Genomic DNA, 54,307 nt, shown 5'->3' with positions numbered 1-54,307 from the left:
TTGTGTCTTGTTTCAAAATATGCATTGTTTTTCTCTTTCTCCTTTCTACACCTCAAAAGGCAACAACAATGGACTCCTAAATTCAATTAAGGAAGGTGTTGTTATATTCTTTTTTTTAAACATATTTTAGGATCTTCCAAATGGAAAACCCAATGCATTTAACCATGATGAACAATGAAGAAATGCAAAAGTAAATTATTCCTTTCATTTTCCGTATCCAAAAGTTATCTTCTATGTTTTGTATAAACCCTCTCTTGAAAATACCATTTACATAAAGATTTTGCTTACATATGATGGTTTTTTTTCTTTGATCATTATATTTAAATTTATCTCACACAATCTCTCTTGAGTTTAATTTTATTATATTGAATATTTTTTCTTATTTCAACAAAGTTGCACTTTTCTCCTTTCTGATTCAATTATTATCTTCAAGATTAGCAATTGAAATTATAATAATATCCTTAAAGGAGGTGAAGGTAACTTATAAAATAAGATAAGTCTAAGGTGTAATTTTATTAAGTTTTTAACAAATGTGTGTGTTTGGTTGATTAATATATTAAATAAAGGTTATTTTTCTTACATCAAATTTTTTGTCATTGAGTTTATGTACCTATATAGGCTGAGGAGTCCAGATAGTACCTGTGAATTCTTTCAAGCCTCCTTCCTTCAATGTTGATATTCGGTCGGTCGAGGGGTACCTGCGAATTGTACTTCGACGCTCAAGTCAGTGTTCTGATTTAGGTGTATTATAGCATAATGTAAAAACGTACCTCACTTCCTCACAAAATGCTCTTTATAGGGTTTGGTTTATGAGGCCTAACCCTTATAGTTGAATATCAGTTGTTAACTGACATGCGGTTCCTTAATATATGAGGTGAATCTTTCAGTTTAATCAGTTTTGTTTGTTACGTTAGAGATATTTTACATATATTTCATATTGAGTTTACTCATTCAACATCATCATTATTGTTACTTACTACATTTATGTCCTTTGACTCGGACGACTAGTCACAGGAATCGAGACTAGTGCATTCGGTACCATTCGATACAGTTTCTTTGATCAATGTTAATTATAACATCGATCACATTTCACATCAGAAAAGAAAAAAAAGTCTAATGTTAAAAAACCATAAATATAAAAGATAAAAAAATTATGAAAAATTTCAATTTTTTTACTTTTTTTTTTAGGTAAAATTTAAACTTATCTTATTTTAAGTAATTTAATTACTTTTATAAATTACTAAAATCTCAAATTTCCTTTAAACAAACAATGTATTTTATTATAAATATTTTAAAATCTCCATAAAAATAAATTATTCTATAAAATTTTCTCTGTCAAACTACACTGTTAAGGAAGTTGATATAATTTTTTCATTGTACATGGAAGCATAAAATGTTTTTTTATTAAGAACATTAGATAATATTTATAATGATAAAATATAAAATATATGCAATATAATATTTATTTTTTTTGAAGATTAGTTAAATCAAAATATGTATTAAAAATTATTTCAATTTGAATCGTTACAAATAAAGTTATGTTTCGATAGCTCAATAGTCTAACATTGCTTAGGAGTCGATGTCAAAAGCAATTTAAATACAATTTTCTCCTTTAATTCTCTGAGACGCATTTTAATGACAAAATCGTGACGAAGCTCCAAACTCTAAAGTTGACAATACCTCGAATGTGGTAATTGACCTAATGATGTTATCTAAATGGACTTGAGGTCGAAACATTGGCATGGTTTGTGAAAATCGAAACGAGTCCAAAGATGAACCATTGTTCCCATAGCCTTCTCTAAGACGCTTTTTAAGAACAAAGTCGTGCAGACAATACCTCAAATGCAGTAATTGACCTTAGTGATATCATCTTAACATACTTAAGGTCGGAACAAGTTACAACCACAGTAAGTCTTGTTGTGTAACAATAAATAATATAGGAAATATTAAAAAGACTTACATGTTTTTAGTTTACCAACTTTAGAATATAAATTAATTGATAGCTAAAATCTTGATAGTTAATTAGATACTAATTGAGAAACTAGTTTATAAATTTTGTTAATAATAAAAAATATTTTAGATACCAATACTTTTTGTAGTCTGTAAAATATTATTTAATTTAGTCAATATATCAACTAATTATTATTTTTTTAAATTTAATTTTTATTTAATAATTTTCGTGTAATGAAGTTAAAAAAAAGTTAGTGAAAATTTAGAAAAAATAAAGTTGAAAGAGAAGATGAAATTCATAAATAAATAAATAAACAATCAATATATCATTTGACATTCAAAATATGATATCAGCCAACAAACATAATCTTAGATTAGTGGTATAATCAACATTATGCACCTAATTACCAAATATAAGACTAATAATCTATTAAAATTTAGAATGAGATGGATAGTTAGCCTAACTCTGTTAGTATAAAAGACTCTAAAGAATTATAAATAAGTGAATATGACAAAATATACATGGTTCATATTGTACATTTATTACTTCACTTTAGTTTTTCTTTTCTTTTTTTAATTGGACGTGTGTTTTCATAAGAAGATCAGCCAATGAGAAACTAGAAGAAATATATCTAAGATTCTGAAAAGCATATTGGGTGAAGAGAAGTCACTTTTTGTTGTATTGTCTCCATCCCGTTAAAACAATAAATATCCATTTTTTATACACTAAATTTAGAATTTTAACTTTTTTATTATTTTTCAAAATTATTTTTATTAAACAGAAAAAGCAAATTTTACATTTAAATATTAAGTGTATTATTAGGTGTCGATGGAGTAATCGGTAGGAGCTTCTAGTCATTATTATTACAGTTAATGAACATGAATATTTCTTGTTTGATGTGGTGCATCAAATGGAGCACACGTAATCGCACGAAATCACAATGGAGAAATGAAGGTTCTAATGAATCCTAATTGCAAATGAAAAAGAGACAATGACTTAAGCATAAAAGAAAAAAAAAACAGAAAAAAGAAAATACAAAAGAAATTCTTATTTACTTGTGTATTAGAGAGTAAAATACATGGTGTATATATAAGAAAAAGACTAAAACTTAGTTGAAACTGAAAAGGAAAGTTGGGTCAAACAAAGTCCAATAACTTAAAACAGAAAAATCAAATATGTTACCAACTATACTTACTTTTATAGTAAGGCATAACTATATTTACAATTACAAAGTAAAATTTGATTAGTTGTTAAAGAACACAATTAAGTATGTATTAGAACTATCATAATCCTTCTACATGGAAAGGTTTATGGAAAAATCATAAATAGGAGACAACTTAAGATAAAAGGTAATGTAAATCTGAACTCAGCCTGTAAACTAATAACTAGATCTGACTTGGGTGTCAGAGTGTCATTAGAGGTACCTCATCACCATACCAAAATAGAGGAGAGGAGACCTAGAGGAAGAGAGCATGAAGGAACATGATAAGAGATATTTGGTCTTCTAAGAACATTAAGATTTTTATGTAGATATTTTCAAAAAGACAAATTTTAAATTTGAAGGATAAAAAAAAGTTAAAAATGAAAAACATATCTATCTTTGTAAAAAATAACCAATGAAATAACCCTTTAATTTAAGAAAAAAAAATTAAATTGAGTTGAGTTAATTTTATAAATCAATTAAAATTAAAAAAAAATACATATATATTATCATTATGTTATAATGATTTTTAATATGTATATCATTTTATGATAAGATGACGCTATATAATTAAACTCAAAATAAATATATTTAATTGGGATTGAATTTATTTGAAATGTATTTTAAAAATTGACTTCATCATTTTTGTCTAACCCGTTCTGTATTAACGAATCAACCCTATTCACACTTTATTAAAAGAGAAAATTACTTCCATAAAAATGTTAAAAATCACTGGAAACCAAGTTCAACACTCCACATAAAAAAAACAAAATTTATCATCAAGCCAAGTTGCTTAGTTTATATGTAAATAAAAAAAAACAAAAAATAATAAATAAATATGGATCACTTCAGATGACATAACCCTTATCAAAAATTAAAAAGAAAAAGAAAATAAAATTTTACACCTCAACCTAAGTTTAGACCCCAAACTAGACCAAACTCTCAAAAAAGATGTCAGCTAATTCAAATTCCAACCTACACACAAATCCACCCTTAACAATAATCGAATATACCAACACAATAACTTCCAAAAAAACATAAATATTATATAATTATTTGTTTTACTTGTTCCGATTTGTGTGATAATTTTTTATTCACTTTTCTCACAAACAATCCTTTCTTCTAATTGATTCAATCAACAAAGCAAGTTTTTAAACTTTGATTTCTCGTGAAATTACACCTACCAAATTCCAGTAAAAGTAAAATTATTTTATTTATAAAGTTTTGTCTTCGCTTGGTAATTATTTTATATATTTTTAAATTTTATATTCAAGGCAAAAAAAAATATAATAAGCAAAACACATAATAAACAATACCAAACTAAACCATTATAAAGCACTTGATATGAATAAAAAACAAAAGTTAACAAGTATAAGAAAAAAAAAACCCTCTAAACTCTAATTACACATTAATGGTTTATTGTGTCTTTTATGTTAGTTCAAATTGTTAAAAAGATAAACTTAGAGAAACTAAACTTATTCTATTGATTTCGTACGAATTTAAAGTATAAATAAATAAATCACTTTAGTCTATTTGCTTTATGTTGTTAATAAATATTTATACAAGGAAGATTTGTAATTATTTACATGCTATAAAATATTATTATATCTAATTCATGTGAATATTAATTTTTGAAAATAATGATATATATATTGAAAAGGGGATGAAGAAGTGGATGATGGTTAATTATAGGATGCAAAGGACGTGAGTTTACAAGAAAAATGATTGCTTCCACTCTCTTCATATGAAGCAACTAACACAAACATATATATATTAGAAACAAAATCAGCTTGGGTCATATTCTCCACTTATTCTCACATCTTTAAATATCAAAAACAACTTTAATCATTGCTACAATTCTATAAGCTTGATTAGACAGGCATGGGGATGCAACTTTCCCATGATTTAAAGCACATTTTTCCAATTAATAATATGAGAATAAAGGGTTTCAACTATTAATCAAATTAGCATCATTTGCATTGCAACTACATACTTTTGTTCACAATCTTGGTTTCATGCCATTTATTCTTGCTAAGTAAGGCAACCACAAGGAATTGAGTTCCCAACAATCATAGTTTCTAACCAATTATTATATATATTCTTCCATTGATGGCTTAGGGTTCTCCTTAACCCTAAGTTTTCAACTATACAAATATAATAACATATAAGGTACAACCAAAAACTTAGTTGATTCCCATTTTCTTTTCCTTTTAAAAAAATGTAATGGGAATGTATACAGTAATTAGCCTTTACGTGTGAACTTATCTTCTTTGTTGGGCTGTGAAACACTTTTGTAATAGAAGGAAAGAGATCTTAATTTGTTACTAAATTGTTTTATCTAAAAGTTAAAACAAATATAGTATTTTTTTAATATATATTATTGACATGAGAAAAATTATTATAAGTTAAATAAAATCTGGACGCTCAAATTATTTTTATTTCACTATAAGGAAATTATTAAATAGAAATTATTTTAGAGATAAAAAATATTTAATTACTAGGTCAAATTATTTTTGTATTTTCTTTTTTTTTCTTTTTTTTAATAATTTTTTTTTCATGTGATGACAGATTGTTGTTACTTGAGTTGTCAGCTGAGATGTCAAGTTGCATAGTGATGCCTAACATGAAAACTTTTATAAAAAAAATATTTAATTACTATATTAAATAAATTAGATATTATTTTAGAGACTAAAAAATTATTGATATTTAAATTAATTTCTATTATTGATAAATAGTTCCTAAATTAATATCTAATTAACTACCCATGATTTAATTGTTTCTAGAATCTATATAAATGATCGGTAATTAAAACATTGTTAACTAATTATATATCTATTTATAAATCATTCATCAATAATATAAACTATTATAGATATTAATATTTTTTTAGTCTATTTAATTTAGTTAATATAATAACTAATTATTTTTTATTTTTAAAATTATTTTTTATTTAATGATTTTCTTTAGTGTTTTGTGGTTAATGTTTTAAATTTCTGATTATAACGAATAATTTTTAGATTATTTATTAAATGCTCTTAAATATAATTCCACATCGTTGAACTATGTTTCAACAAAATATTTATCTTCTAAAATTATAATTGAAGAGTAACATAGATTTTTCTAAACGTTTATCTTTTGGAATTTATCCTTATGTGTATTATACATAATGAATTATGCGTAAATTTATGCTGATTAAATTGATTTATAAATTATTTTTTGTTCTAAAAATATATTTTTATACTAAGACAAATAATATTATTACAAGAAAATTATTGAATAGAAATCAATTTTAGAAAAAATAAATAAATAGTTGTTATAATGACTAAATTATATATTATTTTAAAGATTAAAAAAATTATTGATTTTTAAATTAGTTTTTATTATTGATAAATAATTTTTAAATTGGTATCTAATTAGCTACCAAAATTTTAATTATTTAGATTTAAAATTTGATAGAAAAATTTCTGTAACTTATTAGATACCAATTTAAAACTTTTTATCAATAATAAAAACTAATTTAAAAATTAAATAATTTTTTTAGTCTTTAAAATAATATCTAATTCGTCACAATTAATTTCTATTTAATATTTTGTGTATAATCTACCTGACACTTTTATTAGACCAATTTTAACTTAAAAGTAACTTGAAAAACTAAAAACATATAAATTATTGAATAGGGTTATACTTTGTGTTTTAAAGTTTTTGTTTTGAGCTTTAACTTAAAGTAACTTTTAATCAAACAAAAAGTGGTGCATAGATATAACACTTGTTCCTTTCACATGAAATTTTATATGCCAATTGCTTCTAAATTTATATTCTGTATGGGTCTAAAATATGAGTTTAGAACTTTATGCTCTATCTTTGTTATATAAGCCAAAAATTTATTGATAAAGTACAAAGAATATTTCAACTCATAAATAAAGACTAATCAAGAATCTGTTGAGTGTTGAGAACCTGCTAAGTACATAAAAAAACAAAGCAAAATATCAGTCTAAAATAAAAAAGGTTGGTGCAAAAGCATGCTAAAGAAACTTTACACCAATTTGAAAACGAAAACAAAATTATTCACTAAATTTACAAGGAATCTATGGTCATCTAATTTTAATAAAAAAAATGCTTTGTATGTAAAACTATTTTTTTTTTTTGTATAATTCAAATATTCGAGAAAATCGAATGCTAAATTACTTGCTAAGCTCATTTTACCCATCCTTCACAATTACAAATTACATGCGGGTGTGTCTTTTTTAATTATTGATTAATGAAAAATTGCTAACAAAAATATTAAAGTTATTCAGGAAATAATAAATATTTTTTATTATAAAATACAATACATAACATTCATAAAAATTCATATGAATGTGTTGTTGTGAAACTCATATGTGTTCAATTTAAATAATAAAAAACGCATTTTTTATTTACTAAACAAAAGATAACTTACACTGTGTTTTAAAGTCTAATTAATTAAAAAAAGTTAGATTTACCACATTTAAAAAAGCCTCGAGTCCACTAACTTATATATGGGTTTAGGCCCATTATTTTTGTAAAACTAACTCTGTAAGCTTATTGAAAAGGTGTTATGACAAACTTACTATTTTTTAAAGAAACTTGTGGAAGCACAACCTAACTTTCTACAATTTTTTTCTTTACTTAATTTTTACGGAATGTAATATATATATAAAAAAAATAATTTTATGAGTCAAAATTTAAAAACAAAAAATAAAGGGCAGATAATAATTGAAAATAAAGATTATTTTATTTTAAAGGTAAAATTTAGTGTAAAAATGTGTGAGAATATCTCTATCTTTCTTTTTGTTGTTGTCTTAAAATAAGAAAATAAGGAAAGAGTAAGGAGTAATATAAAAACTGTATATTAATATTAATTTAAAAAATTAAAAATAATTATATTTTTTAAATAATTCATATAAAATGACAAAATACTCCATTATATTAATAAAATAAGATATATTAAATAAGAGTAGAATTGAAAAAATTTTGTGTAAATAAAAAATGGTTATAATGGAAAATCCCATTTTTATATATTTATAGATATTATAGAACTGGAAGTGAGTTTAGACAGATTTACACAAAAGATTTGAAAAAAATATATAAATTTATACAAAATAAAACCTAATTCATTTAATAGAAATAATGATGTTTTATCAGGCTGATTTTGTATAAATAAATAAAGAATCAATCATGTTGAAATGCAGGTTTGTTAAAATAGTGTTCAATATATAGAGAAAATAAATAAATGGGCCTATAAAAGTGGCCACCTATAAATATATATATATATATATATATATATATATATATTAATTTGTTATGGAAACTTAAAAACATATTTTTTCATAAATTTATGGTTGATAACAAAATAACATCCAGTGAGCCAACAGGGATCTAACTTATTTTCATAAAAGAAATAGTAAAGTTTGAAAAAAGGGATAAAGTTATGAATTATTTATTGCAAAAAAGACTAAAACAAAAGGACTGAACCTGTGTCTTTTCTTTATTTATATTCAGTGTTTAGTTGCGAACTTATCTAACAAAATTTTAGCATTTTTTTATTAAATTATTGTGCTTTTTTAGGAAAATAATTGTTTATAAATAATTAAGCACGTGATTAATATTTGTAGTTAGTGTCCCAATAAGAGAACAAATGAAGTGCACGAGAATAAGAGTAAAAATAATAACTTTACTTTTTATTAAATTATATTGCCAAAACTATCCATGAAATAAAAGTTTACTCATTTCTTAAATTAATATATCTAAGTGTTTTTGGTATATATTCTTTTCACTTGGATATTGGTTTTTAATTTTTATTTTAAATTTCACTCGTTTATATTGCATTTCATAATATTTATTCAGTTTTTTTATTTACCCCTAATAAATAGTGAGTATCTGCGTGCTATATGAAAAAAATATAGAAAATAATATTTAAAAAAATATCAATTATAAAAGTTAATTAAATACATTTTAAAATTTAAATGAATTAACTTTTGTAACTATATCATGTCAAAGGAAGAATTTTCATTATTAAAAAACGAAAATTAACGTGGTATAGTCACTAGCTAACTATTCTCTAAGTATAATAATAGTAGTAGTAACACATGAGTCAGAAATAATATATTCCTCTGTAAAAGATTATGTATTAAAAAACTGTGTAAAATATATTTTAGCACTTCAAAGTTCCAAGAATCAATTGTCAACTTTTCGTGAAAGAAATAGACTGAGTTAAAGAAAAGCAGATACTGTTTGTATAAACTCGACTACAACTATTTTTTAATGCATCGTTTTTGTAGCGTAGCATTTGTATTAAATATGTTTTATGTATAGTTACTTTTACTGTGTTTTTTTTAATTTAATTTTAAATTTATTAAATATAACGAATTTTTAACTTAAACTGTATTATAATATTACATTATACCGTTTATGCTGAAATTTTATTTATTAAATAAAAAAATACTGATAAAAGTTAATTATAATAACTTTTTTTATCATAAATGTACTGTTTAGGTCGAAAGGCGATACCAAAAGGTTAAATATAAAAAATATTAATTAAATTAAATTAGTTATCGTAGCAAAGTTCATAAAACAGACCTAAAGATATAAATGTGTGTTTAAAAAATATTAGGTGCAAAAAGAAAAGACTCAAGCAGTCTCTGAACTCAATAAGAGAGTCTTATAAATAGATGTTTAACCTAAAAGTTAAATAGAGTGAACCTAAAAGGTGATTAAAGTGAACCCAAAAGGTAAGTAGGTTAATTATCTGATAATGAACTAGTATCAATTTTGACTTTGGTATCGGAACACCTTTCGGGTACATACACATATCCGTGAGAGAAGACCGAGACCAAGAATCGAAAGATCCAGTTGACCTAGCCCAGATAAGTGAGAATGTACAAGTCATATCTAGTCCAAGCCGAAAGCCCAGATCGAGAGGTCCAGACCGAAAGGTCAGATTGAAAAAGAAGACCGAGAAGTTAACAGACTCGGAAGAAAAAAGATTGTTCCTATACTCTTGCAGCAACAATAAATATCTAAAAAATTTAAAATTTAGACTAAAAAGCATATCTAATTAAAAAAAGTTAGGCTATCTTAATTTCTTAAGAAATATATTTAATCCAAAACAATTAGGTTGTCTTACTTGCTTAAATAAAAAAATAAAAAAGTGAATATGGGTTATTTTGAATAATGAAGAAGGTTTGGAAGATGAATAATTGTAGTATTTGCATATAGTGGTGTTTTATAGGGATTTGAAACCTAGTTTAGTGTGACTGCCAACAATGGCCAATGAAAAGAGTAAACCGCCCCACCACTCTTGGTCTGCCAAATGTCATCTAAACAATGCCAATTCACACTTCATTCCATCAATTCCTATTTTAATTAAAAACCAATAAACCAAAATTAGATTCAATTAGTGGATACCACTTTTCACCACCAAAGAGTACCAATTTAAAATATAGGGTTTTACTAAAGCCTAACAAAAGGACACATTAGTGGACTAAAGTGTTATTGTGAGCTACATGCTTAGTTATTAGCTACTCCTTATAACCTTTATCAAAAGAAAACCAAAAAAAATATAATTTGATTTGGGTGAAAGTAGGTTTATTTAAAAATAAATATTTCAAGCTTTATAAATAGAAAATGTGACTAGGGTGAAATATTACACTAAAAGTAATGAGGTTTTGGGATAAAAATGATTCATTGATATTAAAGTTGATAAATATTTTAGGTTGATTATTAAAAAAGTAGTTGTGAATGAGGTGGGAGAAAAGATAGTGGCTGGCCATTGTTCATTGGAGTAGGATGAGAAGCAAAACATGTTGAGTAAAGTAAAAGAAAATATAAAAATGGACCAAAATTGCCTAACTCATTGCTTTGAGTTTCATTAGGTTAACCATGAGTTATCTATAACTTGTATGGTCTTATCTAGGGTGGACCTATCAACCACTCAACTCAACACTACCTTTTTCTCTCTTTTTTTATAAAAAATATTACCTTTTTTTTTTCTTTTTCTTTTATAAGAAATATTACATTTTTTTTCTTTTATAAAAATATTACATTTTTTTTAAAATAACATTGAATAATTTATTTTTATTTTCTGGCAATTTCTTCTTACACCTCTATATTTTTCTTCTTGCACCCGTAATTTTTTAAAAATACTGAAATTATCCTTTACAGTTTTAGGTGTTTTCACAGTATTGATTCCGTAAGCAAAGGGTATTTTCAGAATAAAAAATCCGGATGACAAAAAAATTATTCCAGAACACTTTTTTTTACTTCGGATTGATAAATCTGGAATTCATAAAAAGGAAAGAATAATTCGAAAGTCATTTTTCAAAAGGGGCAAAACAGTCTTCTCTGAAAATGATGGGGTGCAGGAAAATATTTGTAGAGGTGCAGGAAGAAGTTGACTCATTTTCTCGTGGAGAGATGTTCTGAGGTACAAACCAAACCAATAAAGGACTCAGAAACGGCCCAAGCCCAAATGTTATATTTTTATAGTATAATATTTGATAATATGTGATTTAATTTTATGCAATATTTTTTAATATGTTGTTATATCATTAGACTGTAGACTGCCTTCTCTTTTCTGTTTACAGTATTTTACCCCACTCGTTTATTTTTCTTCTAATTTTAATAATTTTTAAACCTTAAATTTAACTATTACCAAAATTTTATTTAATTATTTTTAACAATTCTCATTAATAATTAGAATTTATAATTTTTTTGTATAAGTTAATTCGTAAAATTTCTCCCATGCTTAATTAAAGAAATTAACTTTACAAATTAGCTTATGGAATATTTTGCTTTTTTTTTTATATTAGATGTATGTTTCATTAAATTACTAATAACACTTTCATTGCTAATTAATGTACCTCCTGAATGTAGGCCCAAATAAGGAAATTACCCATGGGCTAATGGCCACAATAAGCACTGTTTGACCCATGATATAAGTGGCATTTCAAATGTACCTTCATATATTGTTAAATATATTTTTGAAGGTAAAATATGTTTTCGCCCTTTATAAATTATTAGATCTTTACAAAACTTATTACTTTTTTAATTAATGATTTTTTATTTTATTTTTCGTCCCGTTCCCTCACTATTTCAGCAATCATTGCAATTAATGTCGAGCTAAAATTGACAGTTATAATTAATAGTATAATTAATTAATATAAGAATATAATTGAAAGATGACAGTATAGATATTTTGAAGCATATTCATGATATTATAAATATAAAATTATATATTAAAGATTTTTTCTTTTAAAAAGACAAATTCAAAAGAATTTTCTTTAAAATTAAAACAATGTTAAATAAATAAAGGCCATTATTTCATTACAAAAAAGTCAAGTAGTCACCCTACATTAAATTAGCATTTATCTATAACTATATATATATTGAGATTAAATTAGCATTTATCTATAACTATATATATATTGAGGGATTCCTCTCCTTTAAATCTTTTTTCTATTTTATCTTTATAAGTCATTTTCTATTTTTTTAAAAATATTTGACATACATAGAAGGGTGGTTTTGAATGGAAAGAGCAGTTTTGAATCTTAAATTTTGAAGATTCATTATTTCTCTTTGTCCTCATTAACCTACCTCCACATATTCTCTTTAACTTCTCAATTTTAATATTCTTTGAGAGAAATTGTTTTTGAAGAATAAAAAGAAGGTTAAAGAAAGAGAAGCATCCTTTTTTTTCTTAGTCGGAATGTTTTCTTTCAAAAGCAAAAACGACTCATCTGTACATGCTCAACAATTACTTGGAGAGGGACAAAAACTCAAGTCACGATGAAGATTAACGTCTCCTTCCATGTCTCACAATTTCACCACCCCATTTGTGCTGCCACTTGTGAGAACCGACCCGTTCGTAGGAAGCACCACCGCGTTCACGTAACCATCGTGTCCGGAGGTTGCAAAAAAACTTCATCAAACGCACTACCGTCTCTAGCATTGGAGATGACAGAGTGATGTAAGTTGATTTTTAAGATTGCACATTTTTATTGGTGGCTTTTGTTTATGAATTTTGATTTTTAACAATTATGGTGAGAATACTAAGAAGATTCCCACTTGTTGCAATTATTGTATGTAATTATTGTATGTTATTATACGATATTGTACGTAATTATATGCAATTAATTTAAAATTTTAATAATGATAGAATCTCATTAGTAGTGAATCCCTACATAATAATTAAAGAGATCTTCATTTTTATTATCACCATCTTCTTATATAATTTTCTTATATGGTATCAGAGTCATTTTATTTTTGACTCTATGCTAGTGAATGTTTGTTGGGTTTATCAGGTCACCCGCTATCAGGCCGTTATCGGATCACCCATAATATTTTATCCCACGCACGAGCTGTCACTCTCGGCGTGAGGGGTGTGTTGGAGATCCCACATCGACTAGAGATGAGGACATTCCATTGTATATAAGTGGGGCGCAAACCTCATCTTATAAGCTGGTTTTTTGAGGTTGGGTTAGATTTAAAGTCCACTTTCAGAGTACAACCTTTCCATTTTTATCCGTTAATAAGATATCGTGTCTGGTACAAAAGGCACCAGTAAACAACATGCATGCTTATACTAAATGTACTTGGTTATTTCTTATGAATCACAAGTCTGAAACCTAACATTTCTTAAAATCATTCATTACTTTTGCACAAAATCATTTTCAGACATCTATTAAAACCATTCACGTTGACAACAGATTGAAATTTATTTCAATGCGTAATTTTGTTCTCAAAACATGTATTGAATGTCAAAAACACTCCTATACAAAATGGAGTAGTAGAACGCAAACAAAAACACATTTTAAACACAACACGAACCCTCCTATTTCAGTCCCATTTACCATTAGAATTTTGGGGGAATGTGTTTTAACAACCACATATATCATTAATCGCTTGCCATCACCTTTACTAAAAAATAAATCACCCTTTGAGATGATATATAATCAACCACCTTCACTTTCTCACCTAAAAACTTTTGGTTGCCTTTTTTTTTTTAATCAGCAATTGTTGTTTCACCTATGCAAAAATTTCATCGGCATGTTCGACAATGCATCTTCATTGGTTATCCTCTCAATAAAAAAAATATACAAATTATTTGATACAGATGCAGAAACTTTCCATGAAAGTGTTTTCCCATTCTGCCAATAGTCCCAACCGCAATCCTTACCTCCTTTACAAGGTATTTTGCTCGCTATTAACATTGACTTACCCACTCTTGTCCAACATTCACTACACCAACCTTTTTCTCCTACTCATAACAATTCACCTGAACCTCCAGGAAACTAACATTCTCCTACTCGTCACAATGCACCTGAACCTCCAGCAGACCAACCTTCTTCTGCCTCGCCAGGAAGTTTGGCACCCATTATCGAACCTTCTCCAACCGACCTTCCTATTCGACGATCCAGTAGCACATCAATTCCATATTCCTGGCTTCAAGACTACATAACGGGATCCCAAGCCAATCATTCGACCACTTCCCTAGACCGGTCGAATAAAACCAGGTATCCTATGCATCATTTTCTTTCTAAATTCACGATTTTTTCTACACATAGTGCATATCTTGCTAACATCACGACCACCAAAGAACCTCACACTTATGCTCAAGTTATCCTTGATCCAAATTGGCAAAAAAAATGGACGAAGAACTTTCCGCCTTGCAGCTAAATCAAACGTGAATTTTGACACCGTTACCCGCTAACAGAAACCCATCTGATACAAATGAGTCTATAAAATAAAGTACAACCCAGATGGTAGCGTCGATAGATATAAGACACGCCTTGTCGCAAAAGGGTACACTTAGATTGAAGGTGTCGACTATGGTGAAACTTTTTTACCAAAAGCGAAATTAACAACTTTGAGGTGTCTCTTCACCATTGCAGTAGCCAGAAATTGGTTTATTCACCCGGGCATCATCGACATGGGAGAACATTGTATGTCGACTCAACAAATCCCTTTATGGTCCCAAACAGACATCCCAAATAGTTTTTAACATTTTCTCATGTGATTAAATCTGCAGGATTTCAACAGTCCAAGACAGACTACTCTCTATGCACAAGACAAAATAACTCATCATTTACTGCCCTTTTGATTTATGTGGACGATATTATTTTGACAGGAAATGATTTGACAAAAATTCAACGGACTATTTATTACAACAATTTCGCATTAAAGATCTTGGAGACTTAAAATATTTTCTAAGGATTGAATTTTCCCGTTCCAAAACTGGTATTTACATGTCACAAAGAAAATATGCGTTTGATATTTTGCAAGATACGGGACTCACAGGTGCTCGTCCAGACAAATTTCCAATAGAGCAATACCTAAAACTCACACCACACGATGAAGAGTTATTAAAGGATCCAATCAAATACAGGCGACTTGTGGGACAACTGATATACCTCACGGTTACTCAGCCTAACATAGTATTTTTGGTTCAGACCCTAAGTCAATATTACAGGATCCATGGAAACCTCATTGGATGCCACAATTCGAGTCCTAAAGTACATCAAAGATCATCGGGACAAGGATTGTTATTGCCATCCGAGAATAATCTGACATTGACAGCTTATTACGACTCAGACTGGGAAGGTTGTCTGACAACTCGGAGATCAGTATCTGGGTATTGCATTTTTCTTGGTTCTTCTATTATCTCATGGAAGTATAAAAAATAGACAAACGTAATCATCTGCGGAAGCAAAATACCGTGCGATGGTCAATACTTGTTTGGAGATAGTTTGGTTGCGATATCTATTGCAGGACTTAAAGATGCCATGTAAATTGTCAGCTCAACTTTTCTGTGACAATCAAGCGACATTATATAGCAGGAAACCCAGTATTTCATGAACGCACAAAACACATTGAGATAGACTACCACGTGCGAGAAAAATTACAAGCCGGGATAATTACATTGTGGTTTCTTCTACTTTTTGAATTTATTGTTGCTTATCACATGACTCTTACTATTGAATTAAAGATTTTTTATTAGCTATTACGGTAAAAACTTGTGTTTTTCCAAACATTATTTTATAATTCAGATTTATGGAGTATTTGCTATGTCTCCATGTAAATGTATATAATTTTGATAACTTAAAATAAAGAATTAGTCAAGGTTGGCCACGCTGAATTGAAAATTTTCTTGAGACTCTGTTTTGCCATTTTATGACCTATTTGTTTTTGTCATTTGCAATCAAAAAATGACTATTTTCCCATTCTAAGATTGTGAAGATTGTGAAGCAATTAGATTTATATGCATCATATTTAACACTATGTATATAAATGATACAAATAAAAAATTTGGATACACAGGTACTGTGTTTCCGCTAGTTGATAAAAAATTTATTTAATAAAATTTATATTGTTAATAATAATAATAATAATTTAGTACAATATTATAGTAGTGGCATACAATTTTGTTAGTGTAAAATATTACATTAACATGTAAGATTATTGTAATTGATTGACAATCAATACACTAATAATTTAACTTTTATCAAACAAAAACGGTTTAAACCGAGTCATTCTTTTTTAATTCTAACAATACTTTTTTTAGTATAGGTAGAGAGTGTGATATTTTATTCTTCATTGACAAGTAGTGACGAGTGGTGATTGGTGATGAACGTTGGTGATTAAGATAAGTTTTATAGTGTTTTTATTGGTGATGACTGTGTTTTTGTGTGCTTAATTTTGTTCTTTATTTGGAAGTCACAAAACAAAATAAAAAACTAACACAATGCAAAATTAGAGTACAAAATTAAAAAAAAAAAATAGTTTTCACTAAAAAATGTCGAATACAACGAATTTTCTTGTCAACCCTCTCACACATTCAAATAATGGAATTGTTCTCTTAAACACTATGACTTTAAGAAAGATATGTAATGCGAGATGCAGAGATTATTTAAAAATATGAGATTAAGTTTCATTTAGATTGGTTAAAACCGTCTTTTCACCATTAATATGAAAATGAAAGAATAATGTACAAAGGTAGAGGGAGAGTTTGATTTAAACTTTTACATATTTTTTAAAGCAAATGATATTTTTTTGGCATTTTTTTTACAAAACCATTTTAAAAGATCATACTACTTTTCCGACTTTTTCAGTATTTGATTTTAATCCAAGTAATATTGGACTTCCATCACATTATAACTCAATGATAGTTTGTCAAATTATTAAAGAAGTTGAATTATCATAATCGCTTTTTAAAAGATATATATAATGTTGGTAACAAAATTGTGGAGTTAAAGTTTGGTTGAAGACTCTAAATTTAGCATTTATTTGGCTTTGAAAATGGTGTGAAGTAGAGACGAAAGAGAGTAGAAAACAGTTTCTTTTCTCATTTATCTTCCATCTTCTTACTTTAGTATTCCAAAAATGTTGCCCCTAAGATTACCTTTTGCATGATATATGATATATTTCTTGAACCAACTCCAAGAAATGATGGTGAAAGAGGCGACATTGATGTGTCATAATGATCTTGTCATGTATCGTAGCCATATTTACATGGTAAAGAGAAAGAAATGCGTTGTTGATATGAACAAGACAGCATATATTAATTAGAAGGTGGTTGATTAGCCATTGTCAAATATATGATGGTAGCAAGATATTGGTTTTTTTGTAGCCACGCAACTTACTCACCAAACTTCACCTTAATTACACGACAAGGAAATCAAGTTATCCCCACCTCTTTATTAGCTAATTCAAAACTAACCACAAAATGCTGGTTATTTTAGTATTGCCAATAATTTTAGTATTAAAAGAATATTCTAGTAATTTCTATATTATTTTTTCTATATAGTTTTTAATAAGGTTGAGAATTTGAGATGTTGGATTATTCTATTTTGTCTCATTTCACATTTGATATGTTAAAAAGATATTGGAGTAGTTTCATAAAACTTACAGGTTAATAAGTTTGATAACATCGATTTTTCAAGCTTATTTACATAAATTAAATATATATATTTTTTTTTATAATTTTGTAATCCAAGTTTTGAGTATCTTATAAAAATAAAGACTTACTGTTAATATAAAAGTCCTGATATATTGACACCCTCTGACAATAACACATATTTGACGCTGCAAACGTGACAATGACGTGACAAAGTGAGATTATGCGCGAATGAGCAATGCGAGCTTCAAAATAGGGTAAAATAGAATATATTACATCGGTTCTTAGAAACAACCGATGTAATATATTTTTTTTACTCAAAATGACCCATATTACATCGGTTAAGCCATCAAACCGATGTAATATATGACCCATATTAAAAAAATTGATTTTTTTTTTTCATAAATAGTGGGTGGATCATAAACGTTACATAGGTAACCACTTACAGACACACGAGTAACCAATTTTGCGTGTGTCAGTATATGTGGAGGAACATGTGGCTGGGTAACCAGTTCTGGTAGAATTATTACATCGGTTAAGCCATCTAACCGATGTAATATATGTTTTTTATTAAAAAAAATTGATTTTTTTTTCATGAAGAGTGGGTGGCCATAAACATCACATAAGTAATCACTTACAGACACACAAGTAACCAGTTTTGTGTGTGCCAGTATATGTGGAGGAACCTGTGATTGGGTACCCCTACCACTAACAATAACTGAAGAGCGAAAAGACTGGAGAACAAAGAATCGTGTAGTCAAGAAGCCGAGAGATCGAAAGTAAAAAAAGAAACACTCACGGAGTAACCCGACCTTGTAAAAACACCTTACACTCTTTTTACAAAACTACAACACATCTCATATTGTCTTTATACATTTCTTGTTACGAGAGAACTCTTTAAAAAAAATTGTATTTTGTAATTTAAATGTTCTCTTATTTTATTACCATCATATACTTTAATGTATATAAAAAACATTCTTAATCTTTATATATATAAAAATTACAAGTTTTAGTTATTAGAACATTTTTTAAGTTTTTTTAGTAGTTTCACGCTTTTAATAATGTATTGTTTGGTAGGATCAAATAACATTTTTCTAAAAGAAAAGAAAGCGTGAAAAAAAAAAAAAAGTGAAGGTTGTTTGGGTAGCATTAAGTAGTTCCATTGCACTTTCCTCTTAAAATTGTGGAGAAAATAGTAGAGATGCATGTTAAGACCAATTTTACTTGTTTGTTTTCTCTTGTGTCTCTCGTGAGAGAGATGTGGTTTATCTGAAAAAAAAGGTGCAACTGAAAAAAAAAATATTACATATACTTAAGGCCAAATAAGTAAATTTACTTGTAATTTATTTTCTTCATATTAAACAACTTTATCTTTTATTTCACTTTAATCAAACAATAGTTTTTACTGTAATATTTTTTTACTATAATTATTTTCAATTTAAATAAAAAAATTAACCTGATACTTCTTGACATTCTGAAATGTAATAAAAGTGAAAAGTATAAGTTATTTTATGTTTAAGTTAACCTTCGATATTCAGAATAATAAGCATTAAAAACGTACCTTATTATGCTTATGTCTTTATATTTATATTGTTGATAAAAAAATCTGTATATTCATATTCGGTATGAACTATCTTGTTTCCATAGGTTAATTACTAACAATGTGAAATGATTAAATCCTTTAATAAACATTTTATATTATTAAGATTCATTATGACTTCGACTAAATGTGTTTAGAAACTATTTGTGTTAAGCATTGGTTACATCTCTCAACTTATAACTTATAATGTCGGTTTATATCTCGACTTTTACTTAATCATTTTCAAAACATGTGTAAATAAAAAAATTGGATAGATTTAATCATTTATCAAAAGATTTTGTAATTAATTTAAACACATAATCCCATCAATGAACCAAGACCCACTCCATTAAACACACCTATGTATAGGTAAACAAAAGACTACAAATAAAGGACCAAAACAAAAAGAATTGCTCATAAATAAGCCAACTTGACACGAAAAACTAATTAATGAATTGAGTTTTAGTTATCTCCAATTGGTACATACGTAAAGACAGGGCTTTTATGGCAAGAAATTTTAAAAAAATGATTGAACTTTGTAAATAATTAATACTAAGAAATAATTAATACTAAAACAAATACGCGTTTTTTTTTAGAAATAAATGATATCATACTCTTAGTAGGAGAGATTTATTTATTTCAAAAGAAGTGTTAAAATATATATATATATATATATATATTTTTTATTTTTTTTTATTTTTTTTTTCATTTATTGTTAAGTTTTCTTCGAAGAAACTTTTTTCAATTGATTGAGAATCAATAAACTATAAAATTAATAAATAGTTTCATTAAATAATAGTTAAAGTATATTTCTAATTATATTAATTTGAAATATCTATTAATTTTATTTATGATTAGTTTTAAAGTATATATATATATATATATATATTTTACAAAATTCAAATTCTAAGAACTCAAATATAAAGTATGGAAGCCCTGATTTTGACACACAACCTCCACTATTAAATTTTCAGTAGTTGTTTGTTATCTGCTGTATCTTCATACTATCATTTAAAGTCAACATAATCAAACCACGTGTTTTAATGTGACATCAAATAAAATGAAATCGAATCACTTTTAACTTGAAAAAATGTTTTCAAAAATTTACTCACTAAATAATAAATACTTAATTAACATAAAATTAGTAAAAACACTTTCAAAATTTTAATTATTTTATGCCTTTTCAATATAAGTAGTTTTACAGTAATTACTGTTAACTATATGTATGAAAAAAATAATCTTACAGTAGTTTTACAGTAAGTTTTCTTAATTATTACCAGAATTAATCTTAATCTTTTTTAAACAACGAAAAATTTGAAACGTAAAATTTCATAATAAGGAATGATATTTCATGATAAAAGTTTGTTTTAAACTAAACTAAAAACTATAAATATGAGCATATACAATAAAGGCATATTAAAATAAACATAAAATCCTGGACCAGATTACTTTTACAAAAACATATATATATATATATGCTGGCATGTATAGATGTCCTGAATTTTTGTCATTTCAGACTCAGAAATGCTTCATATAAGGGGAGCGATTTGGATTGTAGTGGTAAGTGAGCTATGGAAGCATAGGAACAATGTAATTTTTAATAGGGACGTGACTAACGTTTCAGAAGTTTTTGCCTTGGTTCAATTAAAGACTTGGTCATGTATCACTGTCAAGTCTCATGCTACGTTTTTCTAACTGGTGTCTTGACCCTCTAGTCAGTATGAGGATTATTTGTTGATGTTTGTTCTAAGAGTTTGTTCTTTTAGATTGGATCTCAAAGTTCAGTTAGGTGAGTTGGCTTGAATTTTTTTTATATGGATTGAATCATCAAACAATTCACATTTATTAATTTTTTATTGTCTATAAAAGAAAATACATTAAAAAGGTGATTACCATATAAAATTCAAACATCATACATAACATCCTTAAATTAATAGAAAAAATTCAAAAAAAATTCAATACATTCATGTAAAAGTATCTCATCATATACATTCAAATACAGATAAGGAAGACTCGAAAATCTCTATAAAACAAGTATTAAAAACTATCCAAAATTAGGACTTTATTTATATCAAAACCTTATATATATTACTCACACGTAATTAAAATAGTTCATTCTATATATTCAATAAAATATTATGTAGAAAATAGACAGTTTTTATATACGGTTTAATCTTTGCAAAATCAAATCTTCTAGAAAGTGGAATAAACAGTAATATAAGCAGAACTAGAACATTAAGTCAAAATTCAACACTTATAGAACTCTAAGCGCAATCCAACTCCCTTAAACTTGCTTAACAGTAAAGACCCATTAAGGTAATATAAATAGCACATATTTCAAGGAGAAAATGTACGTCATTATTTACAGTACTCTGACAACCAAATATCGACACCCTAACTGACTTGAGCGTCGAAGTGCATTTTGTAGGTACTATCCCCGCCTGTGGGGCAGGACGACCGAGATAAAGGAAGCACATCAGGAAACATGAAGATATTAAGGAGTCTCGAGAATATCAGGCTAACTGAGTATAAGGATAGGAGCAATCGTTCTCTAAGTTTCCAAACCTGCTCAAAAACATTTGGACGGACAACAAAATTTTTTTATACAAAAGATAGACAGTTTTTATATAGGGTTTAATCTTTGCAAAATCAAATCTTCTAGAAAGCGGAATAAACAGTACTATAAGCAGAACTAGAGACATTAAGTCAAAATTCAACACTTATAGAAATATTTTAAAAATAAAGAAAGAAAATATAGAAGTAGAAAAGGATATACTTCAGTTATAATTATCTTCACTCGCTATAAAGAAATAATGCAAAATCCAGGAACACTACTTTTCCAATAATGAAAATCTTTTTGTGTTGTTAAAACTTATTTATTTTAAGTAATTTCTTAGACCATAATCAAACCATAGTACTAAAGATTCTGATATAGCTTAATCATAGTCCTTACGAAACAAGTTCGGAAATAAAATATAATTAATAATCCACCAATACTTATCAGCAGCATTTTTAAAAACTACAACCACCAACAAAAGTAGTAAATTAATAAATTAATTTGTAAATATTCTTATATTAACTTTTAAAGTTATCTATTTTCTACGTATAAATTAATTTTACCGTATATTTTTTTTTCATCTCTAAAAATACTTTAAAAAATTAGTGGAAACATTTCTTTAATGTATTTTATTTTCTTTTAAATTACGAACTTGTGTGGTAAATGAAAGTATATATATATATATATAGTAGTATATATAATTAAGTGTAGCATAGAAAAAGATTTATAAATAGTTGGGGAAGGTCCCATATTATTAGGACACGTCCTCCATCTCTCTACCTACTTCTTTAAAGACATACTGTGACCGTCCACACCATGGAACCCGGGGCAGTTGAAGTATTAAATAATGCATGATAATATTGGTGGTAAGTTCATATTAAGGTATAACATAATCCCAATTACTTATTCTAACTGTATATTCGGCATATAAATATGCTGCGAGCCAAACACTCCAAACAACATTCTTCTCTCCTCCTTTGGTTGCAGTTTCAACAACAATCACCAAGCTCAACATGGAAAATCTTCTCCTACCCATTTTTGCTTTACTCAATGTGAGAGCTACATCCAAAAACATGCTTTTCACTTTCATTAGTATCATTGCAACCACAACTTATGAGGTTATTTTTTCTTTATATCTGTTGCAGCTTGCAGTGGTGGCTACCCATGGTGCTGCTTTGCCTCCTCAACTTTACTGGAAGTCGCTTCTTCCCACTACTCCTATTCCAAACGCTATCACTCGTATCCTTCGCCCCGGTTAGTTCGAATACCTTTCAAATATATTTATTATTATTATTTTATATTTAATATTATAACCTAAGTTTAAATCTTAGTTATTATTAAAAAGCTTTTTAAGATCAGGTTTTTCTCTTGTGTTTTTTTTAATACTTATTTTTATATTATTATCCTTATTGGATCTTCCTCTCCTAACTCTATTAAGAGCCTTTATTACATTTATAAAACCCTTATGTGTGTACGATGCATGTAGGTAAGTGTTATTAAATGTCACTTTTTCAGTGTCCTCGATTTAGATTTCTCTGAACTTTCTACCAAAATATTTGTTCCTCCTTTTGTTTTCTTATACCAAAATTAACTATATTCATTCAAATATTTTTTAAATAAATTCTTAAAACTTTCAAGCAATTATATAAAACAATTTTTTTCATTGATAAGAGATGATTGTTATTATTTGAGGTGTGAGATAGTTTATCTGAGATATCAAGTTATATAATAATATTAACATCAACTTGAAAATTAAAAAAAAGAAAATTCTATCAATCAATTTTCTTATAAATATTATTAATAAGGTTAATACATGAAGTTATAATTGTTTTTTCGTATGACATAATATAAGTCATAGTTGTATATAGTTTTATAACTTCAAATAAATTTAATTGTATGTGTATTAAAAAGTGGTACTTTTATGTTAGAAATGTTAAAAATAAACATTCTTTCTCTTTCTTTTTTTTATTTTTCTCTTAATTTTTTATATCTTCTGTGTGGCTTCTACTGATAAAAAGAAATGACACTTGTTACATATGAATTTATTTTTCTTATGTTGTTATTATATCTGTCTCTTTCTCTTTAGCTATCTACAATTTTCATTATTTTTTTTATCAGTAAAGATTTCATTATAAGTATGATAATTAGAGTAACAAAGTGGGTCAATCCATCAATTGAAGTGAGATGAAAAATAATATTAACTCTAATTAAAAAAATTAAAACAGTATTAAAAAAAATATGATTTATTTTTTAAGACATCACTTATTTTACTTTATATATATATGTTTATCATCTCCTTTCTTAATTATATTAAACCCTAATTAAAATAAAATGTATAAAATAAAGTTATTGACACAAGTTAATAAAAATATTTTAAGTTTTAATAACAGAAGTAATAATAATAATAATAAATAACAACACTGTACACTTGCTGGTTGGCTTCTGTTATTTCATAGAAAGAATGATATGCTATACAAGGACACATGTCCAATATTAGAATCAAATTTATATGATAAATAGTGTTACGTTTTTAAACATATTAAATATTTATATTAATTGAGAAAGTTTTGCTTAAAACTTTCTAAACAATAATCGAATTTAACTTATTTTGTTAATATAAAGATATGTTTAAAAGTATTTAAAATATGTGATGCTTTAACCCCTGAACTTAAATTATGTGCCCTTATCTGTAACACTTATTACATGCTAAAGTATTTAAAAATATGTGATTTAGTTGTTTTTCCCATATAAATAGTTTTCTCTGTTATGTGTACTTGGATAGTGAAATATATAAGAAATATTATTAATTACGAAAGTGATTTTAAATTATAATTAAAAAAAGAAAAATAGTGTATTTTACATTAATTAAAATATCTCATTGTAAATGGTTTTTATATAATATAATAAATAATGAATCTAGAGTTGCCTCACCTAATAAAATAGTTATCACAATTATTAAATAAAATCTTCATACATGTTAGTTAAAAAAATGAAAAACATTAATTTCTGGGTAGAAAATTCCTTAAATTTTGGTACAGAGAGAAATCAATGTTTAACTAGTACTGTTAAGTTGATAACATAAAGTTATACAGAAAGAAGTGAAGAATAAGAGGGTTGTGAGTAGCAGAACCTGGTCTGGTTTGTGATAAACTAAGAACAGTGAATTCATGAGTTTGCAGATTGGGTTGAAGAGAAAGGCACAGCAGTGAACGTTGGAAAGGGAGGGGTGAACGTGCATGCAGGAAAAGGAGGTGGCACCAACGTCAACGTTGGTGGAAAAGGTGGAGGGGTTTCAGTGAACGCAGGCCACAAGAAAAAACCGGTGCATGTTTCAGTTGGACCAAAATCGCCATTTGATTACCGCTACGCTGCCACCGCGACCCAATTACACGATGACACCAAAGTGGCACTCTTCTTCTTGGAAAAGGACTTGCATTACGGAACAAAGTTGGACGCGCACTTCACTACAAGTTCCAACCAAGCCACCTTCTTGCCACGCCAAGTTGCGGATTCAATACCATTTTCATCCGACAAGGTGGACGATGTCTTCACCAAGTTTTCCATCAAACCAGGCTCAGAGGAAGCTCATATCATAGAGAACACTCTTAGTGAATGTGAAGAGACTGGTATCAAGGGTGAGGAAAAGTACTGCGCCACTTCACTTGAGTCCATGGTTGATTTCAGCACTTCCAAGCTTGGAAAGAACGTTGAGGTTTTGTCCACAGAAGTTGACAAAGAAATGGGGTTGCAGAAATACACGGTGGCACCGGGAGTGAAGAAGATATCAGGGGACACGGCTGTTGTATGCCACAAGCAGAATTACCCTTATGCTGTTTTTTACTGCCACAAAACTGAGAGCACTAGAACTTACTCTGTGCCTTTGGTGGGTGCTAACGGGATCAGAGTTAAATCTGTGGCAGTGTGCCACACCGACACATCGCAATGGAACCCTAAACATTTGGCCTTTCAAGTGCTCAACGTTAAGCCAGGAACTGTTCCTATCTGCCATTTCCTTCCTCAGGATCATGTTGTTTGGGTTCAAAAGTAGATTTGCATCCAAGTTCCTTTATCATCTACCAGATCAGAATAACTAGTTCCAGTAGCATCAGCTACTTGATGCATGTATTGTACTATGTAGTTCTCTTCATACGTATAATTTTCTCTTGTTTGTTTAGATACTTTAAGTGGCTTCCTATGTATAATAACTATGATGATGCATTATGTGTTTGAATAGTAATTAATTGATATAGATGCATTCTCCTATATTGTTGTTATTCAATTCATATTAATTATAATAAATAACACTAGACAGTTGTAGAGACTCCTTAATAATTAAGAGACTCCTTAATAATTAAGGTGTTCCACCAAATCCGAGTAATATAATGAGAAAATATGATACTCATCACTTTTTACTATAAGTGCACCACGTTGTCAAAAGTAATAATGTATTCAAGTAAAATATTCGCTAAATATAAAACAAAATAATAAAAGTTTGTTGAGAGTTTGTTGGGATGATAATGATTAATAAGAAAACAAAGCAAAAAGTTGTTGCTTCAATTAGAAAAATAGAGATTTGGTGTTATCTTTTTCACTTTTATCTATTTTGATTAGCATGGTAACATTATGTCTTTTGATTGATATTGATGTTCGTATAAAATTCATTTATATCGATTTCTCGCATAAAAAATTCTTTCTTTAAGATGCTTCATAAATATTGATTCCTCGCATATTTATAAAAACAACTTAATATCAAAATCATACGTTGATAGCAATTAATTTTTCAAGTCTATTTCTAACACTCAAATATGTTAAGTATTATTGTTTAGGTCAGAACCATAAAAATACTTTTAAGATTTGAAATTCTAGATCAAGAATTAGAAGCAAAACAATAATACTAATAATCAATCAATAACAAAATATTATATTCAGATATCACTTCGTTGCATAAGAGGTTCAATAGAGTACTCCAAAATCCACAGGGTAGAATTAGCCACACATCTTCTAACACCTTTTATTCTCCCAATTGGGTTACAAGTCACTCAATGGTGTTTTCCTCAATCTTACCCACCAGGGTTGAGCCTCAAGCCCCCTACTTAATCTAACTTGCTAGGGTTAAGTGACTTCTTGCATGGCGCTGATGGACTTTTTGTGCACTTGTGTGTTTCGGGCTTTCCAACTTTCTCCTTTCATCTTATATTATTCTTCTTTAGCCTAATCATCTCCATTCTGCCATAAAAACTTCAAATTAACACCAAATTTGGGAATAAAATGTTCTTATTCAAATAAAGATCATAAAATATGTAAAATTGTATAAATTAATACTCATAAGTGTCTATATTTTAATATGAAATATTACTGAAATTAGACACTTATCAATAACCACACTAGAAATCAACTAACGCTGGTACATGTTAGATTTGACCCATCATTTAGATGACTCATGACTTAATACTATAAATAAACCCTCTATAGAGAATTAATGTACACTTTTGATCAATTCTTAATATACACACCGTATACAAAGTACTTACTTGATCGTCGGATTACCTTTTGTAGGTCAACCCCGACCGAGCACCAGTGGATTGAGAAATGAGTCTTAAAGTATTGAAGAAGCAAGGAGTGACCGAACCACCAACTTTAAAGACAATTGTTATAGTCAATCTCATGTAGTATCTAAGCTCACTTTGTCTATACAAGTAAAATTGGTGCCCAGTGTGGGGTCGAGATAAAATTACAAGCAATCATGGTTTCAACAAGACATACAACAAACAACGAATGGATCTCTGAACATTAGATGGCTATGTTTCAAACTCTTCAAAACAGATGGAAGAGATACGTAAAAAAAGCAGAAAAGATCGCTAAAAGAATGAAGAGGAGGTGCGTCTCCTTAAAGAGAAAAATGAAGAGTTGAGACAATGATTAACCGAATCTGCGTGTAGACAACAATCTCTTTCAAGCGAGCATCCCTAGAATCAAGAAAAAACCATCATTGTTCGGATTCACACTCAACAAGCATCCAAACAACATACTGAACAAACTCATGTTATTGAGGAGAAGGATGACCCTAGAGGACATCCCTTCATTGAGGAAATCATGGAAGCCCAACTCCCCCCTAAATGGAAGGGACTAAACATCAAACTCTACGATGGTTGCATAGACCCAGACGAACACATGAATGTCTATAAAACATAGACGAATCTCTACATTACAGACAAGGCGATATGGTGCAAGGTTTTTTCCTACCTCTCTTAAAGAAGGGGCACTCAACTAGTTTACTCAACTTCCATCCAATTCAGTGAATAATTTTAAAACATTGTAAGCCAAATTTAGTACTCAATTCACAACTAACCAATCGCACCACATATCATCTCTACCTCTTCTCAACGCCAGACAAGAGAAAGGGGAACCCTTACGAACATTCATGGAAAGATTTAGCAAATTGTCTCTAAGCATAAAAAATCTCATGCCAGAGATAGCCATGCATCATTTGATCTCGACTCTTCGACAGTTCACTGATAGCCTAATAAAAAAACTAGCAAAAAACTTAAATTAATTGAGAAACTAGGCAACTAAATTCATGCAAATTAAGGAATTGTGTGATTATCATAAGAATGCTCAAGTAGACAATGGAGGAGACAAGGGAAAGAAGAAAGACCGTGGTAACCGATATATGCTTGGTCGGTCTGATAAATTCAGAGATAACCAAGGTCCTCAGTTTCATACTTATACCTCATTAAATGGTGATCGGGGAAAAATCATGGATGAAGCATTGCATGCCGATCTAATCCTGGCATTGAAAAAGCTGCAGAGGCCAAAAGATGTTGACATGTCTAAACAATGTTGTTACCACCGCAACTTTGGCCATACGACCAAAGAGTGTCAAGCATTGAAGAATAAGATTAAAAAACTTGTCCAAGCTGGCCACTTACGTAAAATTGTGCAATCGACAAACATGAGCACAAACGAACGATATCCATTTAGAGATGAACGTATGGAATTTAATACAAACCAAGCCAACAAGGAGATGATCAAGGAAACACATTACCATTCACACCATGAGAAGTCATCTCAATAATCAAGTGAAGACCTCACCAAGGATCTATCAGACCTCACTAGAAGGATAAATGAATAAAAACCAGAGCATCTAATGTTCTTCCTGCTAGTCTTCTTAAGAATTAAACAAGTTGTAAATAAATTAGGCTCACTCTAGGGGTCCAAATAACAAGATAGGCTAGAGTAGGTTCATATAGCATAATATGAGAGGTGTGCTTATCACTTTAGCTTGTTTTTTACCTAGTTTCTAGAAGAACAAACCTAAGGTGTGGTTTGACTTAGTCAAACCCTAAAGGTAGTCCCATTTTTAGGTTTCCCATCCTACCCTTGCTTCTTGTTTTCCAAGGCACCATCACCTATAAATAGGGTGACATACTCCTTGTATTTTACATGTTGAATTTGAATATAAAAGTTACTTTGCACAATTTGTGTGAGGTGTTTGTGAGGCTTGTTTCCTTTTGGAATCAAGTCTCGTCTTAAGTGATTTGAGAGCTCTCAAGTGGCGACCATCAACACTTATCTTGGAGGAAAACCACACTCAAAGTGGCGTGATCCATTCTCAATCCATCACATAAGCATTTCCTTCCTTCTTGTCTTCCATTTTTCCAGTTACTCCATTTATCTTTGTGTTCTTATGTTCTTATTTTCCGCCATTGTCAATGCAGTTTCTACCATGCTTTTATGTTCCCTTTCATGTTCATTTAATTTTTGCCCTTCATCATCAATCACCATATACTTGTATTTTTCCTTTGCCCTCTAGAAGTGAACCTTAACACTTACTTAACCACCTGGTTAAGTTCGTGTCCAGTGGGGATCTTATTTGGGTTCTCACCATATAATTGATAAAATCTCAATTCTAAGTAAAGTGTCATATGTAAAATGGGATCATCTAAAATCAACTCATCAGAACTATACCCTCAATGTGGTTGAGAGGACACATCTAAGGGTTATCCAGTCAATCCATTCAACCATAATCAGAAATCGACAAAGAATTCTTCCAATTTTCTTCACATGTGATGATTTTACTACTATTGACCCAACTCAGTGATGACCCCATGGTCATCACAGTTGAAATTGTCAAGTTTGATACTTGTTATCACTGCACGAAGAATGCGAGTGTATTTTCAAAATCATCACATTATTGTGAAGACTGACTATCCTAGTATGAAGATACTAGCTAAACCTGATTTAGCCGGATGAATGATTGGATAAGTGGTTGAATTATCTGAATTCCACATCTAGTATCAACCAAGGGGGGCAATCAAGTCTCAAACCTTAACCGATTTCATGGCTCAACTTAGCCTTCGATCGACCAAAGACGAAGAGCCTGGGGGTAAGTGTACTGGTCGGTATCGGATAAGCCGTGTCAGTCAACCTTGGTGACCGACTGGATAAAACACATTTAAAACAGTTATAATAAATAACACTTAAGGCAGTTGTAGAAACTCCATAAGAATCAGGGTCACATCCCACCAAATTCGTCCTGAGAAAACAAGATAACCATCCTAAAAATTAACTAGTGTTGATACATGTTAGATTCAACCCATCATTAAGATGATCCATGACTTAATACTATAAATAAACCCTTTATTGAAAATTAAGGTACGCTTTTGATGAGTTCTTAATATACACACTATACACCAAGTACTTACTTGATCATTAGAGTACCTTTTGTAAGAACTCTGACAGAGCACCATTGGATTGAGAAAGGAGTCTTAAAGTATTGAAGAAGCAAGACTGACAAAACAACCGAGATTAAAGATAATTGTTATAACTAATCTCAGATACTATCTAGACCCACTTTATTTATATAAGTACAACCAATAACAAGAAGAAAAAATAAAAAAATATTATTAACAAAAGTTTTTAGTGAAAAATAATTAAAACATAAAATAAAATTGTTCAAAATGTATATGAAAACAGATTTTTTTAAAACAGCCCAAAAAGTATATATCAGGAGGTTCCCGTTGCATTCTTCCTCGCACATTCCGTTAGGGTTTTGCGAAGCTACACTCGGGTTGCGTTGTACGGTGGTCACCGTCACCGGCCAGGTGTACTCGACAGAGGAATCCGCTTAATTGCCATACACGGTGTTATACACCGTTGCAAATCTTCCACAAATCACAGCAAGTGTCTACACCGGTACCGTATTTTCTCTCTTGGTTACACGACATTGATGCTGTATTTCGAAATTGAACTCGTCTTGATAGCTTTTACTGACTCTTGATCATTCTCACCAATGTTTCTTTGCTTTTGGATTTCACTTTCGTACGTCAGAATATGATAGACGCAGGGGAAGAAGTTATCGAGTTCAAGTGGGGTAATATGAGATCGGTTGGTGGGAGGAAGAAGGACGTGCGCTTTTACGAATCTTTTTCCTACGATGGTGTGGAATACTGGCTCTTCGACTCCGTGTTTCTATACAAGGAAGCTGAACCCGAGCATTACATTGGTAAAATCGTTAAAATATGGGAGACCGCTGATAAGAACAAGAGAGTAAAGGTTCTGTGGTATTTTCGTCCTTCTGAGATTGGAAACTTTTTGGATGGAAGTGAAGCACTCGAGAACGAGTTGTTTCTGGCATCTGGTGAAGGTGAAGGGCTGGCAAACGTCAATCCTCTGGTAATTGGATTTTTTTAACGTTCGACTATGGTTATACTTTACTTTTCTGATGTTGGTAAAATCCTGTGTTAAATGTGAATTTCTTCTCTGCTATCTGTTTGATGAAGTACGGGGGAGAGTGACTTGGTAACTGCTTAGTTTCTACTAATTAGGCTTTATTAGCGTCACTAATGGTACATTGTTTAAGCATGATGAATCAGTTTATAGGGTGTGCTTTAAGTTACTCCATTGTGAACTTCTAGGCTATGTCTGGTTGTTTAATGGTCATTGGAATGAAATGAAATGTGGTGGAACGAAATGAAGTTAACTGCAACGAAGTTAGCATTATGTTTTTCAGAAGAATTTAGATAGAAATGTAATAGAATGGATTTTGTCCTGGGGAGGTTGTTAAGAGTTCCATATTGAATAGAATAAATTTCTTGATTTGATATTTAAGCCCCAATTTTCATAGCTTATGAACTAGTCTTTTGGGTTGGGTTGTTCTTATGTATTAAGTCCTAACGATTGATACTTTCATCGAGAATCAAACCTGGAAAAAGTTACTTATTAGCTGGGTTAAGGTGCAAATCAATGTCATAGGGAAAAGGGCTACCATTGTGAGTCTTGACAGAGTGAAAGCTGTTGTGGACGTCAGTTCTTAAAGGTGGATGTTAAGAGTCTCATATTAAGTAGAAAAACCACCGTGTGGTATCAAGTCTCGGAGTTCTCCCACCTAATAAACTAGTCTTCTGGGTAGGACTCTCCTTATATGTTTAAGTCCTAAAAGAGGCACAACAATGTCTGAGGAGGGAGATTTCAAGCTAATTTATAATCATGTTAATACGTGTGTCTGTTGTTTGCAATTTAAAGGTAGAATCCCTGGGTCTTAAATTGTTGTTTGTATAATTTAGTTTGAACTAGTGTTTCTTTTTAGCAGCAAAACCATTGCATGCACTTTATTTTCTTGGTCTGGAGTGGACTGGCAACATCTTAAAAACTGACTATTTTTTGTTCATTTTGTATATTGCATCAGGAAGCTATTTCCGGAAAATGCAATATTGTTTGCATCTCGAAGGACAGCAGGAATCCATATCCATCAGATGAAGAAGTTAAAATGGCTGAATTTGTATTCTATCGTTTCTTTGATGTTGGAAAGTGTAAGCTATTGGATACGATAGATGATAAGATTGCTGGAATTGAAGGTATGCCATCCCATTTTTTTGAAAATTATTCTAAAAAAATCCTCAGTTTCAAAATGGAATTACACTTACACACACTTGTGGGTATTTAGGAGAACCTCATACATTACTATAGAATTCTTTTTAATGCACCTGTCCTATACTTTGAAAGATCAGCAAAAACGTAATTTTGTCAAAAAAAAAAAAGAGAGAAAAGAAAAGACTGCCACATGATACCCTCTGATTCTTACCAATGGAACTTGTATATATTCAAATATTGAATGCAGTTAATTAGGGGGAATTCTGGAGAAATCTGCAAATATTAAGACACTTGAAAAGTGAACATTTTCAAAATGCATGTTGAACGTTTTTCTAATTTAATGTGAATTTTTCATTTTGGGATGTGTTTATTTGTATATATAAATTGAGCCTTCAAATTATTTTGAATGTTTAGTTGATAAATTACACTGTTCCTGTTGTTGTAGTACTAGAATTTTAATTGATGTTGTTGACCCTAAATCATGTGCAATAAGTATAATTTTATTTAGTTTTAAATTTTTGAATACATTGTGAATTTGCTTCTCTAATTGTTGCAGTTAAAAATATTTTTAACAATTTAGATAGTCGAAAGCATGTTGGTCTTGTGAAACGTGGTTTAGAAAAGAAAGAAGTTTACGGGAACTTCATGGCATGTAATGAAGCTGTGGCTCTTTTGAGTGAAAATAACAGTCAGCTTTTGATTGAAAAACCAGATGGCAAGTGTTTTGACACATTAGTTAGAGAAAATGCTGTTTCTAAATCATTGTTGGGACAAAAATCTACTTCTAGAACTGGTGCAAAGGAAGCAAGTGAACCTACTGTTGCTTTGCACACCGTTTCCAACAACAAGAATGCACCTCAAGCTAAAGCTGAAGAAAATGGGGGTCACAAGACCTCTTTGGTGAAACATAAATCATTTTCTAAACTATCACACAATTCTAGAGCTAGTTTGAAAATGAGGGAAATGGCTAAAATGGATGATGGGCATGGAAATGACACTATTGAGAAGAACATTTCTACGTTTAGAGTTAATTTAGGAAAGGACGATCATGAGGATGTTGGTGTCTCAGTTGGACAATTTAATAAGGGACTAGTGGAGGAAATGGCTTCCAAGAAGGAAAACCGGGGTGGTTTTGGTAATGTTTCTAGTGCAAAGATGAACAATAATGGGAAAACTCGAAAGCTTATTACCTTTGATGATGAAGAAGATGATGTGAAGACTTTAGCTCCATCTTCATCTAAGGATAAATATAAGTTTCAACGTGAAATTGATTCTTGTGAGGTGGAGGAACTTCCTTCTAAGAGGTTAAAGATTGACAATACAACAAAACTCACTAGGGACAAGTTGTGCAGAGACTCATCAATGGTTTCTTCGAATGTGGAACACGAGAGAGATTTTCGTCCAATGGAAGTTACTCAAAGACCAGATGATGTAAGTTGCATCGCAAGCCCTTTCTCTTTGTCTTCATAGTTGTTCTCTTGGCATTTCTTACCTTACTACTTCACCACACAACCAAGTGAACAAGATAGAGTCTTCGAGGTATGGTCACTGATCAACCTATAACGGTAGCATTTAGCCCAATCGTGCTTTTAATGCGTGGGTTTGAAAACGATCTGGTTGGGCTAATATTATATCATAATTAGCCATGTCCAAATTACATTAGAGCCAAGTTAACTAGTAATACAAAGGGGTTGGGTTGTTTGATTTATAAATCCCTTTCCATTTACCCATTTAGGGCTTAGTTGGTGCTTCCCTATAGAGAGTGATGCCTTGCTAGGGTAAAACTATTGTCTAGAGACTAGATTAACATGAAAACATATTACACTAAATTCTTAGGTTTTTTAAATGGATAACATCAAATTTTACACTGATAAGTTCATTTTACCATCAAACTACTAATAGAGGAAAAAAATTCTAAAATGATTCTATAGAGTTATATAAAGCATTTATTTTAAACTTTTGGCCCCAATTTTTATGTAAATACCAAACTCAAATAATTAAAAATTGTTGTGATAATAGACCAAAATTAGTTTGCTTTTGTTTATGGGTTAAGTTTGTATTCTATCTATCGGAGTTATTTATGGTGTGGATTATATTTTTTGGATATCATTGTTGCTTTCATTAACATTTGAAGGTCAAAACTTATTTTTCTTTAATGATTTACGCATAAGGTTATTTTACAATTTTAAAGAAAATGGTTTTGCTTTATTACCAAGTTATTATATTTTAGTTGGTAGTTTTGTGAGTTTTTTTCTTATCGCATAATCTTTCTTGTTTTTCAAAAGGCAAGCATGCAAACAAAACTCTTAGAATGGCCTAATGTAATTTTATAATTGACTTATAAGGTGAGCATTGTCGAGCCTTATAAGGACTACCCACATTGACCATACTAATAGTTGATACCAAATTTCAACCTACTAAGAGTTGACATCATGGGGTTCCACAATACAACTCTTAAATTAACTTTTTTAAACAACCCCTCATAGGTAGACGTCGATCTCTCATATATATGTGAGTTAGGTGTGATTGCAATTAAGACAATTTTCCAGCACCCCTTTTCATGTTGAGGGCTATAGGCTTAGAATGGGGCAATGTTATTGGCCTAACAACGTGTTTATGACATGTTCTAATACAATCCTGTGAAATTGACTTGTGTGGTGAGAATTGTTCAAGCCTTACAAGAATCATGCTAGTTATATTTTTGGTCATTATGAGTTCTCGACTTGCCAAGAGCCAAAATCTTGTGGTCTCACACTATGGTGCTTCCCATAGTTTTCTTGGTCTGTCTAGAAGAGAAGAAATTGCTATTCAATCTTATTTTGGCTAGATTATGGTAGTCAATATTGCGTGTTATTGTTGCTATCATGTTTGTGTGAAGCGGAGCAACACCACTCAATGGCAGAAAGGTTGCATAGCACGTAGATCATGGTAGCCAATATTACGTGTTATTGTTGCTATCATGTTTGTGTGAAGTAGAGCAACACCACTCAGTGGCAGAAAGGGTGCGTAGCACTTTGGTTTTGTGCCCATATGTTGTGTTTTGTGTCCAAAATCAAAGAGATCTCTTTCTTTTGTGATGTGTTGTATTGAAGTCATGATTTAGCGTATGGTGCACAATTACGATTCCAAATGGTGTTGTACTTTTGGGTGTTATTTTCATCAATAAAAGGGTTATTTTATCTTTTGAACTATAATCTGTGTTTCACCCTATTATTTCACCATCCCTCATTTGCAATTCACTCCTTCCCTTTTGTATTTATCTCTCAACTTCTATCGACATTTTCAATAACTTGCAATGACATTTCTGACGAGGCTTACTTCATTCTTTTTTTGTTTAGCTACAATGATGATTCGTGTAATTTATATCTACTTAGGGATCAAAATAGCAATTGTCTTGGTATAATGGTTTTGGATGGTGGTCGCTTTGCGTCGTTATTTGCAATTCACTATGACGGGTTAGAAAAAATTGTGTCTTTGGTGGCTTAGAAAATTTTCAAGATGGCTTGTCCCATCATAGGTTGGTGGGTTGACTTGTCAATTTTTTAAATAAAAATATGATTCTTTTAATCTTTTTTAGTAATGGCTTTATATATATGTTGTTTATTATATTGCAATTTTTAAATAGTTACTATTTAGCCAATATTAGTTTAGTAGAATCAAAAGAAAGTGAAAACAAATATCAAAATCACCATACCAAGTGAGATGTCTCCATATTCATTTTCTATATGAAAAGGGGTCAACTTGTCTTGAATCAGTTTTGCTCATGGGTTATGAGTTCGATTGATTTTGACTTGAACTTGTAGTGAGTTGGGTTGGTTTGTGGGTTATGACCCATTTTGACACCTCTACTATTGTATAGTACGTGTATAAGATGGGTTGAACCAATGCAAAGTGGTTTTGTAGTGAGGAGCCTTTTCTTTTGTTAATTCCGAAAGCTCATAATTATGACGATCAATGTATTTCAAAGCTTCATAATTATGATTATTAATTAATTTCAAATCTTGTAATTAAGATGATTAATATAATTCAAAGCTTGTAATGATAATTGCGTCAATTATATTTGTTTATGTTTTCTTTGTCGTTACCTTTTAATAAATTTTATTTGGTGTTAATGTGTTATTGAACTTAAATTTTATCACATTTGATTTGGTTTCATTTTAATTTGAGTAAATGTTATGATTTGTGACATCTATCAGTGAAGTTTATTTTTTAAATTATGAAGTTACAAGTTTTATGTTATTTTTTTGTTTAATTTTGCTTATCTAGGACACTAAACTTAAAATCATCTGGTCTAACTATGGTTAGATCATTGAACTTTTGAATATCTTACTGGTTTAGTGACTGTTCCAAAATTAAAAACATAGGTCAAAACAAGTTAGGTTTTTCAGTGCACCAATGAGTTCAACAGGGTGGCCAAAACAGGTTTAATGGCTGTTGTTACATAATTGCCCCCTAAAACCTTAAAATGATATTTTTTAGGGGTCAAAATGGGCTTTACACATGCTGATGCAGTAGCAGCAACAGCGAGGATTTCTCTGTCTCTGGGTATGACAGGGAGTTGCAACTTGGTGGCCTCTGTCTCTGGGTATGACAGGGAGTTGCAACTCGGTGGCCTTCTACACAGTGGCCTATAGCTGCAATGATGCAATCGTTCTACCATAGTGCTCAACTGCAAATATAAATGCAATTTAGTACTATTGATAGGATTTGCATGTTTTTACTTTCAATAGTTTTTTTCTATACCAATTTTCACTAACACAATAAAAATCTTATCTCGTTAAAGGAGGTTGATTATCTGGATCACCCATGACCATTTCTCATCAATGACACAGTTAAATATGTAGTCTAACCATTTCTCATTAGTGACATAATAAACTAAAATTGTTAATGTAAAGGAATTGAAGAAACTCCTTTGAGCACCTCCTATATGATTTCCATTTTAAGGTTTATTTTAGTGGGCAACCCTCTTGGAATTTTTTTAGGAGAATTAATAGAATTATTCATTTAAAATTTGGTAAATAATGGCATTTTTGTTGACATTTGTTTGTAACTATTTAGTTGATTTTGCTGCGTGCTTCTTCTTAACATCAATTCAAGTAGTTTGTTACTTTTGGTGTTCTTATGCAATTTACCCCTCCGTTTTTTCACAGGATAGAAGCAAATGGTTTAAGGAAATTGTAAGTTCTTTTTTCTTTTTCTTTTCTTGTATTGCCTTTCTTTAATTGAATTTACTTGTAGGATGCAATGTAATGAACTATAGTATCTATGATTTTGCTTGTTTTGGCTGGTGATTTTTTGATTGAGATATAATGAAATAAAGCTTGAGACATTATGGATGATTTATACCATTTTCAGCCTTGGGAAGAAAAAATGAAAACTGCTTTTGAGCAAGGAAAACTTGTGCTACTTCAAAACTTGGATCCTTCTTTATCTTCTGCCGAGGTACAGGTAATAATCATTCCCTATGAAGCTCAGACACTCCTCTTAAATGGCGTGTCGGTGTCCGATACGAGTATCGGACACCGACACTTGTATGACAAGTATCGGTGAAGTGTCCAATTCAAAAAGTATTTGTTAGATTTCTAACAATTCTAGTACAGTTCTAACACAATTTTAAAAAGGAAAAATACATTAATTTTTTTTTAAATTCAAACTTTATTGTATAAATTGTTATTATGATTATAAAAATAAGAAGCAAATCCCTGTGAACTAGTCATGAAAAACATCTTTCTGCTCCAAAAAATAATCTGGAACATACTTGTGCACATAAATCTTTATTGTCAATTTATATAATTCATAATTATAATATATAGATCCGTGTCCCCATGTCCTACATTATAGAGATTTTACGTATCTCCGTAATTTACATATTCTTATTCTTTAGGTGGAGAACTTGAATACAAGTCCAACATCCCATAAAAGGACCATTTAAATTTAGTATCTTAAATCCTGTTATTGAACGTGTACCTTTGTATTTTTACCTTAATATTCTCCTTGCTGGAAGCAAAATAAATAGCTTTTGATTTTACAATTTTATTTGTCAATTAATATTTCTATCAGTGTGTTGTTACTTTAGTATGCTGCCTATCGCTAATTTGATTGATTAATTGTTCTAAGTAACAGAATATTATTTGGACTGGCTTTAAAGAACGTTGCACTGCTAAGGTGATCCAGAAAACTGACTACACTAGCTCTCATTCTGGTTAGAACTAGAGTCTTTGGTCATTTTTCTAAACTTTGTTAAAAAAATAAGCTTGAATATAACAATGATGTAATAATTGTTTTTATGCAGGTCAAGCTTTTGCTATATTTAAGAAAATGGAAGCAGCAGCGAAGGTTGTTAGAGAATTAGACGAGGGCTGCTTCTTATTGTCAAATGGACTGTATGTACTCAACTCCATGTTGCATGATAACTGCATTTTTGAAAAGCATGAATTCAACTCAGTCCACTTCTCTATATTTGAAATATAATGAGATATTTTTCAATATTAGTGAACCTTTTTTGTCTAAACTTGGTCGTTCTGTTTAATGAGATCTATTTCAACATCAGTGTCTTTTTTTTTACTATGGTCATTCCTGGTAAGTTTTAATGGTCGATACTTGCTGCTCTTTCACTTATAAGATTCTTCAATTGAGGAGTTGTAGCCTTTAACTATAGCATTCAGTGTCTGAGATTTTTAAACAACTACATATTTTATTATACATATGTGCGTGCATTTAATCATAATTTAATTCTTGATTGTTCACCAATGCTTATAATTCCCTCTCTAAAGGGAATCTCACTTTAGAGGAATCAAATGAATGTTGGTATATACTTATGTATGTCTCTTTGTGTGTATTGTCCTTCCATCAGTGTGTGTATTCTTTTTCCCCTTAACTCTATTAATTAATTATTTTGCACTTCCGTTGTTGAATTGGATGATTTTTCTTAGATCTGATGTAGTCCCTTGAAAGGTTTTTTTGGGACATATGAAGCTAGGAGTTAGGTATGGTATTAAGTTACTCTTCAAAAGGTTGCCCTGCATTTAAAGATTTCCTTTGGTTAGTAACCTCTGAAGCCCAGTACACTGAAATTGCAGTTGTCTTTGCCTATTGTGTGTTTAGAAACAAGTGTATATGAATTAGTTTGTCTTTGTGCACTTGGCTTGTGCAAAAATTTGTTTAGAAATATAAAAATATATGAAGACATTATTTAAATAAATTTCTAACAGCTGCTTTTATGTGAGTATAATGAATGCTCAATTTCTCACTTTTATTCGTGAGGAAGAACCCCAATCCTGTGTTTCATTTTTATAATTGGTTATGGCGAGCGAACTCATATCTCACATTTCTTCTGGTCAACCCATGCAAGGAACACCTCAATATCGGCTTCTTTGGTCTTTACATTGTTTATTCATGCAAGTCTCCAATGATTTTTGCGTTTTGCTCTAGTCTTGTTACTTCCCTGCATTTCCTGATAGGGGAGCTTGGACTTTGTACTTTTTGTTCATGAGGGTCAGAGAGGAAGAGAGTTGAGTGATTTTGATTTAGTTTTAGGTCATGTCACATGGCCCAAGCCCATTTTTTTCTTCTCTTAAATTTCCACCATGGTTGCTATGTGCACATGTATGGTGGCAACCATTTTGAAACCTGCCACACCTTTTCTATATCATGATGGTTTGTTGAAAAATCACTGTTGCCAATGGCACTGGTATGGCTGTCATTTAACAACACTGCTTCTGTTCTTCTGTGTCTGCTAAAATGGAAGTGTTATGCTGCTGCTATAAAGGAAGGAAAGAGATCTCTTGATAATATAATTTATGGGTAACATAATACATTTATTTTCTTAATATTGGTCAACGTATTGATGCACTATCAGCTGCAGAGGCCAAACCCCAGTGCCTACTAACATATGATTATAAAACAATATAAAAGTCCAATGCTCCGTTGAAGATGAAGCAAAGTAGTTGAATAAGCATCCAACTCATAAATCGGAAAGTTGATTTTTTGAATCATGAATGAAATGTTATTGTGAATTTTAAGATCTGTGATCAATAAAAAAAATAGCATGTGTATATATATAGTTGACATAAATAAAAGAGACTATATTTAAGAGAGTTTGATCACTCCTCTCATACATTCTCATATTTATACCACACAATTTCACTAAAACAACCTCTAAAAAAATAATGTGGTGCATACATGTTATTAAACAAATTCTGTCTATTTTTTTTATTTACTCATTTTTTAAAATCCACACTGATTCACACAATACGAAATCGTTTCGTTTCGCGATTCAGCGATTCTTTGTGCGAATCGCACTATATAGCTAAGATTCAGGGACAAAAAAGATTCTTCAAACGATTCGTATCGTGGGAGGGTGAAACCGTATCGTTTCGTACGATACGTATTGTGAATCGTAAGATACTAACTACTATGATCAATATAAATATGAGAACATGTGAAAGGAGTGATCAAGCACTCTCAAATATAACAGTGTTATCCAAAACTGATTATGGAGGTGCCATGGTGGAAATTGGTGGCAGATTTACTACTTGCCGCCACAACATGGCAGTGACAATGTGGATTTCTCATGGCAGCCCATGATTGCTACTTTTTGCATCATGGGTTGCTAGCGCTGAATGAAGATGTCGAAAAAGGCAGTCTAGGAGATTGTGACGAACGACTGTGCAAGGTTTGATGAGGCGGTGCGAGGCATGATGAGTTTTCAAAAAATGGAAACCCTCACCTCGTGATAGATAGGATTCTTTAAACCCCTACCATATTCTCCGACAACCTTCAACATTTGTTTGGATAAGTAGGAGTGCCTAATTAATTGGTAATTCATTTCCAATTTACCATTCATGCAATTGCAAATTTCTTGAGTCCCTTAACATTTCTATATGTGGGGTTTCCATTGCTTGACGGGACGAAAAAGACCATATTCTCGTTAGAGAAAAAAGAGACAATGGCTGGGGGTGGCTGATCATATGTGGACAATGACATACAAAGGGTTGGATCGAACTAGGCTCTTATACCAACTTGAGAGTGAAAATATGAGAAAGAATGCTAATGCTGAAGAGATTATTTCATCCCTCAGCGGATTCATGTTTTTGTAAGAATCCTTAACTTTACCTCTCATGGCTTCACAAATATTTCCATAACATCTCCCTAAACACTAACAAAGGCACTCACATTTTGTAAGATGATGCTCCATTCTTGCAACTGCACCCAACAAACATTGGAATGTCTCTATGGGGACTGTTGTAGTGCTACCATGTCTTCTCTACCTCCTCCTTTTTACCTTGAGCAGTGTTCTTCAACAAATTAAAGCAACATACAGAAGCAGTAGATGGGTTGTGGGGGGCACAAGATTTGCTCTTGTTGGGGGGAGAAGATTATCAATCAAAGAAATAAAAAGTAATTCACATTGTCAGAGTCGAGAATCATATTGATTCATGGGAATCATTGTGTATCCCATGGTACCTACTACATTGAGATGACGTACTTTGTTTGGGCAGCTATTATTAAGTAAATTACTATAGTTGTTTAGTTTTACATCTTTTGGGAAAAATATCTTACTATTCATGTTATGATCCCCCTCGCAATTCTATTTAAGCTCTCAATGTTCACAACATTGGAAAAGAGGGAAGCACTTGGAACTGCAGTTGCAAGAGTGATACCTTATAGTAAATGAACTTTGGCTGTTATATACACTAATTTACCATGTTGATTAGTCACTGAATAGAACTTTATCAGCTTAAAAGCTTACGTATGAGCTATCAGTGCTTAGTTAAAAGCATTTAATTTTGTTATTTGTTAGACCCCTTGTTGGAAGCTTTGGAGTTCCATGCTTTCCAGAAAAGAAGCCAGTATTCTATGGTCATCATGTTGTTGATCAACTTAGAATGATGCAAATGCAACGAGAAATGGTACACGGTCTTTCTTTTTTGTTCATATTTTAGGCCAATTTTGGAAATGTTGGTTAAATAGTTGGTTCATTTTCATTTATTTATCAGTATGATTTTGGTTTGTACAGAAAGATGCTGTATCTACTTCACATTGTTCTCAGCCCAACAATATTGAATATGACATGGCCATAGAGTGGTGCTTACTGCAAGAAAGAGGAAAAAAATCATGGAGAATGTTATATCAGGTATATAATCTTTCAGTAATGTCCCATAAATCATATTCATTTGTTTTATTTATTCCATGTTGATTTTTTTTATTATGTTTTTATTCCTTAAGCAACAAGGTGAGCAGTTGAGGAAACTCAAAGCTAAGCTGAAGTCTAAAATTTAACTGACATCCATTGGCCATATACATATTTTTAGTGGTAAATTCTCCTTCAAAGAAAGTTTTTCTTCCTTGTATCTTCTTTTACTGTTGCTTTAGAGTGCTGGATTTTTTTTTATTAGTATCACATTTTTTGCAGTTACCAAATTTTTGGCTTATGCTTGACTTGTGGTTTCCGGAGCTAATGAATTTGTAAGTTTTCCACTTCTAGTACTGAATTTGCACCACTTGTATATTTCTTGCCAACCGAATCAATTTGTTGTTTGTTTCCTCTTCAGTAAAATCCTCTTTGGTTCTCTGTTCTGTGTGTCACCCTCACTTTAATAATTGATCAACTAGGTTGTTTTCAACATTAAATTATGCTGACATTTTTCTCTTTTGCGGGTAAATAGATATTAAAGTGGTAACTAACTGTACAATTGTTATTACTTGAACTGCTTAGTTTGTCTCAACATCGATTACTGAATTTTTTGAGTTGTGATATTTGATGTTCTGTCTATACACTAAAGTGAGATTATTTACATAACTACGAACATTTTACATTGCTTATAGATTGCTATTTGAAAGAATTAGGTCGGTTTCGATTAAGCATTTTCTTTTAGAAACTTTATTATAGGTATTTTTTGTAACCCTCCTAAAAGAGCGTTTCAGGTTTTTTTATTTTGAACAAAAAAAGGATTAGATTTTTTTGTAAGTTACGCTCAAATTTGTTTTTAAAGTTTGTCCAAAAATACACTAAAGGCTACATTGAATGGAGGGCTTGATATTTATGTTTTTCCCCGTGATTTTTGAATTTGAAGAACTGTGAGAAGCCTGTGGTATTTTCTAATACGGGTTTTCAAACTAACATGTTTTGAATCTTTGATTCGCAGTGTCTGGGATTGACTGGTTCGTTAAGGCAGTGACATACTTTACAAATTTTGGTTTGGCAGTTGTAAATACTTCTTACATGGGGTTTGGGAGTTTATAGGAGCACACTTTGCAACTCCCTGCCGATCAAGCTGTGACTTTGGTTCTCGGTGTGACCTGTTTGGCCTTTTGGTGGGAAATGTGAAAAGTTTGGTTATATGTTAGTTTTGCCTTTATTTGCTATTGAAGGGCCTAAAGGCCAAAAAAACTAGCCGAGTTCAAGGTTGCTGAGCTATTAGTATTATAGGTATGTATCTATTGAAAGACCATGCTAAGCTAATGCATCCGTCGTTGAATTGACCTCTTTGTACACATGATTCCAGGATATTTGGTATGCTTGATAAGCGAATTTTTGTGTGATTTAAATAATTAGTGGCTTGCCATGGCCAAGGGAGCCTTTAAGGCTAAAAAAAATGTTAATTGAAGTAGTTGAGGAGGTAGCTATAGGATAAGGCATTTCTATGACCACAGAATGGCTGGCTACCTTCACTCACTTTAGTGTGTCGTGGCCTTTTTAGACCCATCTTTCTACCTTCATAATTAGCATTTCGTTGTTCTAAGGCAGTGGTCGAATTTCATTCTACGGCTTATTTTCTAACACCTTTGCATTTTATATTTTCTTCCACGACGCTGACTACTAACTGTATTCGTTATATCAAAGACGATCATAACGACCAAGATTATATGTTTTCTTTTGTCCATAGACATGATTTATCTTTATTTGAAGTTGTTATCTGACTTGACATGAGGTATTTGTCTAGTTAATAATTGTTTGTCAATGATCTAACTCTAATGGATGATTTCAGTTACTTCATCCATGTTCATTTGTTCTTTGGCATAACATTTTCCTCAATTCCTTCAAAACTATTTAAGACTGTTCCATGCGTTGGACGTTTACAAAAACTGTTGACATTTTATTGTGTACTTTTTTCTTGAATAGGCTGCCTCAAAAAAAAAATAATCCTGGTTGAGCATGGCGGTATTTGAATATATTTACTTTTCGATTAAATGTTTTTTTTTCTATATTATAATGTGAAATTGATTTTCTTCCTAATTCAAATATATTGGATATTTGTAATAAGGAACTATTAAAATGAATTCTTATAAAAAAAAATGTTTACGAATCTAGGATTTTTAGATTGACTGCATTACAATGTTATAACATCCATTTCAGTATTTCATTTAAGAAAGATAGTAATGATTCATTCTAATAATTTCCTAATTTAGTTAGGGATCATATTTCATTTTTACATAAATTAGTAAAGATTTGATTTCAATTTTATTATTACAAGTAAAATTTATATATAAACGGAAAACATATTTAATTGTTTAGTTTTACTTGTTGTATTGCACTTTTATATTATATTAAAATTAAACAACAATTATGAGGATGAAATAAATAATGTTTTAGTATGTTTCTAAAATATTTGTTATGTTAATATGTGTATATATGGATTGGATTGAGATGTTTAATTAAGTAGTAAATTTTGAAAACAAATCAAAATTCAATAAAAAAAGTTAAATAATATAATATTCAGTAAAAGTCATGTGATTAATTTAATCTCTCTTTGTTTTGTTATATTACTTGTTTAACTTAATTTATCGATTAAGATATATATATATATATATTATTTAAAAAAGGTTATAAGTACATCGAAGATTTTTAAATTATTATACATATTTATATAGGACATATTTTCTTAAAAAAATATATATTTATGAAAGATTGTTCAAATTTTAATAAATTTACATCAATAACGTAAATCAAGGTCAATCCTTCAAACATATTAGAGAGAAGTTTTCTTATTTGAATACTTATATAAGAGTTACATATTAAAAAAAATAGTTATATGTTGCTATTTCAAGAATCATGTATAAAGATTTCAAAATTTTGATTTTGTTTCTTTCTATCTAAGTATTTTTCAATATATATATATATATATATATATAACATTTCATATATAACATGAAGGCTAAATTTATTATTTTATAATATAATACAACTCTTTCTATCTAAGTATTTACAACAATTTTATGAATATACGATAACAAAATGCATTTATATTAAAGAAAATCATATATAAATGTAAATTATCAAAGATACAAAAGATGATTTTTTATTCTAAAAAAAAAATATAAGTTAATTAAAAATATGAATATACATGTCTATTTAAAATTAACGAAAAATGTACATTTTATTTAATATGAACTTAGAAATCATACCTGAAAATTTTAATTCAAGTTAAATTCTTTAAAAACGAATAGTTATTATATATTTATATTTAATCTTATGTACCACATTATAATGATATTTTTTGTTTAAAAAGTTTCTATAAAATTTGGATCTATTTTAAGAAAGTGTTATTTTAAAAAATAAAGAAATATGACCGTTATTTTAAAATTGTATTGACAAGGACACCTCATAGCGAAATTGAGCGAGTAGCATTAAAATACAGAGTCGCGGCGAATAACCGAATCTGTGTCCTTTCCTGTGTGACTCTGCACTCACTCACTCACTCACTTCACACTCTCTCTGCTTCACACCACACTCTCTCCTGTGCGCTTCTCTGCTCTGCCAACTCTGAGATCTCAAAAACTCGTTTCTCATTCCCATACGACACCGTTTGGATCCCAAACTCATTCACATCCTCTTTGTGACAACTCACTACATTTTTGCCGCCGACAACAACCTCCGACTTTTTCGAAATGGGTTGCGCACAGTCCCGAATAGACAATGAGGAATCCGTGTCTCGCTGTAAGGAACGCAAGAACTTGATGAAGGACGCCGTCGTGGCTCGCAACGCCTTCGCCGCCGGACATTCTGGCTACGCCGTCGCGCTCAAGAACACCGGCGCCGCCCTCAGCGACTATGCCCACGGCGAGACCCACGACCCCCACCCTCCGCCGCCCCTCGACCCTCCTACCGTCTCCTCCAGCCCTCCGCCGCCACCCCCGCCGCCCATCGATGACTCCCTCCCTCCCCCGCCCCCGCCGCTCCCCGAGTTCTCCCCTATATCGCTCCCGCGCGCCGCCACCATGCCCGCTGGAGCCATACACCGCAGCAGCCCCGTTCCCCTCGCCATCACCGAGGAGGAGGAAGAAGAAACCCCCAAGCCGGTGAAGAAAACCACCGGATCGTTGTCGCCGGAGATGAAGACACCGCCGCCGCCGATGCCGGATTCTAAGGGCATGGCTTGGGATTACTTCTTCATGGTGGATAACATGCCTGGACCTTCTCTCGATGCTGCTGATGATGATGATAATAACGATAATGATGATAATGGTGATGGTAAAATGGAGAATGTGATTGAAGACGAGGTTGAGCTTAAAACTCCAGAGAAAGTGCAGGAACATGTACACGAAAACATTCATGAAGAGCATGATGAGATAAGTGAAGCAAAGAAGCACATTGAGCATTCCAAAACTGCTCCAGCTGAGTTTAGGAGAGCAATAAAGGTGGTTCCTTCTGTTACTCTGATGCAGATTCTCAATGTGCTTGATGATCACTTTCTAAAAGCTTCCGAGGGTGCTCAAGAAGTTACCAAGATGCTTGAGGCTACTAGGTTGCACTATCATTCCAATTTTGCTGATAATCGCGGTAGGGGTGATTTGTTTCTTTCTTTTTTGAAGTTGAAGTTTGTTAAATTGCTGAGATTGTTTAATTTCATGTGGTGGTGATATGAACAGGACACATTGATCATTCTGCTAGGGTTATGCGCGTCATAACTTGGAACAGGTCATTCAAAGGTGTGTCCAATGGAGATGCTGGGAAAGATGATATTGATTCCGAAGAATATGAAACTCATGCCACTGTTTTGGATAAATTGTTGGCCTGGGAAAAGAAACTTTACGAAGAGGTCAAGGTAGGGATCAACGTTCATGATCTCGTCTGCACTTTTCATTATGTTTCATTTTTTTCACTCTTGATAGAGAGTATTAGAATATCTTATCGAGTTCAATATTTAGACATCATCTGTGCAAAACAAATTATATTGTCAATCATTCAAACATTATCATTACTATGACTTTTAAGCTAGTTATTAGGAATGTCAATGAACTTAACATTCATGAAGGTTTGTGATTAGATGACAATGTAAATATCCTTTACACTATCATTACATGTACTTTTTTCTCATATTTGTATTCATGTTTTATTAATTTTAGATTTTGAGTTACAAAACTTCACTCCTTGTCAACAGCAAGGTGAGCTTATGAAGTTTGAGTATCAGAGAAAAGTTGCAATTCTAAACAAGCAGAAGAAGCGTGGTGCGAGCGCTGAATCCTTGGAAAAAACTAAAGCAGCCGTTAGTCATTTGCATACAAGATATATTGTTGACATGCAGTCCATGGACTCAACAGTTTCGGAAGTTAATCATATTCGAGATGCTCAGCTGTATCCAAAACTTGTTGCTCTTGTTGTTGAGTAAGTATTGCTGATAAGAAATTTTAAGAGATGTAATGGTATTGGTATTGCCTCAGGTTTTTTTTTTTTTTTTGATCAGCTGTATTGCCTCAGTTGATTATTCCGTGGCATTTGATATTTTATGGGTTTTAGTTGCTATGTTTGAATGACGAGTCAGTGGAAGAAACCCACATCATTGTAAACTTTCTTTCAGGGTTGGCAGTGTTCCGAACCTCTAGCTTGTAGACCACCTAAATTAGTTTCAAATGTGAAGTATTGGAACATAACACAATCCAGCATTCTAGTAATTGATTCTTTAACCTGAAAAAGCCTTTTATGCTGAAGTTTAGTTCTTGGCAGTTTATGTGCCATTTAAATTCTGACCTCGGATACTGAAGTGCATTTAACTATAGAATACAATTAATCACTATAAGAATTATATTACTGTACATGTATAGTTTCCTTGTTGTTCTCACTGCGTGTTTTGTGTTTTGTTTCTATCTTGCTTTGCTACTAATTTTGTTTTATTGTCTTTTTTCTGTTGCTGAGGGTGTAGAGGGATGAACATTTCATTACTATAAAAAATACTTTCCTAGTTTTCAATTCGGTCCTATACTTGCTACAACTGGATCAAGAATTTTTAATTTATTGCATGTGATTCTTTTATATTGCTACTACATACACTATGTTGTGGATTTTTATTCTAATGAAAGGGGAAGCTTGAACAGTAGTTTTAAAGAGCTATTTGCACCATTAATGGATCCTAATCGTGAATGCACTTGATTTCTCTTCAGGATGGGAAATATGTGGGAACATATGTGCTCATATCATGACAGCCAGCTGAAAATAGTTACGGACATCAAATCTCTTGATATTTCTCAAGCTCCTAAGGAAACAACAAAGCATCATTACGAACGCACTGTGCAACTTTGGAATGTCATCCAGGAATGGCATTTACAATTTGAGAAGCTTGTGTCTCAACAAAAGCATTACATCAAAGCTCTTAACAGCTGGCTAAAATTGAATCTGATCCCTATTGAAAGGAACCTTAAAGAGAAAATATCGTCGCCCCCAAAGGCGCAGAATCCACCAATCCAAGCCCTTCTCCACGCGTGGCATGATTATGTTGACAAGCTTCCTGACGAGCTTGCCAAATCTGCTATTTCCTCCTTTGCTGCTGTGATAAAGACTATCATACTTCAACAAGAGGAAGAGATGAAGTTAAAGGAGAGGTGTGAAGAAACCAGAAAGGAATACTTGAAGAAAAAACAAGCCTTTGAGGAATGGTACCAGAAGCATTTAATGCGGAAGGGGCCTGAAGATGCTGAACATGAAAGAGGAGAGGAAGTAAACACACACAATCCTGTCTCGGATAGGCAGTTTGTTGTTGAGAGCTTGCAGAAGAAATTAGAAGAGGAAATTGAATCTCACCAAAAGCAGTGTGTTCAGGTGCGAGAGAAATCACTACAGAGTTTCAAAACTCGCTTGCCTGAACTCTTCCGTGCTTTGTCAGACTATTCTCATGCCTGTTTTGATGCTTATGAGAAACTGAAGTCAATCACACAGTCACGGGGTGGTGGGGCATGAAAAAAATTAAGTTTTTTGGTTCACTTTTGTGAAGTTTAGTTTATGTATTCCGAACCTATGTAGTTCTGCTGTTTTCCCCACACAAGTAGGCATACATATTTTAGCTCTACGTGCAGAATTACCAATCTTGTGTGAAAATTTTGCCATAGCTTTTAAAGTTCTGACCATCTTTTATTTATGTACGCATTTTGCATGAGCCAATATATTGGATAGAGGTAGTTGCGTCATGACAGTGATTTATTGGCCCTGCAAGTTTATTCAAGCCATTTAGTCCAAATTAAAAAAAGATCATTATCTTCCTTCACTTTAGTCGTATGTTGTGACTTGTCATGTTCCTGACATTTATCTAAATCATCAAAAGTGCAAAGTCATAGAAGACTGTATATTATACCTTGACTATCGAAAAATAAAGGTGGAAATAAAATCTCTACTGTCGCAGCTGTATTTGTTTTTAGACTAAAAATTAATTTCGTATATAAAAGTGGTTCAATAAATTGAATTCCCAAAAAGGGCCTGAGCACAGTGCAACTGAAATTTATGAAAGGAATAAATGTCATGTAATAACATCATTTGGAATTACATCTCGTGATGGTACAATAAGAACAGACAAGTTGATAGAAACATAAATTGGGGTCTCATGATTAATGTTTTGAGAGGTGTCACTCTTGTTAAAACCTAATATTTTTATGACATTTCAAAGAATCTGATTGATCCAAGTGAGAACATAGAGGAAGAGTTAGGCAGCTAGCAAACGATGACTCTTTTGGCTGTTCTATTTTGGCACACACAGACTCTCTTTTTTCATCCAATGGTTCTTTATCACAAGCGTCTGTTCTAGAATCCCAACTGCTTCTTCTCATGGTTGGCGGCGGTTCAGACTTAGTTTCACCCAATATATTATTATTAAAGATAAGATTAAAAAGACCAAATCTTAAACAAGGGGACTTAACATTAACAACAGGGTTGTTAGGCTTTGGAAAGCCTCATAAGAAAGACCCAAAAGGGTCAGTGAAACACCCCAACTTGGTCCCCAATAATACATCTTCTTTCTGCATGATGAGACTTCATGCTTGATGATGCCTATATAGAAAGTCCCATCTTGATTTACAGCTTTAGGTGTGAAGGAAAAAGAAGGGAATCTCAGCAAATGGATATGAAGAAGTACTGGTTTGGTTCAAGAACTCAAAGGAAACAAGACATCCGGTTAGGCCGGAGCTACACAAAACCTCACTACGATGGCACAAAAACAGTGTGGCAGATGCTTTGGAGAAAACTGAAAAGATCAGCAGATAAGAAAAGAGTGTTCAGTTCTCCCACTACAGTGGAGGGTGTTTATGATCCACAAACATACTCAATGAACTTTGATCAAGGAATGGGATGGATGGAGCCAGACAACCTCCCTCGTTCCTTCTCAGCTCGATTTGCTGATCCATCTAGGATCATACCACCAAAACATTTGTTGGATTGAGAGTTAAACTCCTGCAAAAACAAAACTTAGATGCAGTTCATCATGTCTTTTTTTTGGTATTGTTTTTAAATCAGAATTGCAGTTTCATTAAGTGTGAAACTGCATCTAAGTTTTGTGCTCAGTGCCACCCCTTTATGGTCAGAAATGTAAAGAAAAAAACATGTTTCTTCCTCTTTTTTATTTTAGTGTTCATCTGTGCAATCTTGTTGCACATGACTAAATGCTTCTCTCTTTCTTCTCTCCCCCCACCTCTTTGTCTTGAGGTGTTGACATATCACTGTTTTTGGCATTTTATGCTGTTCTGGATAAAAGCTTGAATCAACTCATGAATGTGTGCACTGTATGTTATTTATTAGAGAAACAATTATTTATACATAGTTTTGTAGAGTATTAAATTAAATGTCCAATTATTTGGATTGCACCATGACCCTTTATTCCTTTCTTACCATTAACACCATCATTGTACAGTTTTTTTATCTTAACTTCTGGTTTCTGAGTTTGTTATTCATGCCAATTCAATAATGTTTAGTTGTTGATGGTTGACTTCATTGTTGCAATGATAGGGAAAGCACTCCATACCATGAATAAATTAAAATCACAGCTTGAATGTTTCAACTTTCAAACTTTTCTGCCTTACTTTAATGAAAATCAAGATGCTGACCAAACAACTGTCCCATACTTAGCACAGAGAAATTGTATTAGCATAATTTTGGGGATAAACTACTACTTAATATCTGAAAATGTAAAATTTACACAGTAATTTTTTAAAGTAAAAAGAAAAACTATGTTGCAACTTTACAGAAAATTTGCTCAATATTAAGCGTAGTTTATCCACACACACACACAAAATATGATATGTGGTATTTTAAGGACTTCTACAGAAGTTAAGTAGAAAATTATTAAAATTATTTTGAATTTTTATTGGTGAAAATTTATGTAACTATATTTTTTTAAACATTTTGAATTTTCATTGAAAATATTTTCCTTTTTGATAAGTTTGTTTAAATATTTTATGAAAAATAATTATACTTATTAGCCAATAAATACATTATTTGAAAATAATAACTGTTGTTTAAAAAATAAACTTAAATGGTGTTTACTTTGATTTGTAGTTGACATCAACTTTCAAAACCTTAATAAAAAAAATGTTTGTTTTCTTGTTTTGTGTCAAAAGTGTTTTTTTTTTAATAACTTGGTAGCGTTTAGATGAAACTGTAATGTTACAACTGTTATTTTCTTAATAGGCACATCACATATTTCTTTCGTTTGAGATATTATATATTAGGTAAAACCAAAATTCAATTTAAAAGTTTGGACAAAGTAACGGTCATGCACAATCATAATTTGCATTTGCAGTAAATAATATTATATTTTTTATGATGTTTCTAATGTTTTATAAATAAATACATATAATATTTTAAATATATGATACATTTAACTCTTTTTATAATGCAGTGTGTAAAAATTCCTTTTAATTTATGATTTTAGAAGGTAATTAAAATGGGGGAATAGAAAAAAGGTTTGAAACCTTGTGTGGTACTGCACGTGAACTACACCAACTCTCTAGGGATTTAGAACAAAAGAAGAACATCATCATATTAATACTTTTTCAGAAAAAAAAAAGCAAAATAATTAGTGAGTTGATTTGCGATATATGAACACACCGAAAGTTGAAAGTACAGTTCAGGTGAAACAAAATATAAGTGCTTTAAATTGAAGTCACAATGTTTCAATAACTTCTTGACAATGGATGTAATCAACAAAGAATCAAAATTTGCCCCTTTTTTCTCAAACCTTTTCAATTTCATTAAGATATGGTTGGTGCATGCTCATTTCCACATCACAAATTCAATTTTTTTCTTATTGCAGCCAAACATGTGATTTGAAAAGTTGAACTTAACATTTGAAAAACTGTGTATTTTAAGATCCACCTTTTACAATTTGTTTAAATAGGATGAAAAACAAAAGTGGAATTGAATATGATTTTTAGATACTTCTCTTAAACGACGTATTCATATCAGATACACGTATCGAATATGATACTTATACGATATTTATAAGATATGTATTGGTGAAATATCCAATTTAAAAAATATTTGTTAAATTTTTGATAATTTTAATACGGTTTCAACACAATTTTAAAAAGAAAAAATATATTAATTTTTTTAAATCTCAAATTTAATGTATAAATTTTTATTATAATTATAAAAATAATGAATAAATCATTTTGAACCAGCCACGAAAAGTATCTTTTTGCTCAATTTTTTTTTTAAAATATACTTGTAGACATAAATATTTATTGTCAATTTATATAATTTATAATTATATAACATATAGATTTGTGTCTCTTCATAAAGATTATATGTGTTTTCATTTCCATATCCATATATTATAAGTGTTTGTACTACATAAAAAAATTAATATAAATAAAGATGTAAAAGAAACATAAAATAAATAAAAACTATCTTAAAAGTGAACAAAGTTGTATTATCCACTAACTTTGTTGTTTAATGTAATAGTTAAAAGTTCTATCTATATTCAGAAACCTGTATTCAATTCTCTTTTGATTAACTTTGTTGGTTTATGTAATAGTTA

At 30.7% G+C, this 54,307-nt stretch overlaps 4 protein-coding genes across 4 annotated transcripts; all 4 read left to right on the top strand.

Moving 5' to 3' along the window:
- The first annotated feature begins 23,056 nt into the window (after window positions 1-23,056).
- On the top strand, window positions 23,057-26,462 carry LOC137821463 (BURP domain protein RD22). The gene is made up of 3 exons (XM_068626071.1): window positions 23,057-23,251; window positions 23,345-23,453; window positions 25,379-26,462. Exons 1-3 carry the CDS (start codon window positions 23,213-23,215, stop codon window positions 26,245-26,247), a joined length of 1,017 nt encoding a protein of 338 aa, XP_068482172.1. The 5' UTR covers window positions 23,057-23,212; the 3' UTR covers window positions 26,248-26,462.
- A 4,712-nt stretch (window positions 26,463-31,174) lies between these two features.
- On the top strand, window positions 31,175-44,604 carry LOC137820784 (protein ANTI-SILENCING 1). Its single transcript, XM_068625028.1, has 13 exons — window positions 31,175-31,394; window positions 31,530-31,874; window positions 32,887-33,055; window positions 33,628-34,502; window positions 38,222-38,248; window positions 38,427-38,519; window positions 39,195-39,273; window positions 39,364-39,454; window positions 42,874-42,982; window positions 43,090-43,206; window positions 43,299-43,386; window positions 43,486-43,538; window positions 44,219-44,604. The coding sequence occupies exons 2-11, from the start codon at window positions 31,533-31,535 to the stop codon at window positions 43,350-43,352; spliced, it is 1,956 nt and encodes a 651-aa protein (XP_068481129.1). The 5' UTR covers window positions 31,175-31,394; window positions 31,530-31,532; the 3' UTR covers window positions 43,353-43,386; window positions 43,486-43,538; window positions 44,219-44,604.
- A 2,092-nt stretch (window positions 44,605-46,696) lies between these two features.
- Window positions 46,697-50,471, top strand: LOC137821831 (protein ALTERED PHOSPHATE STARVATION RESPONSE 1). The gene is made up of 4 exons (XM_068626602.1): window positions 46,697-47,853; window positions 47,943-48,118; window positions 48,455-48,678; window positions 49,452-50,471. The coding sequence occupies exons 1-4, from the start codon at window positions 46,962-46,964 to the stop codon at window positions 50,242-50,244; spliced, it is 2,085 nt and encodes a 694-aa protein (XP_068482703.1). The 5' UTR covers window positions 46,697-46,961; the 3' UTR covers window positions 50,245-50,471.
- An 839-nt stretch (window positions 50,472-51,310) lies between these two features.
- LOC137822265 (uncharacterized) lies at window positions 51,311-51,712 on the top strand. The gene has a single exon (XM_068627153.1). The coding sequence runs from the start codon at window positions 51,311-51,313 to the stop codon at window positions 51,710-51,712; it is 402 nt and encodes a 133-aa protein (XP_068483254.1).
- Window positions 51,713-54,307: the final 2,595 nt, after the last annotated feature.

Source organism: Phaseolus vulgaris, chromosome 9, assembly GCF_000499845.2.
Source record: "Phaseolus vulgaris cultivar G19833 chromosome 9, P. vulgaris v2.0, whole genome shotgun sequence".
NCBI lineage: Eukaryota > Viridiplantae > Streptophyta > Magnoliopsida > Fabales > Fabaceae > Phaseolus > Phaseolus vulgaris.
This window is presented reverse-complemented; position numbering and strand designations above follow the sequence as displayed.

Excerpts from the sequence above, each read along its gene's own strand:
- LOC137821463 (XM_068626071.1), top strand. The coding sequence starts at position 23,213 with ATGGAAAATCTTCTCCTACCCATTTTTGCTTTACTCAAT. Across the intron at positions 23,252-23,344 it reads CCATTTTTGCTTTACTCAAT|CTTGCAGTGGTGGCTACCCA; the intron begins GTGAGAGCTACA and ends TATCTGTTGCAG. Across the intron at positions 23,454-25,378 it reads CACTCGTATCCTTCGCCCCG|ATTGGGTTGAAGAGAAAGGC; the intron begins GTTAGTTCGAAT and ends ATGAGTTTGCAG.
- LOC137820784 (XM_068625028.1), top strand. The coding sequence starts at position 31,533 with ATGATAGACGCAGGGGAAGAAGTTATCGAGTTCAAGTGGGGTAATATG. Across the intron at positions 31,875-32,886 it reads TGGCAAACGTCAATCCTCTG|GAAGCTATTTCCGGAAAATG; the intron begins GTAATTGGATTT and ends ATATTGCATCAG. Across the intron at positions 42,983-43,089 it reads TGCAAATGCAACGAGAAATG|AAAGATGCTGTATCTACTTC; the intron begins GTACACGGTCTT and ends TGGTTTGTACAG.
- LOC137821831 (XM_068626602.1), top strand. The coding sequence starts at position 46,962 with ATGGGTTGCGCACAGTCCCGAATAGACAATGAGGAATCCGTGTCTCGC. Across the intron at positions 48,119-48,454 it reads AACTTTACGAAGAGGTCAAG|CAAGGTGAGCTTATGAAGTT; the intron begins GTAGGGATCAAC and ends CCTTGTCAACAG. Across the intron at positions 48,679-49,451 it reads CTTGTTGCTCTTGTTGTTGA|GATGGGAAATATGTGGGAAC; the intron begins GTAAGTATTGCT and ends ATTTCTCTTCAG.
- LOC137822265 (XM_068627153.1), top strand. The coding sequence starts at position 51,311 with ATGCTTGATGATGCCTATATAGAAAGTCCCATCTTGATTTACAGCTTT.